Below are 60,948 nucleotides of genomic sequence, written 5' to 3'. Positions count from 1 at the left end.
AATCTATTCGTTTCCTCAATGAGGACCTAGTCCAAAGCCCATTGAAGTCAACAGAAAAGCTATTAGATCTGTCCCATAAAGATACCACTACATATGGCTGCTCTGTGGATTAAGCACACACAGCAGTCATGTAGCAAAACTTACTAAGGCCTGCTCTACACTGGGGGAGGAGGGGGCGGGAGAGAATCGATCTAAGTTATGCAACTTCAGCTACGTGAATAACGCAGCTGAAGTCGATGTACTTAGATCTACTTACTACGGTGTCATCACTGTGGTAGGTCGACTGCTGATGCTCCCCCGTCAACTCTGTCTATGCTTCTCGCTCTGGTGGAGTACCAGAGTCGACAGGAGAGTGCTCGGTGGTCGATTTATCGCATCTTCACTAGACATGATAAACCGACCCCCACTGGATCGATTGCTCCAGAGATAAATGTAGACATGCTCTAAGAGTGGTACCTACTGTAAAAGATTTTGCAATGTAATCTACTGAGACAAAAAGGAATTTAACAAAATTCTTCCTGACAAGCCACTGCTCTCCCCCCAAACACAGTCATCTGGAATACCAGAGAGAGTTGGGCATAGTTCCTTATTATAAGTGAAGCTGGTAGTGCTGTCTAGTTAAAGGTTGCCTAGCACTTCTCAAATTTAGTGATACCAAAAGTTATACCATGTAGTTCCACGGGGTGAGAAAAAACTTCTTTACACCATGAGTTAAAGATTCTAGCATTTATTCTACAGAGTTTTGTCCTTGTCTATAGTTATTTGAGAAGAAAATGCATCTAACTGATGGAAAAAATAGCATTGTGGACTCCACTGCAAACAATTATGCAGACACTCCACACAAGGAGTAGGCACTGTTCATTTAATTCTCTTATAAGAGGAACTGGGGGGAGGGGGAAGAGGAAGGAGGAAGATGAAGTTACAGTGCCCTTACTAAACTAAATAATGTACTACAGTATAAACATTATTGGAAAGGATAAATAAGAGACCAGTGAACTGTTGGTCTTGGACTTTATTGTTTCAGAAATCAGTACACAAGCATATCACATTGAAAGGATAAAATAAGTTTCTCAATTGCTGATTTGATCTTTGCCAGGACTGGTAACTAGACTGAGTACAGCAGCAGTTACATAGGCCTCATTTAATTTTAAGGATTTCTAGCAAGAGCTTGTGCCCAATATTTGCACAGGCTTACCTGTTATCCCAGCTTATAATATTTGTATTTGCCAAACCAAGTATGGTACTAGAACAAACATATGAAACATAGTTGCAGAAATTCACCATTAATGTTAGTGGGGCATTTTTGTTAAATATGGTAAAGAAAATACGAGTTGTATGGCAGCAATTTGGGAAGAGGAGTCAAAGGATTACAGGCAAAAGCACTTGAAACTATATATAGCATTTGGTTTTGGGGCCAGGAGGACAGGTCAAAAAAGCAGAATAGAGTTCACCTTCCCTTTGTTCCAGCACCATCATTAAGCAAATTTTAGAGTGGGACTGGTCACTGAGCTCAGACCTCAGGAGGCCATCACCAAAAATAACTTAGTTGATTTCAGTATAGTTGTTTTATTGGCCAACACACACATTATAGCCTAAATATTTTTTGGTAGTGGAACCAACACTTCAATAGTTTGATGTTCCCAAAGTTTAACTTCTCAGTGCAAAGACATAGATATAGCTAATGAACATTAAGGATGTTGGAAACATTACAGCCATACTGAACGCTAATTTTTCAAGTATATACAGGAAAGGTGCTAAAGTTCTATTTACCCACAGGACAAATAGATGTAGTAAGAGCACAAGCTTCTTTACCACTGTCCACCATTCCAGAAGGGTCGCATTGCCTCTCCAAGGCCTTTGTATTTCTCTGTGCTCACCCTAATTCTTTCTAAAATTTCAGCTGAGATGTTACAAGGGCACGAATTGTGATAGACTAAGTCAAATTCTAGTAGATAGGGCTCTAATTCCTTTCAGGTAGGTCACTCAAAGGCCATCAAATAGCAGCAAAAGCTCTCAGACAACACCACTTTCAGTTTAAGCACAAGGTTCCATATTCCAATATCGGTCTCTTGAGTTATCTTGTGCCCCTTTCTGTACACTTGATTCCTCATTTTGGAGATCACTTTCTTTTTACTATGCAATTATAGTAGATGCAAAAAGTGATAGTTATAGAATAATATGTTGTCAAACCTTTCAGAGAAGCAGACTGATTTAGTTTTGTTTACTTAAGTTTAGAATATAATTTACTAAAATATATGTCTTTCCCATTAAGATATCACAAATAATGTACAAGTGTTTGCACTGTAATCCAAATTTGACCTGTCCACATAAGAACTGGGAAACTTATCCTTGAGATTCATGTTGTACTGAAACACCTTAATACTGCTGAAGTGCTTCAAACTTCTGACTTCTACATGAAAGTTGCTTGTACACCAGATTAATTTTTACTAGGCATACGCACTAAGCAGAGTTTGGTGAACTATCAGATGGTTAAAAAGAAAAATCTTAATTCATTTTTTCCTACTACTTCCACCAGTGGCAAGCATGGTGGCCACCCGGATAAAGATGTTCAGTGTATCCACGTAAATACCCAGACACCTGAAAAAAAAAGAAAGCCAGTTAGTTTAATTTACTATAAGCAGTGTTATAAGCAACATTAATTACACAATGTTAATTCAACAGATTAGGACATTTTAAAAATAAGGCTGAGGACCTGAGTGTCTCACTCAACTTGTTTTTTAAGATGTGTATGTGAATCTTGTTTTTCTGAAGTGAACTGTGTAATCATTACAAGCAGAAACTGACTAATTTGCCACTAAGACTTCAGTTATGACATATAGCTCTTATTTACATTTGTTTAAATCACATTCTGGAAACTGGAATGACAACCACATGTGTTAAGCTATAGATGGGTACAAATGCACAGTAACTTGTCATGGGACATTACGCTTGTAGTTAAAAAACATATTGGAACTAGGATTTGGCCCAAAAGAACTAAGCTACCATTAAGTTTAGTGGGACCAGGATTTAGAACAAAGTTGAACAATGTTGGGTAGATTCCTTCTTTCTTCCTCCCAACAGCTTACCCCTCAAATCCCTTTTCTTTTAGAGTCAGTTATTTACATAAAAGTAAATACTGAACTTACTTCAAAAAGATAACAGAAATATGCCTTTCCAACTCAAAAATATAACTGAGGAGTGAAGAGACCTTTACAAGGTGAGAAGGTTAGCCTATTATCAGATTTGGCTATTATTGAGGACAATTAATCCCTATATTACTATTAGCTACAGTGGTCATAAAAGTTTGTCATTGTAAATTAGTAAAAGGTTATACATTATATCAACTAGGATATTTTACAGCTTACAACACAACTAAAATTGCTTTGTTTGAACAGATTAAGAACGTGAGCTGAAAGTCTTTCAGAAAGCAAGTACAAATAATTTCCCCCCCACACAAACACTGTTAGAAAAAACTTACATTGGCTGAGAGATGTACTTAAAAAGGAAAAAAAGACCTCTTTCTTGGCATCATATGTAGTACTTAGTCATGCTTCTGTAGTTTTAAAAATAGGTATTTTTCAGTAATAGTTTTATCCCCATTAACTATTTTCATATTGTATTTGGAAAACAATGTGGCTATAATCTAGTGCATTTAAGTGTACGGTGAGGTTTAACATCCCAAAGTGAATTTCTCTCTTTAATAATATCTGCAGGACAGCAGGTAAATTTTCTTTATACACTACTGCATAGCTTGAAGGGACATCATCAGTTAAAATAGTCTTAAAATCAGATCAGTGTTGACAACAGGATAATACTTACGAGTTGATGGGGTCATACTTTGCTACTCCATATATGGATACTGGGTGCGTCTCTGCACGTTTGATAACTTTTTGTGTATCATACAGCAGGAACATGCCAAAGAGGATCAATCCACCATAAACTGCTACAGAATAGAGGCCTGCTCCAAATGCAGAGGTAGGAGGCAGGAACATAGATCCTGGAATAAGTGTCCAAAAAAGGTATTAAAAGCAAGCCCCTTCTTTGTGTATAAACATTGTTACAGTCTTAATTATTTGAGGAATAGCATGATTTATAATGTAGGAGCATGAAAGGACCATCCTGCAAGAGTGCTCATGTCATTCATGGTGCTGCTTATATGCCAGCTATTTTCATGGATTCTAGCATACATGTACAGCATAGTAAGAGATGTGACATTTATTCAAAATTGCAGAAGAGTACTGAATAGGACTGTTGCACGATTAAAAAAATTAAGTGTGTGATTAATCATGCTGTTAAACAACATAATACCATTTATTTAAATATTTTTGGATATTTCCTACATTTTCAAATATATTGATTTCAATTACAACCCAGAATACAAAGTGTACAGTGCTCACTTAATTTTTGATTAAATATTTGCACTGTAAAAAACCAAACAGTATTTTTCAATTCACCTAATACAAGTACTGTAGTGCAATCTCTATCATGAAAGTTGAACTTACAAATATAAAATTATATACAAAAAAAATACGTGCATTAAAAAATAAAACAAAGTCCATTCAGTCCTTCTTGTTCAACCAATTGCTCAGATAAACAAGTTTGGTTATAATTTGCAGGACAAAATGCTGCCCACTTCCTGTATACAATGTCACCTGAAAGTAAGAACAGGGGTTCACATAGCACCGTTGTAGCTAGTGTCACAAGGTATTTATGGGCCAGATGTGCTAAAGATTCACGTGTCCCTTCATGCTTCAACCACCATTCCAGAGGACATAATCCATACTGGTGACAGATTCTGCTCAATAATGATCCAAATCAGAGTGGACCTACGTATGTTCACTTTCATCATCTGAGTCAGATGCCATGAGGAGAAGGTTGATTTTCTTTTTTGGTGGTTCAGGTTCTAGTTTCCACATCGGCGTGCTGCTCTTTTAAGACTTCTGAAAGCATGCTCCACACCTCATCCCTCTCAGATTTTGGATGGCACTTCAGATTCTTAATTCTTGGGTCAAGTGCTGTAGCTATATTTAGAAATCTCACATTGGTATCTTTTGTGTTTTGTCAAATCTGCTGTAAAAATGTTCTTTAAACGAATATGTGCTAGGCCATCATCCAAGACTGCTATAACATGAAATATATGGCATAATATGGGTAAAACAGAACAGGAGACATACAATTCTCCCCCAAGGAGTTCAGTCACAAATGTAATTAATGCATTCAATTTTTAATGAGCATCATCAGCATGGAAGAATTTCCTGTGGAATGGTGGCCGAAGCATGAAAGGGCATATAAATGTTTAGGATACTGGCATGTAAATACCTTGCAATGCTGGCTACAAAAGTGCCTGTTCTCACTTTCAGGTAAAGTTGTAAATAAGAAGCAGGCAGCATGTCCCATAAATGTAAACAAACTTGTTTGTTTTAGCGATTGGCCAAACAAGAAGTTGGATCGAGTGGACCTGTAGGCTCTAAAGTTTTACACAGTTTTGTTTTTGAGTGCAGTTATGTAATGATAAAAATCTACATTTGTAAGTTACACTTTCAGGATAAAGATAATGCACTACAGTACTTGTATGAGGTGAACTGAAAAATACTATTTCTTTTATCATTTTTATAGTGCAAATATTTGTAATCAAGAATAATATGAAGTGAGCACTTTGTATTTCTGTGTTGTAACAGAAATCAATATATTTGAAAATGTAGAACAGGGATCGGAAATCTTTGGCATGCGGCTTGCCAGGATAAGTTTGTTTACCTGCCGCGTCTGCAGGTTTGGCCGATCGCGGCTCCCACTGGCTGCGGTTCGCCGTCCCAGGCCAATGGAGGCTGCGGGAAGCGGCATGGGCCGAGGGATGTGCTGGCTACCACTTCCTGCTGCCCCCACTGGCCTTGAGCGGAGAACAGCGGCCAGTGGGAGCCGTGATCGGCCAAACCTGCAGACGTGTCAGGTAAACAAACCGGCCTGGCCCGGCCCGCCAGAGGGCTTACCCTAGCGAGCCACGTGCCAAAGGTTGCCGATCTCTGATGTAGAAAAACATCCAAAAATATTAAATAAATTTCAATTTGTATTCTATTCAGTGCAATTCATTTTTTTTAGTTCATTGCGTGAGTTAACTGCGATTAATCAACGGCCATAATATTGTATGATCTAGAATATTTTTTAAACACTGTTCAATCACATGATTAGACTGTAGCATAATGCATAAATGCAATGGGGCACACATGCAACCCTTACTTCAACATTTTGAGACTTCTGAATTCTTAAATGTCTAGCCTTAATTTCAAGAGTTAGAACTTATAAGTCTCTTACAAGTTTCCTTAAAGTATCTTTTCACCTAGAGGGCGAAACAAAACCCACCTAATTGGTGTTATTTTCATATGAAACTTCTATGTCAGACCATTTCACAGAGCAATTCTAGCATGTACGTTACAAAAAGAGTATACAAAAAAAATATTCAGTAGCAAATTTGAGTCACATTTAACATGGCAATTTTAATATTTATTACAAGAAGACACCATTGCAGTTTTTTGCTGTGTTACAGTTTACTGAAACTTTAACCAGATGGATTTTTATCCTAGACTTTAAAAATGCATGAAGTCCATGTCTATCAGTACTCTTCACTGAGAGTATTTATAGTGTGGTTTTAAACCAGCAAAAACGTTATTTTAAAACAGGGACATGCTGACAATTTGCTGTGGTTCCAGACTAAAAAAAACTTGCTGTCTAAGAGAAGGTTAAGGGGTGACTTGATTACATGTACCTACATAGGGAACAAATCCTTAACAATGGGCTCTTCAGTCTAGCAGAAGAAAGTATAACACAATCCAATTGCTGGAAGCTGAAGCTAGATAAATTCAGACTGGAAATGAAGTGTAAATTCAAAAACAGTGAGAGTTAACCAGTGGAACAATTTACCAAGGGTCATGGAGGATTCTCTACCACTGACAATTATTAAATCAAGATTGGAAGTTTTTCCTAGAAGATATGCTCCAGAAATTATTTTGGGGACGTTTTATGGCCTCTGTTATTATCCAGATCAGGCTAGATGATCACTGTGGTCCCTCCTGCTTTAGAATCTATGAAGACAACTGCTCCTGCAAATACTATCTAGCCAGGTACTTTTGGGTGTACCTTTCCCAGTCAGGGCCAGTCTCACTGTATTAAAAATACCGTATAATTAGGTGAGCTCAGTTTTAGACACTTGGAAATCAAACATCAAAACAGTATTTTGTTTACCAATTGATGAAGCAAGAACAAGGCCAAGGCCTACTCCCAGTGGTCCTCCCATGTTCAGAAACTTTTCACTTGGTGCACACATGGCCACAGTTGAGAGACCACCTACAATTCCTGCTGTGTACCAGGCAGCTCTGATTAGCAGAGGACCACCCAACAAGGTCAAGGGAGCCACCACTGCACCCAGAACACCTAAGTGAAGAAAAAGACAATCAAGTTTGGAAATTTAGTTATGTTCAATGCTGTATATATTGAATGGCTGAAGATAAATGCCCTATCCCTAGAGAGTATTTTTCAGCCACATAACTGAGTCAATAGGCCAGACTCCGTATTGATTTACACTCTGTTCAATCTTATTGAGTTCAATGGGTTTGCTCAAGGAAGAAGAGCCAATGCAGAATCTGGCAGAAAATATTCAGTACAATGTCACAAAACTTAGATCTTAGCACATTTCATCTACCGTTCATTTAATTATGAAGGACAGTTCAGAAAAATGAGCAGTCTTTATGCTGGCTGATGACAATTACAAGGCCTGTTCAAACTCAGCAACAAGTATATCTTGAACCGATAAATGCTTCAGACAGTACAGATGAACCAGTTAATACTTTTTCAGTGAGACAGGTGTGATTCTTTATCAGATTTGTAATCAAAGTTAAAAATCTGCTTGATATGAGTGAAGTTCATCAACCATATCTTCTTACACTGAAAGTCTTTCAAAAAAGTGGGTTGTCAATGCCCACCCTGACAGTGAATTGAGCGTGTGGACATTTAATATGTCACACAATACTAACCTTTCAGGTTACAAAAAGCAGGAGAAGGATAAATGCTCTTCCTGATAATATACTGTGAACAGTACAATTACAATTCCTTTACTGAGACACTTCTGTTGCCTAAGAGAAGGTGGTCTTCAGAGAACAGACCTTATTAACAAACGAATTGCAGGAGACAAGCTGCATTATATTCAAAAGTGAATGAATATTGCACACAAGGTACATAGCAGCTAGCTGGTAGCTCATATCGGAGTGGACATAACTGATGTTGCTCTACCCCTTCCCACTGATCCATGAAAAGCCGATGGTTCACTGATGATATTGTGACAACACGGTGAGTGATTGACTTACTTCAATCATTTGCATGTTACTATAATTTTAAACTATTATTATAGATAAAAACTAATGGTACTTTCATTTGCACAAAAAATAGAATTCAAGTGACACCTTACTTGCTCACATCAGAACTGCAGAAATAATCTGCTATACACTGACTCATACAACTTGATTATATAGGACTGCTGATGAGGCAGTTAGTATCAGTATGATACTTATAAAGCCATGCTAACCATAAAGCAATCATTCAGCAGGTAAGCTGAAAAGACAGCTAGAAGATGCAAGTAATTTCATGTACTAATGTGGCATATATTGCAGGTTTGATTTGAACATGCATTTTCATAGAAGAAAAAAAATTACAGTTCTTTAAAGGGACACACATTTGATTAACCACATTTCCACCTAAGTGTTCTTACCATTTTAACTCATAAGATCACTATAAAAGATACAAGCAGAAACTATTTCTATTCTTTAGTTTGTTCATTTCAGTGTACTTTTTGTACTGTCAGTTTCATTGTTTTGTGGAAGGAATAAAGCCTTCCCCAGGGTCTTCAAGAATATGCTTTACCTGTATTAGCAACTCTGACAATGAAATCAAAGGCAGTAAGAAATAGAGAAACAACGTGCACGAGAGGAAGAAGGGGTAAGCCTGAGCACATCTGCTCTTTTGAAGGGTGTTTTCAAAGGGACCCCAAAGAAATAATCAACAGGGAGCAGAACACTCCTTTTGGGGTCATTCTTTTAAAATTTTAAAAAATATGTTTTTAAGGGAGCTCATAAAATTCCTTTTTATGAAGCGTCTTTCAACTTTATTTTTTAAGGAAATCCCTTCAACAAAGGAATAGCTTTGCCTTCTTAATTACCAATGATGAGTCTAAAGTAACTGTTAAATTTTAATATGATGATCTGCGGAAAACAGCCTTGTGACTAGTCATGAAGACTTCCAACATAACCTGCAACATACCACTAACCAACCAGTAATTTCTATGTTCCTACTGAGCTACCGAAGTGAAGCTCAGTAAATTCACTGGTCAAGCACAGGATGGGCAAAGGAAATCACCCCAAACTTTGACCTTTGGGGGATGGGGGAGGGATAGCTCAGTGGTTTGAGCATTGGCCTGCTAAACCAAGGGTTGTGAGTTCAATCCATGAGGGGGCCACTTAGGGATCTGGGGCAAAAACTGGTCCTGCTAGTGAAGGCAGAGGGCTGGACTTGATGACCTTTCAAGGTCCCTTCCAGTTCTAGGAGATAGGTAATAATTGGAGATATACCAATCTCCAGTAACGTCAATCAGGATTATTAACTTTCAACTCCTCAGGTACCCTCTGAATCCTATCATGAAGTCTGGTGCATTCATATATTCAGGGCTGCCATCAGGCCCTCAATTTTTACTTTACCAGCATATGGGGGGGAGGGGAGAGGGAGGCAGGTTCTGCTTCTATTAAGGTGAACAGGTTTGGGAAATGGTTAGATTGAATCAGAGGGCTTTGGCTGTTCTGTGGCAGCTGAGTACAATGAATAGAGGGTAAGGGTTCCTCAAGTGGAAAGGCCTGCTTGCAGAATCCAGATATCCCCAGTACCATTTAATGAATATTAGCAAGAGAGAAAACGCATGGCAAATACCAAAGCCACACCAACCTTAGAGGATCTGTTATCAATCCATTTAGTTTTAAGAGAACAAGGATGTCTAAATAGCTGAATGCTGCACAATGTACTTGGGGCAAAAGCCATCTCCAGAACTCACCCATAAGCCCCAGTCAACGTAAGAAAGATAATGAAATATTCTTTAAAGTAACAGCCACACAGAAGGTGCTGTAAACAGGAATGAAAGGAGCTAAAAGGAAGTTACAGCTCCCCAAAAGCAATAGATATTTCATTAAAGTTTTGGGAGACTAAGAACTTGTTTTCCTTTAGAAGTAGGCTTATCTTCAGCAAAACCACAGACATAATATTTCATGTTAAGTAGCTGAGATACTGTCACATAGAAAATTAAATGCACCTACCTGCATGAAGCATCCAGGCAAGGTGTTTAGCACCAGGATTACCTTCATAGGATATTGACCTAACCAGCATCCCAGCACCAATCATAGCTGCAAAACTTGCACCTATTGCCTGTAATATAAAGAATTACCATACAAGAATTCAAGAGCACACTGAGATGTACAAATTTCTCTACTCTGCCTCTGAAATCTTAGTTTCTATTAATTTTACTAACCTAAAAGTCAATAGTACTCCTATGCACAATTATCTCTCAAAGATTCAAGAGCAGAAAGCTGCACACATAGTTGAGTAAAAGCACGATTCATTCAGAAGTACACAACTAAACTTCACACAATAGCCCAAATCCAGCAGTCCTTACACTAGCAAGACCCCAATGAGGTCAATGCATTTTTTACCCAGGAAATCTTAGGACTGTAGAAGCCAAGTGGTATACCAATTGGTGTTGTGTGTCTAAAGCTGTCCAGTACAAGATATGTCAGGTAACAAAACAAACAAAAAATACACAAGCAGCTAACTGGATGATTCCAAAGGTGTCCCCTGATGGTTCACTGTATCCCCACTTATGACCTTTCATTTACTTGAAATACTTAAGCATTGCTGCTTGTTCCTGGTACATGCTTTCTCCCCAAGCCCCATCCAAATACCATCTGTTCCTGCTCCCATTTGTTTCCAAACCATATGTCTCTCTCCTCTTGCTCAGTCTAGCTGCTTCCTGCTTGAACAGGAGTGTGTGGCGTAGCAGCTAATAGATGATTGACTGAGACCATTAGCTGCTACTTCTGGTTTGCTCTCGCCAAAACCATATCTCTATGACATGCTTAAATGGACCTTGGTGCAATTCTGTAAATAGATGAAACATGGCTGTCTGTAGCTATGCCTTCTACTTTGTCCAATTATCTACATTTACCCTTTTCAGCACACACGCTCTGCGGACACCCAGCCACCCTTTTTAATGTATGTCTCCTGCTCTCCCTGCCTCATGCACACGTTCATTAGAATTTTACTCTGGGGGGAATTCTGCACCAAAAAATTAAAAATTCTGCATATTTTATTTGTCAAATCACTCCAGTTTCAATTATTTTGGTAATTTGTTTCAAAATACCTGTCAACATGTCAGCAATACAGACAAGAGCAAAAAGATTCCCCCAAGAGTAGTGTGTTAAAGACACCCCTACAAAAACCCAGATCCAGAGTGTGTGCGTGCGAGCGAGACCTGTGGGGGCCCCCCCAAAGCCCAGACACCAGCATCCCCTCCCGACAGAACCCAGCCACCGGGCACCCCCAGAGCCCAGACACCAACATCCCCCTCCCCACAGAGCCCAGTCATGGGGCACCCCCTGGCCCAGAGCCATTACTACCCCAACCTCTTTACTGTCCTGCTGAGAGGCATTGTATAGTGTGGCCCACCCCTTCCTCACCATTTCCCAGAGTTGGCTGGATCTCCCACGCCCTCTCCCATCCCTAGGAGAATGAGAATCAAAGAGCATGCAGCCTCCAGCCCCACTAGGCTAGGCGCTCTGCTCACTGTGAGCTGGGCTCTGCAGAGTCCAGCGGCCCCTAGAGGCAGCCAGAAATTCTGCATTGCGCAGTGGTACGGAATTCTCCCGGGAGTAGAATTTACACCAGCATGAACATTTGAAAATTTGGACCTAAATGTCATCACTACATTATGCACAATTAATAAATGGATTTGCAGAATCTGGTACAGATGTCGTTTTAACACTAAATTTTCAGATAGTCATACACCTACAAATGCCAGTGTGCATGTTCACAGGGAGGAACAAGCAGGAGATATGCATACACAAGATTTCCAAAGGAGATGGCTGGACATCCCCAGAGCATATGTAGATGGAAATGGATAAATTAACAAGCCTGGCCTCAGTCAGACAAATATCGTATTCATAGTTGTGCATGTCGCTGATCAACGTATGCGCAGGCTAGCTAGGCATTGTTTTGGCAGCAGCAAGTCATACGACCTGCCTTTGAACAGTAAGCTATTGGCCACTAGCAGGTTTATGCAGTCTTTGATGACATCAGTCTGACCAGATAAGTCAAGTCTGATGTGATAGGTCAGTTTCATACCAGAAGCCACAGCTTTAGGATTTCACCAACTTTAAACTATGCTTAATTGTTCAATATTACCAGCTGAAGAAACTTTGACATGACCACAATAGACTATTTTAACAAGTAATATTAGTTAGCACACATTAGGCTCTTGACATGCAAATATACCTAAATTTAAACAGAAAACAAACTTATGTTTAAATTTAAATATGTATGTTTAGTTAGGATTCTTTGATGTTCATAAAGCCATCTTTTACTAGGATTAGATAATTAACTATAGGTCCCTCTACTGTACATAATGTGCCCGTAGCGATATTTCTGAAACAAAATGTTTCAAATAAAACCACCTTCAGCACTATGGAGTAAAATTAGTTTAAGCTTATCACCATTCTTATTGCCAAGTTATGTATTATAAATTAGCCACAGTTTAACTATAACTAAGCTATGCATATTTTAGCTAAGATAACTAAACTTTCAGTTCTTTCTTTATGACACTTTACCACTACTTGATTTGTTACCATTAAGTGTTTAAGTTACTTTAAAATAGCTATTAAAAAGTGTTTAAAGCAGAGTCTATTTTCAGCTTTTACTACCTTATGCTGTTAAACCATCTAACCATGAGAAATTGATCTTGTTCAATTTAAGTCTGAGGTTATCCATAAATCCAGTTACCTAAAAGGGGAGCCACTTGTAAAATTATGAATACCTAAGTAAATCATACCGGTTAGTTTAAACATGGAAGCTTGTTTCAAATATTCCTGTTAAGTTTGTGAGAGATTGCAGCACATTAAAGTCAGATTTCAGTTTTATTGGGGTCTTCAGCAGAGCTGCCTAGAAAACTGAATTTCAGTTCTGTGAAAATTTCTGAGCGTTCACAAAATTTTTATCTTCAATCAGGACCAAAAGGAAAAACTCAAAAGTTTTGGCAGAACTGAAATCCCACTATATTGTTTTGGAAACATTTAGACATGGCATTGCCAAAACAAAATACACTCCCCAGATACTTGTCAGCTTACCAAGAGTCTGATCAGTTTCACTAGTGCAATTCAGTGGTGAGCAGCAGCCAAATTGATCATCATGTCAATTTCACAGGTACCAGGATTTCCAGGGTCTCTGGTGGGTTGAAGCTAAACATGGAGCTTGGAAGTGCCAGCTCCCAAATTTCAAGGCTCCTGGTTCAGCTAGGGTTCCCAAGCTCCGCTTCAGCCTGGCAGTGTTCTGTTGGAAGTTAACTGATGCCAAACCATTTCCTTGAAACATTTCAATTTTGATTTATAACAAAAATGTTTCTTCAGAATTTTTCCAGACACCACTAGTATTTAGCTTACCTACTGAGACACACTTAAGAGGAGATTGAACAGTGAGACCACTGAGCTCTAATTGCTTTCAGGTAGCAAGCTCCGGTCATCAGTCTGTTTTTTTAACACTAGAGCAGGGGTAGTCAATTTTTTTTTGTCAAAGTCCAAATTTCTTGGATGAGGTATAATCAAGATCCAGACTCCAGAGAAAATAATAATTAAATAATTAAAAAACCCAACGACAAGTACATAAAAAAAGATGTTAGTGTCTGTTCAAATGGTGGGTCTGGATTTGGCTTATGGTCCGACTATTGACAATCCCTGGACTAGTTCATGTAGGATGAAGTTTCTTGTCTCTTCCCCACCCCAAAAACACATACATCAATGACCAGAAGTTTGTAGATGCGCCTTATTCAAAGAATTATGTAACCCTGTACTGTTGGGGTTGCTTTAAGACAACTAGACACATCCCATAAAGTTTCACCTCCTAAGATTCCAAGTTCTACTTCAAAACATGGTTTTCTTAACACTAATCTTTCTGATTAAAGAGAAAGCCCATATAGTCTTACCAGCCAAGAACCCCTCATCATGAGGCTCATGAGTGCAGGAGATCTGCTGACTGCTACAGCAGACAATGCGGTCAAACCAACACTTCCTGCGAAGTACATGTAGGTAGAACGGATTCGGTCTTTCACATACTGAGGCCAAATACTGAAAGATGAAATTATGAACAGTTATGTTGCTATTTTTTCATGTTTTAATTGATCTCACCACTTATTCTTAGTTCTGATACAATCAAACTGTTATTAAATATTTAAGACTAATGAGATCCATCTTACAGTGGCATACAACATTCACTTTAGAGACATTTGTCATGAAATATATTATGTTTTAGGTCTTAATTTGTTAACTTCTTTTCCACCATGCACAAAATTATGTTGTTTCCATGGAACTATGCTAGTTAAGTATGGGATGACATTCTACTATAAATAATGCTAGTTTACAGTAGACCAGTTGCACATTTCCTGTGTGCGTTCCTTTCACTCCCGTCTCCATACTGTAAGTATCTTACGCTATCACTATTTAAAAGGCAAGAGAGTGGTGTGAATAAGTATATTATAGGTTTTAAAACAGTCTAAAAGGAAAAACCTATAGTATATATACTAACAATTGTAAGTAATTTAATGAAATGGTCACAAGTTGCTAAGTCACCAGAGCAATGTATTATCACATGACATACATGCTATGTTTTGAGATAAGGAATACCCTAGAAATTATAACCTTAGATACGAAAAGCTATGTTTAAAGAACAGATTCTACAAAGATAGAATTTCTACCAGCTAGTGACACAATAAAGATTATGCATGTTTTCTACCACATTCCATTTTACAAAGTTACTATTTTTCCCAGAAGTCTGCAGACAACTCAAAACCATCTCAGAAGTGCAAACTTTTCCCCATTCATCTTAATGGGTGGTAAATGAATGACAGTTATTTGAATGTTAACAGAGAAGGTTGTCAATTGTATTAGAAGGATTGGCACAACAAGATGCTAAAGTGAGATGTCACTTGAAGCACGAATGCGTGGAGCTTGGAATACCACTTCTTCCCCATCTCTTTCTGTTATGAACCTAGTAAGTTTATCACAAAACTGAGCAAGATTTTCTTCTTTTAAGCTCACACATTCATAAACTTTAACATATGATTTATTCCTTGAAGGCTTCATCATTAGCTAGGATGCTCCACCCCCACTGTAGACATGGAACAGAATTTGTATTACCGAGGGCAAACACTTTTTGTAAGTTAGTGTTTACAAGAGACAGGTAGATAGGGAACAATTATGACCTGCTTACAATGTTTACATTTTCTTACAGCTCTTGGTGAATTCAAGAAGCTATTTTTGCTTTCTGAACAGGGTCTCAGAGGAACTTTAGATAACGTGGATTTAACTAGCACTTTCACAGAAGTTAGAATATCCACCTACATTTTAACTCTCGACATTCCCCAGACAAGAACATAGATACATACCATTTGAGATGGGGCAGAGGGCACAAATACTTCAAAGTTAATAATGTTTGCAAGATAGAAGTGGGATATTTATAGCAGCAGTCAGCCAAATTGCATTTAAACCCAAAGCTTTAACAAAATTTGTTTTCAGGTGTATATATAAAAATCAATGCTTTCTGCAAGAAACTAGCATTTTTCTTTTTAGTTTAAAGTCATAAAAAGTATGCATGCACAAAAGGAGACTGGTTGGGCGAGAAATTTGCATGTAAATAGGGGTGAGTTTCAACTGATCTAGCCTTGATTTGAAATAATAAGCATGATATTTTGCTCACACGGCTTTTTCTATGGCTCCAATTTCATTTGACATTCCCATTCCATAATAACATAGAGCTCCAAGACCAACAGCAGCCCCTCCGGCAACAATCCATCTTCCCATCTGGTCCACTGCACAACAGAAAAAGATATTGATATTCCTGTAAGTGTTTTGTCTTGGGATCGAGTAGAACAGTTTTCTAATTTCAGTTTAATTACGTAAACAACTGATAAGGAAGGGAAAAACCCTCAAGATTTATAAAAACTCTTCATTCTTAATGTCCAAATAAAAACTTTACCTGTTAGTCTATCATTATTTTATAGGAACTTTTCATCCACACTGATTGTTTCTCTTCCATGCAATGAAGTTCAGAGAGGAACAAAGATGCCCCCTGAATATCAAATTCTCTTGTACTGCTACTTGTTGCAGCTTCAAACTACAGCTAGCTAGCTACGTGGATCAGTAAATAAATGTTACATATTTTAAGTTTATCAACAGGAGGCAGCCATTTCTAAGATTATATAGTAAGTTGAATAAAAACAAAGAATAAAAAAACCCAAGAACAATGTCACCCACCAATTGGTTAGTGATATGTGCCTATCATCTAGGTAAGTTTCTTCATTAAAAACAGGAGAAAAAAAATCAGGCCTTTCAGATCTCTTACCTTTATGCCCTCCCCTCTCAACGTTGCCTTCTAAATCTGCTCTCATTGACAACAATTATAACAAATTTTTATCCATCAGGAAGACCTGAAATTGGACATTACTGACACTGCTGTAAAGGATAACTGAGTAATAAAGATAAGTAGCAGCAACTGTTGATATTTCCAGTTGCACGGTTTGTTTTTATTGGAAAAACTGTAATCTCTCTCAAGGAAGTTTTATGTTTTACTGGACTAGATAGACCACAAAGGGGTTACTGTTGAGTAGCATATCTGGCAAATCCATATTTAGAAAAGCAGAGTTTTGAACTTCTTGAATACATAAAGTCAGCACATTTGGCATCTGTCTTGTGTACATTATGACAGCAGATTAAATTCAAAAGCATTGTACGCTTCTTATTAACTACAAACACAGGAAGACTGATCTTTCAGTATAATAATATAATATGCCTATATCTCATAGAACTGGAAGGGACCCTGAAGGGTCATCGAGTCCAGCCCCCTGCTTTCACTAGCAGGACCAAGTACTGATTTTTGCCCTAGATCCCTAAGTGGCCCCTTCAAAGACTGAACTCACAACCCTGGGTTTAGCAGGCCAATGATCAAACTACTGAGCTATCCCTCCCCCCCATGCTGCACAATACTAATGGTATCAAGACAAACATTCACTCTTAGAATAGAAGATGATACTTCTTTGGATGTAGAGAATGGTTAATTTCCATTAAAAAAAAAGGACTTCAATCCTCAAGCTGATCAAATAGAGTCAATTGTCACTAACAGCCATAAATTGCCACTAAATTTATCATACTGTAAACTGGCACCAATTCCAGTGATTTCAATTGAACCGTACTTGTTTACACCCGGGCTCAATTTGGCACAGTTCTCTTTAGTCACATGCAGTGATTGTTTAAGACTTTGCCAAATCAGTAGCAAAGAATTATATTTTGAAATTATACAAGCTCAAAGTAGCTGATCGGCTAACGAGCAGACCCTGGAACTAGAGCTCAGTTTATCTTCCTGCCTTTCATCACCCCACAACCCCAATCCCACACTAATACTAGAGTATCAGATTATGTGAATTCTGTCACTGAGTCACTATACAAATTTGGGAAAGTCACAACCATTTTGCCTTCGATTACCCATCTATAAAACAGAGGCAATACCTCAGGCATGTTGCAAGGCCACAGAAATATGAATCCTACCCATAAAAATACATCTCTGCTTCTTAAAAAATATGTTTAACTTTTTAAGAAACTTACTACTTGACATATGAATGACAGACAGGGTCTTCAAGTTCAGGAATTTCCATGTATGGTTATGAATATGAACAACTCAAATTGCTCCATGGCTACTGGAGGTATTAGCAATATCAAATGTTGCAGAGAGGTGAAGAAACCCATTTTTCAGACATTTGTTTTCAAACGCATAATTGACATTTAGTCAAACTCTATAGTAAGTCATAATGATCCAGGATTTTAAAATGATTTCTTTGAAATAAGCTTTACAGTTGGTGTTCAAACATTCTGAATATTTGAGTAGAATGGTTATTCACCTTTAAATGCAGTTTCCATTGCTGGCTCAAAAGCTGCTTCTTTAATTTCTTGGCCAGTTCTTCCACGCCGCACACCCATTTTTGCCTTGGAGGCATACCCCTGTTATGAGCAGATAGAAAGGAAAGACAATTAAATAGATTCTAGAACAGGGGTCGGCAACCTTTCAGAAGTGGTGTGCCGAGTCTTCATTTGTTCACTCTAATTTAAGGTTTTGCGTGCCAGTAATACATTTGAACATTTTTAGAAGGTCTCTTTCTGTAAGTCTATAATATATAACTAAACGATTGTTGTATGTAAAGTAAATAAGGTTTTAAAAATGTTTAAGAAGCTTCATTTAAAATTAAATTAAAATGCAGAGCCCCACAGACCGGTGGCCAGGATCCAGGCAGTGAGAGTGCCACTGAAAATCAGCTCGTGTGCCGCCTTTGCCACACATGCCATAGGTTGCCTACCCCTGTCCTAGAACAATAAATATTTACAGATTTACAAGCAGTACCTCTAGCTTAATGGCAAACTCTGTTTCAATTAATAGCAAGATAACAGTATAAGTAAAAAGGAGTTATCTAAATATAACTGATCCCTTCTAACTCAGGTGTCATTATCCTCTTGAACCAATTGTGCAATACTCTAACAACAATGCTGACTACACTAAATTACAGAAGTATCAATTCTATCTTAATATATGAATACTGGTCGAGCAGACAGCATGATTTTATTCTGAGAAAAAGCTCAAATACCCTTCCACCCCACCCACTGGCCCTGTAAATGGCCAGAACATACTGGTTTTTTGCTTTGCATAAAGAAAGGTAAATATTTGCTGCCTATGTGCTTGTGAACAGGCCAGACTAAAAGACATGGAGACTGAATTCAAACTGATCACAGTTTTGGGTGAAGCAGTTATAGCAACACTCCAACCCTCCTCACATTGTACCATTTGAATCGTTAACTCTACTCTGAAGGGCAAGAGTAGAATTAGGACCCATAAATTAAGATTTTATGGCAGGGACGGTTTAAGAGAAAAGATTTAAGATGAACGCCAACAAACTTTTGAAATATAAGCAAATCGAAATTATGTTATGATTTCTATGATTCTTGGCTCTCACTGATTAAAACATCCCCTGGAAATCTGAAGCCACTGCACTCTCTTGGCTTTCTTTATTAATCTGCATATGCAGATGTGTTCCTAAATATGGGCTGTAAGCACTTAGGAAATTAAAATATTCCGTAAGAGTGTTTCAACACAGATTTAGAAAAGAAAGGAGTGGTAGTCAAAGTTGACCCTAAAACTTTTTAACTATATAGTTGTGAGAGCAACATATATAGCACTGACAGCTATTAGAACAGAATTTAACATCTTTTTTTTTTTTAAAGCAACTTACAATGATATAGTACAGAAGATGCACTGTCGCACAATCTACAAAACAAACCCAAAACACACAAAAAGAGGATATTTAGAATTTAGTTGAAATAACTTGGACTTTAGTGCTCATGAAAGCATCATAATAAAAATCTGGGAGACAAAAAACACTAAGCACAAAGCAAACAATCAGACAAACTTTCCTCAACCCAGTTTTCTTTAAAACCCACTCTGCAATTTTTGTTGGGGGGGGGGGGACTTGGGGGGGGTGGAAAATATACCCCTGTTGTAACTCCCCTGGTGATACAGACAGGTGAAATAATTTTAAAATGGAGTTGTTTCGAAATCTACTCCGGCAACAAAGGTAAATATGCCTGATTCCTGTCTACACTAGTGTTTCCAGTGTAGTAGAGAGAGAAGTTGGGTGAGGGAGGTAATAACTTCTGTCGGTCCAATAAAAGATATTACCTCACTCACCTTGTCTCTAATATCTTGAGCCCATCACTGCTAACAACACTGCAAGTTTCCAGTGTAGTGGCAGAATGAGATTGAGAAATTGGTGCAGGCTTCTCCAAGAGATCAGTGTCAGCGGACAAGGCCTTCCCAGACACCACTTATGATGTGAAGGAGTCCAATCTGTGAAAGAAGCTTATTGGAACATCTCTTGGGGTGAGATTTCATCTGTAATCAGTTTCTTAATGCATTAGGCTTAGACTTGCGTGTTGTGTTTTATTTTGCTTGGTAACTTATTTTGTTCTGTCTGTTACTACTTGGAACCACTTAAATCCTACTTTTTATATTTAATAAAATCACTTTTGCTTATTAACCCAGAGTAATTAATTAATACCTGGAGAAGCAAACAGCTGTGCCTCTCTCTCTAACAGTGTTATAGAGGGTGGACAATTTAATAGTTCACCTTGTATAAGCTTTATACAAAGTAAAATGGATTTATTTAGGGTTTGGATCCCATTGGGAAGTGGGTAACGGGTGCTGGAGATAGGAACACTTCTGAAGCTGTTTTCAGTTAAGTTTGCAGCTTTGGGGACATGGTTCAGACCTGGGTCTGTGTTTGCAGCAGGCTAGCATATCTGGCTCAACAAGGCAGGGTTATGAAGTCCCAAGATGGCAGGGAAAACTGGCTCAGAGGTAGTCTCAGCACATCAGGTGACAGTCCCAAGGGGGTTTCTATGATCAAACCCATCACACCACTAACATGAGAGATCTGAAGGGGTTTACCCAGGCTTGATGAGTGTGGTTGGTGAATGATTTGCACACAGAGCAACAATGAGGAACACTTTCATCCCCAAGACAAAAGAGAGAGAATACATTTACTACTGGAGGAGGACATGAGACCTTATCGGAGAAGCATGGTTTGATGTCAGACATGGCTTAAATGAGCATGTATCAACTAATGAAAGGCTCAGTGTAGCCTTAAAGGCTAAATGCCCGATGGGTGCAAAACTCAACACTGTTGCAATACAATATTTTGTATAAAAAAGTTCTGCATTTTCCTAAAGAAGAGAGGGAACAACTGAGGAGTTGCATATTCTGTAGAGTTCCTGCTTCATCTGCAGTCGCCAGAAGGAACTGAGTATGCTCTCTTTTAAGTCCTTGAATCACGTGGAGTGAGAGGAGGGAGAGAAACATAAGGACAGGCAAGGTCTGAGCACATCTCCAATGATTGATGCTGTTCAAGAGTTTTGAGCATGGATGCTCAAGATGCACATGGCATTTAAATAGGAATCTGTGCTGACAATTCAAGAAATACAACTCCATTCTAGTCTTCTGAGCCAAGATTTCTAACAAGCGAGTCCCAATTAGAGTAAAATATTCATTGTACATCTTTGGGCCACTGTTAAATAATCTTTTTGTCAGGCTGCTGCTTCAGTAAGACGTTGAAGCGCTGTCCGTCCCCTTAAATTGGGCCTTCCATTTCAGTTACCTCACTTACATTTTCATCTGCACCAAAATGCATCTTTTAGTGAACATGGAAATGGCCTCAATGGTCTAATTTGACACCTTTTGTACAAGCAGTTCTTATCAAATTAAAAAAAAGCTACCTTACCCGGTTAGGTTGCAAGATCCACCTATTTGCTTTTATGCTGGAATTCCTCAAAGCTGGAAAGGTCTGTGTAAGTGCAGGACGGAGACTCTGGCGTGGCAGTGTCCATAAACACGCTAATCTTGCTGCCAGCATGGTTGCTGCTATTGATTCAATAATGAGTATTCCTGTAATGGCATGAGAAAATATGCTTTAGTATTTGGTTACTGTATCACAAAAAGCACAAATAAAGCAGTAAGATTATTTGCCAGTTATGTAACAAAAAAATAAGTTTTATTTATCAAGTACTATTAAAAAAAAAACAAAAAACGAGCCACTACATGAGATACTCTGGAGTTAAATACAGCCAGTACAGATACAGGTGAGTTTAACAGCACATCCTTTAGTCTAGAAAGTCAAGGATTTGATTTCCCATGCCAGAATTTTGATTCATACCACATGCTCACCAGAGAAGAGGGAAGGTTTCTCTTCTAACTTATCTGAACAATTTTGCGTGTGCTCATAACTAATGGCAGTCCAAATGTAGGTTTGAGACCTTGTGGCAACTAACTTCTGGTGTTAAGAAATAAACTAAATCTCCTGCTAAACATTCACCCCACCCTGAATTCTGGAAATAAAATGCACTACCCAAGACTATCATGTACGTGGACTACTAATCAAAATATCACCTTAAGTGCATTGAAGTGATGTGTAATACAACCCCACCACCAGCAAGCTCTTTTTAAATAATTTAAAAAATGCAACTAACAATCTTAATACTCCACCAAAGTCATAGATTAAAGCACCTATACAAGATAAACTTAGTTTTATTTTATTTACAACAGTTAACCTACTGTATGCTCTACTAGTACAACCAGAACTACCAACTTTTTTTCATGAAAACTGCTTTTTCTAGTCTTAGAAGTATTTTCTTCTAATACAAAAGATATGTATGACTTTTCTCTATAAAGATTAAAACTAAGCTACCAATACACTATCACAGTTCCTTGACACTTTCATAGCCACCAATTTGATTTTATTTATATGTAGCGACAAAGGGATGCATAGTACAGTTTTAATCCTCATTTCAGGCACCTAACACAATTTTATTTGTATTTATGCACATTAGAATAAGCACAGCTATTTTGTAGAATTCAACTGAAATTTTCTACTAGCCCTTAGAGTAAGATCTTAGGTTTCAGAGTAGCACTGTCCCAATCTTTGTGACAGACACCAGGTCTGTGTTTATACAATGCCCAGCACCATGGAGCCCTAATCATGATTGAGGCCTCAAGCACTATCACAATATAAATATTAAATGAGTCAATTTCAAAAGGATAAAGTAAAGCAGATGTCCAAAGAATTGCTAAAGAAAAAATATATTTACTTTGTTTTGTAGTTCAGTTATGATATGCCACTCTTTCAAGGAGTTTTTTTTTCCAGAAACCAGTAGAGAATCTTTTGGTTTTTGTAGTACTACATTCCCTGAAAGGCTGATAAATTGCATCACTTATGACAAATTTTCAGAATTTTAAAGATTTGGGACAGGACACAGCTTTTAATTAATTTTCAAAACAGAGTTGCTCTCAAAAAGTCTTATGTATTAAAACCTTGAACAGAAGTTGGGCAGGTTATCAACAGAATGAAACAAATTCTAGTAACGTTGCAGATCATCTTTTATGAAAGAACATGAGGCAAGAACACAGTTTGGTCATTACTGTGTGACATCACATAGGACACAAGTTCTAATCCAGAAGGCCCCTTTACACAGAAGCCTTGCTAGTATACTTCCTAAATAGTGATGGGATCAACTAAACCTACAGACTGAGTCAAGACTCTTGGATTCTGTTCCCAAACTGCCACCAACTTGTTACAGGCAAGTCATAACCTCTTTGTATTTCAATTTATCCATCTCTCACATGGGCATAAATACATAAATCTCACAGAGCATCACAATATCTTATTAGTAGCTTAAATAGTATAACATATATGGCCAGTGAAAACTTATCAAAGCTATGTAAGGGTTAGGCTTTTACTGTCATTTGCCATACATGGATTGCCACTGATAGTCATTTGACAAAATAAATGTACCACACAATATTGGGATAAATCTTGGTTTCATGAGCCTCTAATTAAAGAGAAAAATACAAGTTATAACTAGAAATGTGAGCCTTTAATGTGCATTAAATGACTTATACCATCAAGTACCCAAAATGATATAAACAAGAAACTGGCCAGTTTTTAGGTGGAGAGGGTTCTGAAATGATGAGGTGTACAATTTGAAAAGACAAATTCTTGTTCAACACACTCCCCCCAACCTGCTTATTCGGACCACAAAACACATCCCCCAGAAGGCTGAGTGCATATTCGGGGTGGGGCAGTAGTGCTAAAGTCACAGGGAAAAAGGGAGTGAGTTACTGTTCCATACCTGGGAATGGGGGGGGGGGGGTCTCTCCCCCAATATTATTCCTACCCCAGCATTACTCTTGTTTTAGAGAAAAGTCTTCCTCCAACTCTGGCCAAATAATTCACTGCATCCCATGGGAACTCCCTAGGCCTTTCCCTCTCCCCAAGACCCTGCACCCCACATACAGCAAGAGGGGCAGCTCCCCCAGGGCCCTCCCCCCATACAAGAGTGACAGCTCCCCCCGTCAACCCCCAGGGCCCTTCGTGCTGCCCCTCCCCTACGGTGCTCCGGCACCCGGCCGGCCGGCGGGACAGGAGGCACAGCTGCCCCGCAGTCCGGCTCCGATAGCGGGGCCCGAGCAGACGGGGGAAGGTCCCAGGGCCGGGCGGGAGAGCGAAGCCAACAGTCGGCGCTGATGCCCCTCACCTTCCCAGCGCCCGCGCTGCGCGCCGCCACTGCGCTCTATGCCGTATCCCTGATGTGCGAACACAAATTGTGCGTCACGAGCCAAGTCACGTGTGATGACGTTAAAAGCAAAGTTGAGTGGCTCGCTCTTCTCACGTGATCTTAAAACAGGACACTGCCGTTGGCTACGCCGCGCTCAGCAGCCATATTACATTTGGGCAGCGTAGGTACCTGCCCCCATATTGAATAAGGGCAAAGAAGCCATCTTTAATTCGGCCGTGGACACTTCTGGAAGACATCTTGCCTGGGAGCGAGGGAACCCTGGACAGGATCTGGGGCGTTAGCAGCCATCTTGCAAGAGGGCATGTCTCGCTATTAGCAGCCATCTTGAATGTGGTTAAGTCAGCCAGCAGCGACAGCCATTTTGAATGAGGGCAAGGAGTCCTTGCTCAGGCTGAGAAGCCTGTGGCCGGTGCTGGGCCAAGTGCCCTGCCATTATCCCTCATCGTGCGGTGTGCTGAGTACTTGCGGACACCCTCCCTCTGCTGCTGGGGAAAGCTGGAGCCCTCGGCCGCCCTCTAGAGAGCAGCAGGGCCCGGCCGCTCTGCCTGCGTCCCCCACCGCATAAGTAGGCCAGGCACCAGCCTGAGGCGGGGCGGCGGCGTGAAGAGTTTGGTGGCCGGGCCCTGGATGGCGCTGACACCCTTCATTGGCCCTGGAGGGGACACTGCTGAGTTCAGCACAGCCCCCCCATCCGCCACGCCCCGTGCAGGCAGGGTGCCAGCGCCAAGCTCCCGGAGCCACGTGCTGCACAATGTCAGGGTCCCTCGGCACGCTCAGAACCCAGCCCCTCCGTCTGGCACCTCCCTCCAAGCCTCAAGCCGCTGTCCTGCTGCCTGGCCCTCTCAGCCCAGCGCTGGCTCCTCCGACTCCCCATGACGGGAACACGGCCCTCTCCCACAGCCCCACCCCACAGGGGTGACACTCGTGGTTTACAGTTTAACGCCCTCAGGGGCATGCAGTAATTGTGAAGCAGTCAACACCCTCCCCACCCAGTCTAAGATCTGTATGCTCTGTACTTAGCAGCTGAAGCCGAGGGGAGTCCAGCGCATACAGAACATCCTAAATGCAATGTCCCTCACCAGCTCACCCCTCCCTATGGAGAGTCTTGGGGTATCATCTGTTATCACCCTCACCGACCCTGCCCCTGCAGCAGCGTCCCTCATCTTAATCTAGTGAAAAATGGTTCTTTCCCCGTCCCCCACTGTGAGTTCCTTTATAGACTCCTGCTGGGTAACCTGCTTCTTTTCTGCCTTTTGATAATTTTCCATTACTTCCAACCCCCTCCCCACCTTCTGACAAAAAGAGGAAATGTTTTCGACCAGGTAGGTACATTTGTCCCAATGTATTTTACTTTGAGTAGACCATTGTTGAGGGCTGATCACTCACCCTATCTCTAGCCTGGCAGAGACATGTCACACCCCTGCTAACTCAGAGTGGATCCACCTGCATATCTGTTTTTCGTGACACAGCAATTTTCATTATACAGTTTCATAAAATGAGCTACAGTTCAGAAGTTGTACAACCAGAACCCGTAATTTGTTACAACATACCACAAAATATGCTATCAGCTCTGTCAAAATACCTCTGTGTGTATGTGTGTTATCGGGAGGTGAATGGGTGGAGAAAAATAAAATCATAACACAAACCTGAGGGTCACCCTATGAAATTAATAGGCTGCAGGCTTAAAACAAAAGGAAGTACTTTTTCACACAACACACAGTCAATATGTGGAGCTCAGTGCCATGGATTTGTGAAGGCCAAAAGTATCACGGGGTTCAAAAAAGAATGTGATGAGTACATGGAGGATAATGGCTATTAGCCAAGATGATCAGGGATGCAAACTTATGCTCTGGGTATTCCTAAACCTCCAACTGCCAGAATTGGGATTGGACAATAGAGGATGGACAACTCAAAATTGCCCTGTTCTGTTCATTTGCTCTGAAGCATCTGTCACTGGCCACTGTGAGAGACAATATACTGGGCTAAATGGGCCGTTGGTCTGACCCTGTATGGCTGTTCTTATGTTAATGAATTCAGTTGTTCAATGTGCAGTAAAAGCTGGGATTAGTGGCTCTGTGGTGAGAAACAAAATAATGAGATACACCTTTGGGTTTATTGATGTTTAGAGAATAAAGACTAGTGCTCCTATGAGATGTTTATTAATTGCTATGTTAGTTCTGGGTAGCTGTGTTGTTAATACAATATTAGCTAAAGTGTGGCACTGAGCCATAGCCTTCTGTTAGAGGCCACACGGAGCCAGCAGGAGTACGGAAGGCTTTGGACCCACCTATTCCTTGCCCCTTTTGCATAGCTAGTGTCAAGCCTAGCTTTGGATACATGTGCTTGCCAGGTGGGTGAATAGGAGGAAGGAGAGAATTTGGCACAGTACCAAATAAAACCTTCTGAAGAAAACCTACCCTTCATCAGAAAAAAGATTCACTTAAGGCTGGTCTACACTACACAATTAGGTCGACATAAGGCATTTTATGTTGACCTAATTAAAGTGTTGACAGCCTTGCTCCTTTCGATGTAAGTGCCCTGCTACGCTAACATAATAACTTCATCTCCATGAGAGGCATAGGGCTTATGTCAGTGTAGTTAGGGCGACACAGTGTCTGTGTAGACACTTGCTTACATTAGCTGTTGGCTGTCTTGTCAATTTCGTGGCAGGAGTTGTGAAATTGACAAGAAAGCTGGGAGCTAGAGCCTAGCAACCTCTCCCCCCACTCTCCTGAAGAGCTGGGGGGCTGGACTCCACTCCCAGCTCAGAGCCAGGGCACAATGGATCCCACTCCAGGCTGGGAGCTGGGGTGAGAAGCCCGAACTGCAGGACTCCACTCCCAGTGGAGAATGGGGAGGTGAGAAGCTCAAGGCAGCTTCCCCCACACCCAGTGGGGAACAGGGAAGGCTTGTGGTGCAGCCAGGCTCCCAGCAGGTGCTGGGGAGCTGAGAGCCTTACACTGCCCCTCTTAAATCAGTGGAAGCGCTCCTGGTGAGGTCACATGCCACTGATCCAAGGAGGGTAGTATGGACATGCATACTGCAGTGTTTGTATATTGACCTAATATAGGTGGACTTACATTTCTAGTGTAGATATACCTTTATATACAGTTTTGAAGCTCAGTTACGACATTCCACCCCAAAAATCTCTTTCCTTCCCTCCCCATCTATCCTTCCCTTCCCCCTATTTCTTTTGCTCCCTCAAACCTTCCTGGCATTCTTCTTGTCTCCACTCTTCTGCCCCTTTAGGTTGGGATTTTCAAAGAAGCCTAAACAATTTAGGTGCCCAGTTCCAATGGAAAGTCAGTGGGAGTTAATTGCTTTTGGTTTCTTTCAAAATTTCAGCCTGTGTCCTTCCCCATAAACTAAACACTAATAAGATGTGTTTCTATCACAATGCTGCTCAGTTTGTGTGTTGCATCCTTTTCCCAACCATGTTTTCCTTTTAAATTGTAAGGTTTTCAGAGCAGAAATTACTTTTTTATGTATTGTAGCATGCCTAGGACATTGTGTATGCTACTGTAATAAAAATAATGTATCTATTAAGACCTTGTATGGAAGTTAGGGGAAAGGGTGTGGGGGAGTCTCAGTGAACCTTTGCCTTCCTTCAGTGTGCACAGACCCTGCTGCAGTGGCAATTTGGTCCAGAGTGCCCTATGAACTGTAAAATTGTTTCTCTTTTTTCCAGCAGATGGCATTAGCTGTGTGAAAATAAATACGAGGAAGGCTTTAAAAAGTTAACTTTCCCTTCAAGGAGCACAATAGTCCATCTTGTTCTCTGTGAGTTTCCCTCCATTTTGTCAGATCCTGTGTTTGCTGAGACAGGCTTTAGAATGGCAGTGAGGAGAGGTTTATTAGCTAATAAATGCAGCCACTGAGCAGTAATAATAATAGGCATTTGATCACTCTGTGTCAGTGGTATTTTGTTTTATTAAATGTGTGTTAATAATGACAGAGGTACAGATAACAGGCAATGACCACCATATATGTCACTGTATAAGAAAGTAAGTTATTATTGATCATTTCCATATATATGCAGGGCCGCCCAGAAGGGGGACAAGTGGGTCAATTTGCCCCAGGCCCTGGGTCCCACAGGGGCCCCCACAAGAATATAGTATTCTATAGTATTGCAATTTTTTTTTATGGAAGGGTCCCCCGAAATTGCTTTGCCTGAGGCCCCCTGAATCGTCTGTGCAGCCCTATACATATAGTATGCTGTTATGCATGAAATTTTACATACAAATAAAAGATACTGTAAGAGCCTTGAGAGATTTAAGTCAAACATAGGAGAACAAGGAATTGAGGTTAAACTGAATAAAATGTGAATGTTGACAGAATTATTAATGATTGGGAGATTAGCGATTGTATATCCACATTTTATTTCCTTTTCTAATAAGAAAGTTAATACAATAAATAGATAATTTGAAGAAGCAAAGTCTGGCAAAAATCACGTGTGGCAGATTGATGGATAGCTGATCAGAACATCGAATCTTGAGGAGGGATTTGAATGAGAAGAATAAGGCTGCAATGATGAACACAATCTGGGAGGATATTCCAGGCAGAGGAGGGCAAGTCTAATAAGATTCAGGGCCTGTTTGTTATTTACTCTAAAGCCTCTTTTCACTGCTCTGGTATAACTGAAAAATCAGCCCCCTAGAGCTTTGAAGTCTGTTGAGTTAACTTCAACCCCAGAGTGCTATAGCACTGAAAAAAGTACCAGCTTCGAGTTCACTGTAAATTTTATTTATTTAGAGTTTTACAGTGCTTATTGCAGGCTCTAAACACTTTATAATTCTTACATAAAAAGGATTCAATAGAGAAGTTTAAATTTACACTGCAGCTAATAATCATGATCTATGAAAACAACACATCTTTGCTACTAAGGCACCTGGATGACAGAAAAATACCTTTGGGACTTTCAGTGCAGTTAATCAACCAGTTCTGTCCTAAATCCTGTACTTCAAAAATGGCTTTGCTGTTTGTCAGAAAGTGCATGAATCCATGCTATAGTGGACCAAGGTGCAGAACAAATTCCACAACAGAAGTGTGTTTATGGAAACTGTTCTGCGAGCAGCCCTTCCTTGTAATGGAGGGAGTTCAAGCGTGTGCTGTTCACTCAGCCAAACACAACTGTGCTGGTATATATGTAACCAGGTCCCCAGCCATTTAGGGCTTTTAGATTAAAACCAACACTGTGGATTCCACCTGGAAACCTACAGGCACCAGTGTAATGTGCTCCTTTCACTTAAAGGCAGACATTTCTGCACTAACTTCAGTTAGTGCACGGCCTCAAGGTGTAGCCCCATGGAAAGTGCTTTGCAGTAGTTCAGTCTTGTGGTAAAAGCACAGATGAAAGATAGGGTAGCCAACTGCAGATGCTGCATTAAAAAGCAGATTTTTCTAAGTCATGATTCCTTCTCAACACTTCTTTTGGGATAACACAGCTGTACATCACCCTCTACTTTGGACTGCATCTAAATTCTAAAGGGTCAATTTAACTGCGTATCCTTGACCTGAAATTTGAATCACCAAAATAGAAATGATTTCTGAGGAGCCAATTTACACGTGACCAATTTATGCCAATTACAGCTGATTGAAAAATGGTATTTCCTGTAAATATTTTGAAAGAAATGACAAATTTCTAAAGAAATAAATATTTTGTTTTCAAAAGATTTCACAGAAATTTTGGCTTTGACAAAAACCTGACAATTTGATTTTTCATAAACTAAAACCCCAACATTTTTCATTTTCCCATAAAAAAAACCTCTACAAATTTTGAACAAAATGAGATTTTTGTGTGTGAAAATTTTAATTAAAGAAATTATATATTTCACCAATATAAGTCTTGACAGAAAAATTTCAATCAGTTTTAATGCCAATGCAGGATATATTGGAAGAATCCAGTACACAACAGACACTGTCCATCTTGTGAAAAAAGATTAAACATGCAATTCCATCCAGTAGGCAGTGTCTACATAAATCTCCTTTCTATTGCCAGAACAGAAAGCATGGACGTAGTATGGCTACTTTAATTAGTTGAGCCAGTATAATTTGACCTCAGTTCAGCCATAAGGAGTCCCCAGACAACTCTTCCATTGAATGGGGCCACTTTGGCAGGTGCTGAGCCAGCATAGTTGGCCCTACACACGTTCCCACAGAAGATCCTGGTACAGAAAGGATTCGTGCTGAGGGTGAGAGAGTTTTAGTCTGCATGATCTTATGCCCCAGTTATTTCCCAGTAGCATGACAGACCATTATGCCATTTCTGCCAGGGCACAAATTAGGTTGGTCTCAGAATGCCCTAACCAGTATTGGAGGCTGAACTAGCTGCCATGAGGCTAAGGTAGGGGAGTGTGGAAGGCTCTCTGCCTCTCTAGCACCCTCTCACAGATGAGGTGGCTCTGAAAGTGGCCCCTACCTCGGAATTCCCTTATCTTGAGATGCTAATAATAAAAGTCCCTCTGCCTTAATTCAGAATTCTCCAACACTGTCCAAACAGTACATTCAATCTTTCAAGTCCCAACGGTCCAACAACTCACCAATTATAGCTCCAGCATCTCTCTTTAGACGCTCACCAATTATAGCTCCAACTTCTCTCATCACACCTCACCCCAGCCCCTCTAGCTGGAGTGCTTCTCTGCCCTGTTTTGTTCTCAGGTATGGTTCTAGCTCTCACTCAGAGACATCAGCAAGATCACCCTCCATCATTCCCCAGCCTTCAGTCCTTTCCAGCCCCACTGGCTTCACCTCTCCAGTCACGGCCATGCCTACACTACAAAATTTGGTCAACACAAGTTATGTCAGCATAAAGCCACTGGAGTTAATATATTGCTTGTGCACAGGCATACTTGTCTCCTTGCATTGGCGTGGCACTTACTCACCAGGAATTGTTGCTATTGTTGTGTTGTGTTTTGTTTCTGCACAGTGTGGTGCACCATGGGTAGGTATCCCAGTATGCAGCCCATCGCCATCCAGCACACTGTCTTTTGGGAAGTTTTGACAATGCATGGTGGGGCAGAAACAAGCTGTGCAGGGGTGACTTGGAGCAAGGCATCAATTTCCCAGTGTGCAACTGTCTCCATCCCATTATATCTTCTATATCCCATAATTCTCATGCATTTTTCAAAAATCCCGTGAACCTGCATGGCCCTCCTCACTGTCTGCTGTCTCTGACAGAAACACAGAGCCTGCACAGCTCTGCACTATTCTCATAAGAGTTACGAGCGCAGGATGCATAATCTTCTGGTATTTGCAGAGCCAGAAGGATAATCAAATCTGTAAGGAACAGGATGATTTCTTGGAGGACAGATTGCTATGGGACATAGCGAGAACCTATTAAAAGGTTTTTGGTGGCATTCATGGAACAGCTGAAGATGGTGGAGTGCTGCTTCTGGGCCCAAGAAATGAGCAGTGACTGGTGAGATCACATAGTAATGCAGGTTTGAGATGAAGAACTGTGGCTGCAGAACTTTTGGATGTGCAAAGCCACATTCCTGGATCCTTGTGCCAATCTTGCCACAGCCCTCCAGTGCAGGGACATCAGAATGAGAAATTCACTGACAGTAGAGAAGTGAGTTGCAGTAGAACTGAGAAAACTTGCAATGCCAGATTGCTACTGATTAGTGGAAAATCATTTTGGAATTGGACAATGCACTATGGGGGCCATAGTCATGCAAGTGCAGAGCCATTCATAGTCTCCTGGTACACAGGATTCTGACTCTTGACAATATGTAAGACATAGTGGATGGATTTGCAGCAATGGGGATCCTGAATAACAGGGGAGCAATAGGTGGCACGCATGTCCCATTTTGGCACCAGACCACCTTGCCACAGAGTAAATCAACAGAAATGATTACTTTTCTATGGTTATGTGAGAGTTGGTGGATCACTGGTGATGCTTCACCAACATCAATGTTGGCTGGTCAGGGAAGGTGCATGATACGCACATCTTTAAGAACACAGGACTATCCAGAAAACTACAAGCAAGAACCTTCTTTTGCCTTCAGAGGATTATCTTGTTGAAATGCCAGTAGTGATCCTGGGGGATCCAGCCTGCCCCTTGCTCACCTGGCTCATGAAGTCATACACTGGCCACCTTGACAGCACCAAATGAAAGATTCAGCTATCAGCTCAGCAGGTGCAAAATAACAGTTAAATGTATTATTGGTAGACTGGAGAGATGCTAGCATTGTTTACTTACAAGAGTGGATCTTAGTGAAAAAAAATCCTAGTGGTTATAGCTGCCTTCCGTGTCCTACATAATATCTGTGAAGCAAAGGGGAAAAGTTCCTGCCGGAGTGGAGGTGGAGTGGCCGTGTACTGAATTTGAACCACCAGGCACAAGGACTATTAGAAAAGCTCAATGTAGAGTTATATAGCTCAGGCAGGCTCTGAAAGAGCATGTTAACAGTGAGCCACAGTAATGCCATTTTCCAAAGATGGTGATGATTTTAGCTGATCTCTCATTCCTCAGAGTATTAACGGCACAGAGTGTACAGCTGCTGCTGGCATCCCGAAGCTGCCCAGGCTTGTATGCTGCACATTTGTGTAGTACAATGGTGCCTACCAAAGTTATTACTGACTGATGTGGGAAAGTGTCCTACTACAGAAGAAGAAATAAGGCTGTCAGTGCTAGGAACCTTCAGGAGAGGATTGCAGAATACCTCCATGAAGGTTTCATCGAGATCTCTCAGTACAATTCAAGGGACATCCCTGTGTAAATAAACAAACTGCTCCACATGGCCTCCCTTGCCTAACTCTGCAGGGGAATGAAAAGCAGACAAAAACACTACCTCTCTTTATTGTACCGCTACCTCTTCTAATACAAGTAAATTAATGAAAAGTCAATATGTGTGTCCTGTTAAGTTGGGGGCACCATCAGTACATCACTGTAATGGGAAATATAATTACACCCTTTCTTGAGGTTCCTTCCCCTGCATAGGGCTCGCCCATGCTCAATGGCCAGGACTGACTGGACTGTGATGGAATCTCAAACAGGTCCTGGCTCGTGGCATAGCTGGACCCCCATGACTGCACATCCTCCTTCCTTCTCCTCTTCCTCTATATTCTCTTGGTACTCGATGTTCACACTAGGGGCATGTGACCAATGTTCCCTCTAATTTTTTCCATCCATGTTCAGAATAAAATTTGTTATGTGCACCAAGGTAACGTGCAGATGTGCACCACCAGTAGAAACAAATAACCTAGATATAATATATATTTTTAAAAAGTTACCATAGGGATAATTACTCCAGCCAGGACAGGATATTTTGTTTATTTTAGAACTCACTACTCAAAGAATTAAATTTAAGTGTAAGAGAGAAATAAAGATTATGAAATGCATAGACCAGTCAAAAAAATAAAATAAAACACTTTGAAAGAATAAAATTACAGAGAATATAAGTGAATTGCAGGAAGTACCAAGAAGTAGTAATAACAATAATACAAGCATGTGTTGGGAGGTGAGTCTGTGTGTGTGTGTGTGTGTGTGTGTGAGTGTGTGTGAGAGAGAGAGAGAGAGAGAGAGATTGATTGTGTGTGCGGGCTGCTGGGGAAGTCTCTGAGAGACCATGCGCTGTCTCTTTACTACAGCCACTCATCGCCTGGACGGCTCGTTCAGACCGCAGACTGCAGCAGCTCCCCTGCTCCTGAGCCTTTTTCCTCCTCCCCCGCTCTGCAGAGATGGAGTACAGGGTGGGGGCAGGGAAAAGGGGATACCCTGACATCAGTGCCCACGTCTCCCCCTCACCTGCATAGTCAGTGGGCGGGTCCCAGGAGCAGCTGGCCAGGGGCTCCAAGGCAGAGGGCAGGAGCAATGTGGCTGCAAAGCAGCAGGGGGAGGGACACTTGAACACAACCTGCCAGATGTACAGAGCTCTGCTAATCATGTGTGTGACACTTGAATCACTCCTGGGTGGCCACCCAACCACGCAGCTTAGAGGGAACACAGCCTGTGACTCAGGCACTTCATAGGGATCCACAGTGGTATGTGGGGTGGTGGTGGGGTCTCCACCCAGTATGGAATGCAGTTTTTTGTAAAAGCAGCAGGTCTGTTTGCATCCTTGGTCTTCTGATGTGCCTGATGTAGCTCCTTTGCTTTCATGCAACACTGAAGCTGGTCCCCATCATACCCCTTCTTCTGCATCCCCCATGAAATTTGCTCAAGATGTCCACATTTCTATGGCTGGTCCATAGCTTTGCCTGCACAGCCTCATCTCCCTACAGGCCCAGGAGATCCAATATCTCCTGTCTACTCCAAGTGGTAGTGTGTCTGGAATGTGTAGCCAGCATGGGTATCTGTGCAGTTGCACACAAAAATGGAGAGCTGCTAGGTATGCTGGCCAAACAGGAAAAGGCATTTCAAAAATTCACAGGGCTTTAAAGGAAAGGAGGGGGCTTTCTGGTGTTTGTGACCCCTGGACAGTGGAGTTCACAATTGTAACCAGAGCAGTCAGTGTTGGGGATTGTGGGACAGCTGCTGGAGGACTGTTAGGGTCAAATAAGTAATGCAGTATCGACACTTGCACTATGTCGACCTCAGTACATTAACCATGGCTCAGCGTCACCCAGGGAAGCTGTGTTACTGTAACAGGGCACTCATAGCAGTGGGGGGCAAATTTAAGCATAGACACGTGAACAGCTACATCAATGCAAGGTGGCTTACATTGACCTAACTTGGTAGTGTAGACCAGGCCCAAGAGAGCCAGTAGGCATCTACCTCTGCTGCTGTCAGCCTTTAGCCCTCTCTGGCCTGGGGAAGTTTGTAGGTGAACCTGCACCTACCTTCCGCTTTGACCACTCTCAGTTGCTGTACTGCTAAACTAGGGAACTCTCACTGCTTCCTTCTTCAGGGGCATCCCCTCTCTGATGCTCTCAACCAACCTCTGCTAGTCTCCTGAGCTCTCTATTATTCTCTAAATAAGCAGCTCAGCTCTCTCCTTCTTTGTGTTCTGGACTCTCCCTTGCCTTGGGGCTCTCTCTCATTTATGACTTCCGAGGGTAGCCTCACCCTTGTTATTATACCTAACCAGGGCACATCTATCCTGGATCAGGAGCACTGGGCCCAATTTCATTTAAGGGGCCAGGTACCCTTTTATAGGGAGGTACAAGCCACTTCTCTCAGTCCCTGTGCTGGAGCCCAGCACCCACATTGGGATGAATTTCCCCCCAAGTCCTCTGTCACCAACTACACCAATTTCCCACCTGCATAGTCAGTGTGTTCATATTGATGAATGGTTTGTTAAGGGTTTTTGACACTAAGCCAGATGTGTACAGATCACCAGTAATGCAATTATTTTCCAGCAAATACTGCATGAAGTATGTTTCTGTTCAGTGGTGCATGCTGCCTTGCCAGGCACCCTTAACAAGACAATAAAAAATCTTTAAAATTTAGCTCAGTGCAATAGTGGAAACAGCAAGAGCTACAACAAGCCCATAATTGCATTAACAAACAGGGTGATTATGAAGTTTGAAGTTTAAGCTCATAACTCTAGCTCTGGCACCCTCTTGCAGAAAGAAACAAGTTTATCAGTTGCTCACATGGCTGTGTTCATCACCAGAAAATAAACGAGTCTCTGCTTACTGCAATTTCTCCTTGGAGGGAGCTTGCTGTTGAAGTTTTTCAAATTAGATCTAAAGAAAAAAATCTGAACACTTTGTGGCTCTGCTGACTGTTTAGCATTCCAGACATGTCTGCTGGCATATTGCACAGGACTTGGGGACTTATCTATTGCTGCTATTTACATTATCAGCACCATTTAATAAGAAATCCTGTTTCTATTTTAGGCTAGATTATAAATAATATTCTGTGGAGATTTTGGGAAACAATACTGCGGTCTATGTCATCATGATTGCTCATAACCTGGCAAGAAAATTTCCATTTAACAGGCAGAACATCACTTCTCTTTGGCATGACATAACAAGGTTTTCAAACATAGCCTTTCATGCTGCTTGGGAATAGATTACTAATAATACCACAGTGGGCTGCTCCTAAAGTGCAGGTGGGGTCAAACTTTCTGACACAAGGATGAGGCGATCTTTACAGGCGCACTTGGTTCATTAGAAGTCAGCTAGATCTTAGATCACATTTACAAACAGAAGGTTGATTCATTATAGTGACACTTAGCTGAGCTATTAGAGTTTAGGGTCTTTAGGCATTTCTGTTACAAGCAGAAGATTTTAGGTTGACAGCCTACAAGTTTTAAATGGCATTGTGCTGAAATTGGGAGCTCAACATATCTGAGCCTGCATGAACTTTTTTTTTTTAATGTACAGAATGCAGCTTCCACTGGGTAATGTTGGTGGCTAGGAGTGGGGGAAAGGTATATGTTGTAATGGTGGGGATGCTGTGGCTAATGCCATAAAATCACCACTTTTGGGGAGTTTTGTATGTTTTTGTTTGTCATGATATAAATAAAAGTAACACAGCAGGCAGTTCTTAGTATGGTGCAGTGCTTTTAGGTTTGTTTTGTTTTTTAGAGCCGGCTGGGAAATTAATTTTTTGTGAAGAACGTTTATATTAAAAAACCTGGGTTTTAGCAACTGAAAACTGATTTTTTATATAAATTTAAAAATAAAAATAATTTTGGCAAAAATTTCCATTATATTAAAAAGCCACTTTCCATTGAAAATCTTAGACTAGATGCATTTTTAATTATTATTAGACTGTCAAGGTATTTTCCCTTTGTTTTTATGTTCATTAGCTTCATGACATTTTTTAGACTGAACACCAATGTTCCATAATAACAATACTTTGCATTCATATAGCACTTTTCATCCTCAATCTCCAAGTATTTAAAAACACTTATTTTTAAGTGTATTAAGGAAAAAGTGCCAAAAATACCTTGCTCTGTGCATTGTACATGTTCCACCAATTGAAATTAGTATAGTTACAAAAATAAAAATGTAAATTCCATCCAACAAACCCTCCATTTAGTTCTTTTAGGCATCGTAAATAGAGGAGCCATGTACCATGCTTTGAAAGTCAACAAGTTTGAGTTCTGTCAGATCAAAAAGTGAAAAGAAATGTAGGTCTTCCATTGAGAAATCCCTGCTACTAGTTTCCTACAGTTCAACTCTAGGCACTGTCTAGCAGAAATACCCTAGCTTATGTACACCGGGAGAGGAGAAGTCTCTGAGGCCTGGTCTACACTAGGATCTTAAATCGAATTTAGCAGCGTTAATTCGAACTAATCGCTCAACCGTCCACACCAGGAAGCCATTTAATTCGAACTAGGGGGCTCCTTAGTTCGAATTTGGTACTCCACCCCAACAGGTGGAGTAACGCTAAATTCGCACTTGCTAGCTCGAATTAGGCTAGGTGTGGATGCAAATCGAACTTAGTAGCTCCGGGAGCTATCCCACACTGCACCACTCTGTTGACGCTCTGGACAGCAGTCCGAGCTTGGATGTTCTGAGCAGCCACACAGGAAATGACCCGGGAAAATTTGAAATCCTTTTCCTGTCTGGACAGTTAGAATCTCATTTCTTGCTTTGACATCGGGGCGAGCTCCGCGGCACCTGCAACGATGCAGAGCTCTCCAGCAGAGGAGTCAGCCCAATGCAAGAATAGAAAGAGATCCCCAGCATGGACAGACCGGGAAGTCCAGGATCTGATCGCTGTGTGGGGCGAGGAGTCTGTGCTGTCGGAGCTGCGCTCCAACAAGCGTAATGCAAAGACCTTCGAGAAGGTCTCCCAAGCCATGACACAGAAAGGATACAGCCGGGATGCGATGCAGTGCCGCGTGAAAGTCAAGGACCTGAGGCAAGGCTATCAAAAAGTCAGAGCGGCAAACGGACGCTCCGGAGCACAGCCCCAGACATGCCGCTTCTACGAGGCACTGCATGCCATTCTCGGTGGGTCTGCCACCACTGTCCCACCAGTGACCGTGGACTCAGTGGATGGCATAGTGAGCCAGGACAGTTCCTACTCGATGTTCGCCGATGGGCAAGACGACGAAGGGTCCGTGGAGGAAGGCGCAGGCGACAGCGAACACAATGCCGCTTTCCCTGACAGCCAGGATCTCTTCATCACCCTCACAGAGATCCCCTACCAACCCTCACCGGCCGTGAACCCGGACTCAGAGTCAGGGGAAGGATCAGGCGGTAAGTCGTATAAACAAGAAAATATTTATTTGCTCGAAAACATGTATACCAAAAATATAAATTCTATCTATAAATACTATATCTAAAAGTTTTTAAAGGGAAACTAAACGAACAGTAGGTCTACACAGATTGGGATGGAACAATAGTCCTCCATGGACAATTCCACAAATGCTTCAAACAGTTCCTCAAATACCCTCCGCAGGAGGTTTCGAGGAAGAGGTGCCTTATTTGGTCCTCCGGTGAAGCTCACTCTTCCACGCCACGACATCCTCAGATACAGGGGAACCATCGCCTCTACCAGCATGGCCGCGTAGGGTCCCGGTCGGTGAAGTGCTTCCCTTAACATCCTTTCTTTCTGCACTCGAGAGACACGCCTCAGGGTAATCTCGTTACTGAAGTGCTGCATCTAATTAGGGCAATTAGCGGATAGTTACTGTTCTTAATGGTTTACTTATACTTTGCATAACAAAGCCCCGCGCTTAGCAGCCACGTGCTGTAGGCCACACAGGAAAAGCATACATTGATCTTTCCCCTGCAGTGTCGGGAGTGGCTGCAAAAGGGTCATAGTATCTGATTTCCAGATTGCCTTTAGCACGACGGCACAGCTATCCGTTAACTGATAAGCATAATGTACTGTAAGGCTTACCAGGACTCTCTGCTAGAGGGATTCTGCTATCTCTCCCGACTTCTCCGCTCTCCTGTTCAATGGCGCAGCCAATCAGAGCGTAGGCCAAAATGTTGTGCTTCTCTGGAGACCACGTGACACTTGTTGTCCGGTACGGTCTTCTTCATAGAAATTGACTAGACGGTGTTCACTGTTCGCCAAAATGTATCTGTACAAGGAAATCACTAACTTTCCCCATCACACAGCTTCGGCTCCTTCCCGGACTGCCCCGGCATCCCCCTCGCAGAGACTGGCAATGATTAGACAGCGAAAGAAGAAGACTAGGGACGACATGTTCGCTGAACTGATGGCCTGCTCCCGAGCAGAGGCTGCAGAGCAGAAACACTGGAGGGAGACCCTATGTGAGCAGCATCGCACACTCATGGAACGTGAGGATAGGTGGCGGCAGGAAGACCAGCAGACCACCCAAACGCTGCTTGGTCTCATGAAGGAACAAACGGACACGCTTCGTCGCCTTGTTGATGTCCTGCAGGACCGCAGGCTGGAGGACAGGGCCCCCCTGCAGTGTCTCTGCAATCGCCCTCCCCAGCCAAGAAGTCCTGGCCCCCCCTCACCCAAAAGTACAAGACGGAGGGGTGGTAGAGGCCGTGAGAACTGTCACTGAACCAGAGCAGAGCGGCCGTGTACCCCGCACTTCTCACGTTAGAAATTTGTAGAAGTGCTTCCCTTATAGGCTCAGCCAGTCCCAAAACCAAGGTTCATCCCCCCACTGTTTATTAGATTAATAAAAGATGTTTGCTGTTAATCACTGTTTCCGTCATGTCTTTCCTGTCAGAGGATTTTTCGGTGTATGGGGTGGACAGGGGTTTCATACTTGCACGGTATAGCCTACAGTACCAGGGTACAGACTTGGGGAAAGGATCAACTGCGGGGCACACACACACTGCAGTCAGTAGGCACCAGGGTCATTCTGTGTTGTGTATGCTGCCCCTGATCATTTCGTAATGTGTATGCTTGTCCAGGGTCCTAGCGCCTGCCACGCCATTACTGTGAAGGCAGGCTGCCCTTACGATGCACTTGCAACGGATCCACGAGCCTATCCACTGCCCTGAGCCCCAACAAGAGCCCTCATCCACGGACAGATAGTCACCCTTCTCCCACACCCATCACCCCTTCCCACGCAGAAACCCGCAGCCCACTGCCGTCATCCAAACCCCTATGCAAAGAAGGCACCACTCGCCCCTTCCTGCAAACCCTCCCCTTCATGCAGAACCACTGTCATCCGTCCCCCACCCCAGGGACCTATGTAGGAGCAGGAGGATGTCAGTCCTCTATGGAGGAAGCGGTCTGTACGTCAGTGCACACCGTGCCCAGCACAGTATGCGTCCATGTCTCAACACCAGAACAGAAATGCAAAGTAAAAGAAAGATTTATTAATAATGAGTGTAACAATTAATTTGCTTAAAAACGTGCTTTGGAAGTGGGGGAAACTTGGAGAACGCGGCATGTAGCCGCAGATCCAAATCGACACAAACTGACACAGGCCCAGGGTCAGTTTCTCTTGAAAGCAAGTGGAGAGTCATAGGTTACCCTGATCTCCGAGGAAACTTGCTTTCAAAGCCTCCCGGATACAGAGCGCTTCCCGCTGGGATATTCTCTCGGCACAGGTGTCTGGCTGAGCGTAAACTGCAGCCAGGCGATTTGCCTCAACCTCCCATCCGGACAAAAAGGTCTCGCCCTTGCTCTCACACAGATTGTGCAGCACACAGCATGCAGCAATAACTACGGGGATATTCTTTTCGCTGATGTCCGAGCGAGTGAGTAAGCTCCGCCATCTCCCCTTGAGACGTCCGAAAGCACACTCCACCACCATTCTGCACTTGCTCAGCCGGTAGTTGAAGAGTTCCTTCTCTCTGTCCAGGGCGCCTGTATAGGGCTTCATGAGCCAGGGCATTAGCGGGTAGGCTGGGTCCCCGAGGATCACTGTAGGCATCTGCACATCTCCAACCGTTATTTTGTGGTCCGGGAAGAAAGTACCTGCCTGGAGGAGTCTAAAGAGACCAGAGCTCCTGAACACACGCGCGTCATGAACCTTGCCCGCCCACCCGACGTTGATGTTGGTAAAACGTCCCCTATGGTCCACCAGTCCTTGCAGCACCATGGAAAAGTAGCCCTTTCGGTTAATGTAATCGCTGGCCTGGTGGGCCGGTGCCAGGATAGGGATGTGAGTCCCATCTATAGCCCCACCGCAGTTTGGGAATCCCATCGCGGCGAAGCCGTCTATGACAACCTGGACGTTTCCCAGGGTCACCACCTTTGAGAGCAGTTGCTCAACGATTGCGTGGGCTACTTGCATCACAGCAACCCCCACGGTAGATTTGCCCACGCCAAAGTGGTTCGCTACTGACCGGTAGCTGTCTGGCGTGGCAAGTTTCCAGAGGGCTATGGCCACTCGCTTCTGCACACTCAGGGCTGCTCACATCCGGGTGTCCTGGCGCTTCAGGGCAGGGGACAGCAAGTCACACAGTTCAAGGAAAGTGCCCTTACGCATCCTGAAGTTTCGCAGCCACTCTGTGTCATCCCAGACCTGCAGCACTATGCGGTCCCACCAGTCCGTGCTTGTTTCCCAGGCCCAGAATCTCCGTTCCACACCATGAACGTGACCCATTGCCACCATGATCTCCACTGCCCGGCGTACCCTGCTTTCTGAGAGGTCTGCGCCACTCTCCTCACCGCGCTGCCGGAGCCTCCTCGCCCGATTTCTCAGCAGCTGACTGTTGCAGAGGTGGACGATAAGGTGCGAGGAGTTGACAACGGCCATAAGTGCAGCGATGATCGCAGCGGGCTCCATGCTCGCAGTGCTGTGGCGTCCGCGCTGTCACTGACCAGAAAAGTGCGCGAACAGATTTCCCGCCGGCGCTTTCAGGGAGGGAGGGCGTTTGTGAGTGACGGTTGAATGATGACAGTTACCCAAAACCACCCTCGACACATTTTTCCCCCAGCAGGCATTGTGAGCTCTACCCAGCATTCCAATGGGCAGCGGGGACTGCGGGAACTGTGGGATAGCTTCCCACAGTGCACCGCTTCCAAAGTCGACGCTGGCCCCGTGAATGTGGACTCAGAAATTCGAATTAGTGTATTTAGTATGGATACACAAATTCGACTTCATAAGGTCGAATCCACAAATTCGAACTAAGTTGATTCGAAATAGTCTTGTAGTGTAGACAAGGCCTAAGAGAGAAGGATTCAAACTCTACAGGCTGTATAGATCAAAATCAACACATTGAATTGCCCTCAGAAATGAAATGGAAATCAATTCAATCTGTGCTGAATAGATTTAAATCCAGTGTGCTCCGTGCTTGTCATAGCTAAGTAAGAGAGTACCTGACTTCTGCACTGGCTGAAGCTTTAGTATATTCTTGAAAGGTAGCTCCATGTAGAGTAATTGCAGCACTGCAATCCAGAGGTCACAAAGTCCTGGATAACTGTAGTGAGAACTGTGGCAGAGAGAACAACTTCCTAGCCAAATCTGAAGAGAAGGCAGCACTGCTGCCACCAGAGAATCCAAGAGTAAATCCAGATTCAGCTTACACTGTATATAATTTGTTTTAGCTTTAGCTGTGCATTGAAAATAAAATTGATGGTATGACCCCCTAAAAGGTGGCATCAAATATCAACTTTTAATTAATATTTGTTTCTTTTCAATCTGGTGTCAGTGAGAAGTGTGGGTGAGACAAACAACTATACCCTCAATGTGAACAATGTGGGGTAGGTTAGTATTTTATAGGTGGCAAAACATGTTACTATTGCAAGGTCACACAGTGAGTCAGGAATAGGATCCAGGAGTCCTGACTCCCATCTTATTCTCTGATCTTTAGACACACTTTACATTACATGTTTATATATAGACATTTCTGAATGCAAAATGTAATTGATTCTGATAAGCATTTTAGTGATAATATAGTAATTATGTCAGACTCATTAGTGACATTACATATTCAACTTTCTAGAATTTGCAGTAAACAGCAGGAGATTGAAAGGGTCAAGACATTACTTTTCAAGCAGTCACTCTTTTTCTTAAAAAACAAAAACTACACCATGGCACCAGATTGTGCTCATTACTCGTTGCAGATGTGATTTTTGTGCCCACCGTTGAGCACTTTCATGTATATTCTATCATCCTATCTGAAGACCCTTTGTGTTTGCTTGGATATTGTCTGTACTGCGAGGGCCCTACCAGAATCTTCTCTGCAGTTTTCACTCACTTTACTAAATCCAATCACTTTCTCTCACTTATTCTGGCTTCTTTGTGGTTCTTTCTCTGTTTCTCGTGGCATCATTAGGCCTTGCTTTCTTTCTATCCGCTTCTCTTGGTTGTTTTTATTCTTTCTTTGCTTTCTCCCGGACCTTCTTATGTGCTCTCTGATCTTTCCTGATAATATTCAATTTCTTCTTTTATGCCCCGCCATAGCTGCAGCTATCCCTAGCTGGCTTTAATCAACTCTTGCTTAGGAAATCAAGTAGTTTGTAATTCCTTTTAAATGGAGTCTGTGTACTTTTCTTGACCATCTTAGGGGTGACTGTGTCATTAATGGGCATTTTCCTTTACAACATTTTGTGCAATTTCTTCTATTCAGTGTAGACTATGAATGCGTAACATGTGTTCTTTTAACTGTTGAATATTAATGATAAGCTTTACCAACTACTAGTAAGAGATTCAGAGCCCAATTTATTTGTAAAAGAAATTTGATCGCACCAAGTCTTATATACACTATAATTTAGTTTGCAACAGATTTGAAAAATAAGGGATGTGGCATTCATTTTAATTTTTGGGTTTAATCAGCGTTATAAATGGGTGAAGATAAAGATGAAACACAGTTTGTAAGCTTAGGAACTGATGCTCCAATTCAGCAAAGCGCTTAAGTATGTGAGTAATCCCATCACTATTCAGAAAAGCATGTAAACGTGTTTAATGTAAAGCACATGCTTAAGTGCTTTGCTGAATAGGGATGGGAGTACTCAGGTGCTTAAAGAGGAGCATATGCTCAAGTGCTTTGCTGAACAGTACTTTGCATGGGTATAAATGGATATACAAAGTACTGAACATTTCTTTCACTGAAGCTTCTGTTAGAACAAATTGTGTATAAAGGGAGATTCTCTTTCTTAATCCATATTTTCAAATCTATAGCATGAATTAAATATTTATGTCCAAAGAAAAGAAATGCTAGAAATAGTTTAAACCTTTTCCATTGAAAAGGCAAAATCTATAGGAACAGCATGATACCTCTCAACATTCAGGAAATTGCTATTCATTTCCCTTAAATACAACAAATACTCATTTCCCTAAATGCTGGTGAACTCTGTGCTGAAGGAAAAAGTGACCTGGGACTTTTTCTGAAATTGCTATTTGTACTTTCTAATTACTTTCGGCATATAGGACACCATTCTTCCGTAATGTCTTGAAAAAATAAAATACTCTTTGATATTCATTAAGCTTTGATTTAAAGTGACTGGCTTCCACATGGATGGAGTGAAGTTTTCTTCTTAGGAGGTTTATTAGTACATTAATAGATGCAAATACATTCCTAATTACTTTCATCTAATTCTCTTGGGAACAATTACACAAAGAAATGATTAATATACAAGAAAACAACAGTTTAAAATCTAAAGGATAACTGGAATGTGGAATATATAAAAGTCTAAACATCTCTAACAATGGAGCTTGGCAAAAATAATAAACACTGTATAAAACTACTGTAATTATTATTATTATTTATTTGTATTCTGGTCATGCCCACAGTGTGCTAGGCAATATGTACTCACACAGGTAGAATCAGTTCATGCCCCAATGAGTTTACAGTTAAAGGTCCCAATCCTACAAACGTTTATTTAATGTTACTCATACTCATGTGCATAAAGTTAAGCACATGTGTAAGTGTCAAAATAAGATGTTTCAGTCAGTTGTTAATATCTACTGGATCTGTACTATTTCCAGAATGGTCACAAACTCAATCCTCTATGCTCCAACAAATATGTCATTCATCTTCGTCATAACCAGTGGATACCCCTCACAGACTAGTTTGTATTTTATGAAAAAAAGCAGCAAACAGGTTTGTTTTTTAGGGGGGGTTTCAATTTTTTTTCTTTCGTTTAAAGTGTTAAACAGCCTAGCAGTAGTTGAAAGTTTTACTTTCATAGTTCATTTTACATGCTTTTAATGTTACATGTCTGATGAAAAATGTAAATACTGTCATCAGCAGAGTCAAAATACAGTATATCACCAGGACATCTGTATTTATGCTGGGATATCCACTTTCATCAGTAACTGACAGTGGGACAGCATCTGGCTATTGATAAGGAAGATTGGAATGGAATATCCAATACCTACTCACTGAAAAACGGTTCATAAATTCCAAAATATTGCACAACAAAAAACGAGCAGTGATTGCTGAGTGAATTCTATTTATAATATAGGACCATAGAGTTTAAGGCTAGCAGGACCACCAGATCATCTGACCTGCTTTATTTCATAGGCCACTAATCACCAAAAAGCCATCCCCACATCTCTCACAACCAGCAACGAAAATTAGACCAAAGCGTTACAGCCCTCAGGAGACTAAACTTTTGTGTACCACAGGCAGAGAACAGGAAGGACCAAGGTGCCAAAGGCCCCTGCAATGGCAGGGAATAGACACTGCCATTATGCTTTAAGAGAGCCACCTTTTTTTTTATAGTTTTCCAAATATGCACTCATAATCTCAGCTACCATTGTGGCTTTGCTCAACAACATGACTTTCCTTCAGGTCACTGAACTGAATATCTGGATGTGGCTTCATAAGTCTGGATAAGACTGGGTAGGTGGGTCACATGGAATCACAACTGGTATAGAATATAACATACAAGTATTTTCCATCACTTGTATAATGGCTGTATGCAGAGAGACTAGTTTATTGCAAATATTTCTCCCAGCACTAATAATAATAAATAATATGCAACAATAATAATATACAAAAGCCCAAATAAAATCCAGACAAAACAAGTTAGCAGCAATAATCCCCCAACAGGAGGTTTCTTCATAGGACTGCTCTGCTTATAGTTCAAACAGATAACAAACCTTTATTAAAGTGATACAGTGTTTTATTTTGCAATTTTAATAGGACACTTCCAAATTTAGCTACTTCCCAAAAATAATCACTCTAATAATTTGTATTCAGGAGAGAGATGTTTCTGTACTAATAGTGAAAATAAAGAGTAGCACTGTAGAAACTACAAGCCAGAAACTACAAGCTTCCTCAGCATACAGCGGACAGAAATGTGCCCAAAGAGGGCAAATGGGTATTCCTTTTGCAAAGCTAAAATAGGCAAGAAATCTTCTATGGAGACAGGCATACTTGCTCTTTCTTACAAGTGCAATTTAGGTTACTGGGAGGGAATCAATGGGTATTCCCTATCTAATGCTATGATTCCATACATTTTAAAGGTTTCAGAGTAGCAGCCGTGTTAGTCTGTATCCGCAAAAAGAACAGAAGTACTTGTGGCACCTTAGAGACTAACAAATTTATTTGAGCATAAGCTTTTGTGGGCTACAGCCCAATTCATTGGATGCATAGAATGGAACATACAGTGAGGAGATATATATACGCATACAGAGAACATGAAAAGGTGGGAGTTGTCTTACCAACTCTAAGAGGCTAATTAATTAAGAAAAAAATTTTTTGTAGTGATAATCAAGATAGCCCATTACAGACAATTTGACAAGAGGAGGTGTGAGAATACTTAACATGGAGAAATAGAGTCAATGTGTGTAATGGCTCAGCCATTCCCAGTCTCTATTCAAGCCTAAATTGATAGTATCTAATTTACATATTAATTCAAGTTCAGCAAGTTTCTCGTTGGAGTCTGTTTTAAAAGCTTTTCTGTTGCAAAATTGCCACCTTTAGATCTGTTACTGAATGGCCAGAAAGGTTGAAGTGTTCTCCTACTGGTTTTTGAATGTTATGATTCCTGATGTCAGATTTGTGTCCATTTATTCTTTTGCGTAGAGACTTTCCGGTTTGGCCAATGTACATGGCAGAGGGGCATTGCTGGCACATGATGGCATATATAAATTGGTAGATGTACAGGTGAACGAGCCCCTGATAGCGTGGCTGATGTGATTAGGTCCTATGATGATGTCACTTGACTAGATATGTGGACAGAGTTGGCATCAGGCTTTGTTGCAAGGATAGGTTCCTGGGTTAGTGTTTTTGTTCAGTGGTGTGTGGTTGCTGGTGAGTATTTGCTTCAGGTTGAGGGGTTGTCTGTAAGTGAGGACAGGTCTGTCTCCCAAGATCTGTGAGAGTGAGGGATCATATTTCAGGATAGGTTGTAGATCTTTGATGATGCGCTGGAGAGGTTTTAGTTGGGGGCTGAAGGTGACGGCTAGTGGTGTTCTGTTATTTTCTTTGCTGAGCCTGTCTTGTAGTATGTGACTTCTGGGTACTCTTCTAGCTCTGTCAATCTGTTTTTTCACTTCAGCAGGTGGGTATTGTAATTTTAAGAATGCTTGCTAGAGATTTTGTAGGTGCTTGTCTCTGTCTGAGGGATTGGAGCAAATGCGGTTGTACCTTAGAGCTTGGCTGTAGACAATGGATCGTGTGGTGTGTCCTGGATGGAAGCTGGAGGCATGTAGGTAAGTGTAGTGGTCAGTAGGTTTCCGGTATAGGGTGGTATTTATGTGACCATAGCTTATTAGCACAGTAGTGTCCAGGAAATGGAACGCTTGTGTGGATTGGTCTAGGCTGAAGTTGATGGTGGGATGGAAATTGTTGAAATCATGGTGGAATTCCTCAAGGGCTTCTTTTCCATGGGTCCAGATGATGAAGATGTCATCAATGTAGCGCAAGTAGAGTAGAGGCATTAGGGGACGAGAGCAAAGGAAGCGTTATTCTATGTCATCCATAAAAATGTTGACATACTGTGGGGCCATGCGGGTACCCATAGCAGTGCTGTAGACTTCTTTAGAGAGGTGGCAGTGTGGATCTTTGTGTTTAAATAAATTGCCCTAGTGGAATTCAAGTAGACTTCATTAGCATCATCCATCTAAAGCATAAGCTTTCGTGGGTGAATATGAATGCTCCAATACATCTGTTAGTCCATAAGGTGCCACAGGACTCTTTGTTGCTTTTTACAGATCCAGACTAACATGGCTACCCCTCTGATATCTTCCATCTACCCTTACATCTGGCTCCAACTCGCACCTCTACCTTGTTAGTAATCTCAGAGAAATTAAGGAACAAAATGAATACAGAAATTCCTTGTCACTTTGGAGCGGTCTCTCCAGGTCAAGGCTGAGGCTTAATGGTGGAAATGTCTGCACTACTATGGCCCACAATGTACCTCTTCCGCAGCTAAACAGAACATATGAGTCCCTGCAATGTAAATCTGGCACATTTCACAAGCACTACATTGATTTTTTTTTAAAGTGAGTACTCCTAAATGATTAGGGCAGACCCCAGAGAAAATAAAATTTAGAACAATTATGAGATAATTTGGAAAAAAGGCTTTAGCAGCTATTGTAGTTTTTTACAGTCTAGGAACACTCTTGGTGATTTTCTACACATTAGTTTGGTAACCAGAGAAAAGAACTATAAACTAGATAATCACATACAGACAGTTCAAAAGAGCTCAGCAATTATGAAAACTTCATCTCTCTATGAAAGAACTGACTCTTTTGAAAATCTGGCCCCCGTATTGGTTACTATGCTTTTGAAAATGTGGCCCTGAGCTCTTCAGAAAAATCTGGCATATGATTGCTCCCAAAGCAAAATGCATGATACTGATGTGCAAAACTATGAACACTGAGGAGACAGATTACTTTGAAAATGTTGTGATGCCTCATTGACTCAGCAAATTCACTTATACTACTGAAATATCCCAGTCCCTGTTAACAAAGCATTACTTGCCTGACTGAAGTGGCCTCATGAAGAATGCCTCAGGTGGTGCAGAATTGGAATGCTGAATCTCAGTGTGAAAAACCTCCTCTGTTCTGTAAATGCTATAATTTCACCTGTGATCGTGGATGAGGACTAGCAGTATCTGACAGTGCCATATGATTTAGTTATAACTGCAGATGACTCTAAAACCACATGGTTTAGTTTTAAAAGATATTTATGGAAGAGGATCATTTCTGGAAGATTATTGCTAAATGATGGAGAACAGTTCTAATTCATTATCGTTAATTTACTACTACATAAGTAAAAATGTGCTAAGAACAGCATACTTGTTAAATTAAAGATCACTTAATGATTAAACAACAACTGGAAATAATCTCCAATTACAAAGTAAGCAGCAAATGGAAGTTTTCTTTAAACTCATACATATTGGGAAAAGGAGATGACAGAAGCCCTTGAAAAAATTTCTGACTATAAAAAGAAAGAAAATAGCAATAGATAGACTATTAAGAATTTGTTTTAATAGTTAATTTGGGTAGGAGAGCTTATTATTGCGATACAGTTATCATTGCAAAGACATTGGCCCTGATTCTCTACTCCATTTACACCAGTTGGAACTGAAGTTGGAGTTATACGGCTGTAAAATTTTTATAACAGATTGGATTCATCTGATCTCCTCTGTGTTATGTTCATGGCATACACACAAAAATTTAAATAAAAACATAAAATGCTCTTGCTGGAGGGTTGCAATGTAACACTACTTCATTTCTTGGCATTCAGAACACTACGCAACCCCTCCCCCCCAAACAGAGACACACAAAGCAGGCTTCTCAGAGTGGCAAAGCTCAGCCCATCTTACTTTAGGTTGCCAGTCCTCAAACTGACTGCTGCTAGGCCCAGCTCACACACTTCCCTACAAACTCCTCGTCCCCTCCCCAACCTGCAAGCAGGACTTGGAAAACCTCCTGAAATGTGAAGTGAGAGCCTACAATTTTAAACACCTTTTAAATACACCATACTCTGAAAAGCTGTTCAATAGCCAGTTTTTCCTAGACAGAGAATGCTTTATCTCCAGCTATCACATGTTTTGTCCTGAACTTTTTACCCACTGTTTAAAAATATTGCTGGACACAATCTTTATGAAACTGGAATTAAGACTGAGGCTAGATTAAATCAGACAGAGATCAGTAATTTAATGGTTCAAAAATTTACAAGAGCATTATATAGCAGTTTTCAACAAACCACCATTAGAAACCCAGGAAATCAATAGTTAAGTTAAACTTAAAAGAAACCCAAACATTTGTGAGTATGGAAATGCAGAGTGAAGGCATCCAAACACTTAGCACTCATCTTCCTGTTTTTGTTCCTTTCTATACTTACATTTTATGATGCAGGGACCGGCAACCTTTGGCACGTGGCCCGCCAAGGTAAGGCCTCTGGTGGGCTGGGCCAGTTTGTTTACCTGCCGCGTCCGCAGGTTCGGCCAATGGCAGCTCCCACTGGCTGCGGTTCGCTGCTCCAGGCCAATAGGGGCTGCGGGAAGCAGCAGCCAGCACATCCCTCGGCCTGTGCCACTTCCTGCAGCCCCCATTGGCCTGGAGCAGCGAAACGCGGCCAGGGGGAGTCGTGGTTGGCCAAACCTGCAGACGTGGCAGGTAAACAAACTGGCCCGGCCCACTGGGGGGCTTACCCTGGCAGGCCGTGTGCCAAAGGTTGCCGATCCCTGGTATGATACATTCTTTGTGGATCAAGGACTTTTTCTGAGAAGTTTGAGCTGTTTGCCATCTTCAATTTGAAAAGCCACTGCACTAGTACAACAATCATAATTCCACCATCCCCCTAACTTTTCTTCCCCATCTTTTCACAGAAGAGCTTTATGAGTCTATAATGCCTGACAGTAGTAAGTTTAAGGGCCACATTGTGCCTAGCTCTCTGAGGATGTGAAAGGATAGCGATAGTCCAAAGAGCTTTCCCCCTTTGAATCGCCATGCTAGAGCCTGCCGTAGTGGAGTTTTGCCATGTGAGTCCAAGGACTGTTTGAGACCATCACCACTAGCTGTGTTAGCACTCCCTAAAGGGGCAGGCAGGGGCAAGGGTGAAATAGGCTCATAGCCTTGAAGGATGCATACATTGCACCCTCTTTAAGCATGGCAGAGTGCCTGCATTCCACAGGGGATCTGGGAGGCCTGGCTGAGAGAGTGCTTCCTGGGCTCCCACTGGAGATAGAGGAGCTGGGGGTTAATGCCTCCATTTTGCCTTTAGTTTGAAATAAAGACACTGTAAAGGGCTGGGTGGAACACTGAAAATCTGTACCACAGAACATTATCATGCATGAAATGAGTTATAAAAACAGTCTCCAGTGCTAAGTGTGATGTTTTGTCAAGGCATTAATTGTTTCTCTTTTTGTCTAAGCACTATAATTTCGTGATTTGGGCCTAGGAGGTTTGCAAATGTAGATACACTCACTCTGTGCTTAATGACACTTGCCTAATTGGTGGCATACAGGATCTTAATGATTGCCTTCAGTGTGCTATTTGTCTAATAAGGAATTTCAAATACATCTTTTTTTGTGGTCTGTATATGACCATGAAGAAGGCTGGAGTTAGTGCAATCACCATATCATTTAGAATAAGGCATTCTACTTTTTGCATTCACTGATGAGATGAAACTGTGTGTTACACATGTGTACAGCTGAATCAGAGTTTCTGTTTTTTTCACAGGGAGACAGTCTGGGTAGGTTTTACTAAAGCACTCAGCATTGATCTGCTCCCATTGAAGTCAATGTGAGCCATTGTGGCTTGTAAAGTGGAAAGATATTATCAATGGTAAACAAATAACTAATCAATACTAAATATTTAAATAAACTGGCCTCCCAGAAAGGCAGGGATTTAGAGTTCCTTCTTCATGGTCCCTAGCCTCCTGGCTTCACAGGCAATCCCTGAATCAGCTGCCTCACTCTCAGGTTCCCATTTTCACCCTCAGACTTTATACCTTGATTACTGTTTCCCCTCCCAGATGTGTCTCCCTGGCTACATTCTGAAGTTCACAGGATTTGTGAAGCATAATAGACTAGATAGAAAAAATCGTGGAATCTATGGCTTCCGTGAACACTGAGTCCCTTAGCTTTTCCTCCCCTTCTTCAGCTCTGTTGGTATCAAAGAGGTATTATATGCAACAGCAGAAGATACAAGGTACATGTGGCTGATCTCTGTATGAAGTTTCCACCATTTGCCCAGCTGTTTGGTAGGGCCTGAAAACCCTGTTGCCACTAGCCATTCCGAAGTTGTGAGGTTGGTGAAGATTCTTCTGTCTTACTGATGTGGGGTACTGAAGATTATACCACCACGTGGCCCACTGTAGGAGAGGGGTTGCATCAGCAGCCTGCTGTTTGTGAAGAAGGCTCTTCATTTATGCAAGACTGTTGCTGAGAGGAGGATGACGTCTGATGCTGAAGACTGAGAGGCATGGCGATGAGGGAGAGTTTTTTTCTCAGAATGAGGCATGAGCCAGGGCTCATGTTCTGGAGTCTTTTCAATATTAAAAAATACCTTCCAGAGACATTCCTTTTCTATGGAAGGGAGGTAGATAGGAGCCAGGGGAGGATGTTAATATTTGACACTGTTGGTACTGCCATTGAAGTTAAGAGCAGCTATTGGAGGGGAGTGCACAGGGAATAAAGGTTGTATTAGTAGTTGTCCCCTTTGGTGGGGAGTAAGGGGAAAGAAGATGCTAGCAACTCATACCATAATTGAGTTAGAAGCACTGTCTACCAGTGGCTAGGTGTACCATGGAAAAACTCAGCTGGTGAAGGAGCCTGGAAGATGGAGGTGGGCTGTGATATTTTCTGTATCTTTTCAGCAATAGTCATGGTTGTGTCCTTTGGCAGCATCCAGTTTACATCTTGAAGGCTATCTCCCCAAGGAAAAAGGTGAGAGCCAGACTTACTTTCTTTTAAAATAAATCTTAGGTTCCCATCACTCATTTGATGGACCCATCCTCTTTCAAAATTGGCCCTTTGTACTAGATCTCTCTAAGATTTTTTGAATAAGCCTCATTACAAGTTTCTAGGAGAAACACCCTTTTGAAATAAGACCTGGGGGAAAAAGTGTTAGAAGAATTTAAAAAACCCCATGATTAATACTACTCCTCTACCCACTGAGTCCAGAATCAATCATTTTTTGGCAGAAAGTTATGAACTGAAAACAAACTGCAACACTTGAAGTAGAAAAGGACCCTTTTTTGAGGATTTGAGAGGGGATAGCCATGGGAGACATTGTAGCTTATAAGCTGGAAGCATATTTATAATGGGAAGAAAGTCTCAACCTTAACTATGAAGAGATACAGTCTCTGCATAATAATGTTTTACTTAATTTATTCATAAAAATGTACCAACTTACTTCAGATCTCCATAAAATCATCTTGGTTAAAGCACAAATACTTATGGGTCTAGAAGACACGTTACATGGAAAAGAGGCACAGGCTGTTATTCACGAACACTTAACATACTCAGGTAATTTTACAGGTACTTAATATTCTTTATTCATAAACAGTAAGTCATTAAAACTCCACTCTGGACTTTGGATCCTATGAATTATTTAATATTCACACAGGAGAGCTGAGACGTCTCTCACAAAAAAATAAACATGCAAAACTAAAAAGAGTTAAAGGAAGTCTGTAAGATACACAGTGTCTGCAATTTTGTACAGAAAGTATCTGAACTTTCTATAACTATTCTATGAAAAAGATTTTTTCTGTCCTAAAATATAAACTCTTGATTTCCCACCCACCAAGCAGAACACCACAGTAGGATAATAGAAATAGTACTTTTTATTTTTACAAGTTGTGACAGGGCAGAGGGGCCCCACACTGGTGCTGCAGGGGTTAACCCTTCCTTCCGGGCAGAGGAAGCCCCGCCCCAGAAGCCCTGCTGGGCATGCTCCAACTGGAGACTAGGTATAAAAGCCTGCAAAACTGCTCAGTCTGGGCTGACCATCGGAGGAGGATGCACACAGCCAGCTCCTGAGGAGGGACAGCCAACGCTCCAGGATCCAGTCTAGCCGGCATGCACCCTGCGTCCCAGATGGAGGACCCGACAGAGAGGAACAGACCGGAGAACCCCCCCCCCCCCCGGAGTAGATAATATGGTGTTGAGGGTAGGAAGTGACCCAGGGGGACTTTAGGGACAAGCCACTATGACAGGGTCAGGCAAGATGGCTACAAGAGAGTGGTCAAAGGTAGATACATTAGCTCCATTTTAAGCAGGTCCCTTTTCCCTGGGTAAGATAACAGGGACTATTCCAGAACACTCAGGAACTTTCTAGAACTAGTTAAGGTAGGCAGGCTAATTAGGACACCTGTAGCCAATTGGGAAGTTACGAGAATTAATTAAGGCTAATCAGGACACTTGGTCTAAAAAGGCATTCACTCCGGTTAGTGGTGTGTGTGTAAGGAGCTGGGAGTGAAAGAATGTGCTCCTGGAGGACTGAGGAGTACAAGCGTTAACAGACATCAGGAAGAAGGTCCTGTGGTGAGGACAAAGAAGGTGTTGGGAGGAGGCCATGGGAAAGTAGCCCAGGGAATTGTCGCTGTCATGTAGCTGTTCCAGAAGGCACTCTAGACAGCTGCAATCCACAGGGGCCTGGGCCCGGGTTCCCACCAAAACCTCCCAACTCCTGATCCAACACAGGAAGATCTCTGAGGCTAGCAAAATCTGCCAGTAAGTGCAGGATCCACCAAGGTAGAGGAGGAACTTTATCAGACCACATTAAAGCAGCACTGATGCTTGGCGTGTTGTGGGCGGATCCCCACTGAGCCAACGGCAAGGGGAACCCCACCACTAGGAGAGCCCTGGGTCGGAACCTGGTGGAGAGGGCGGGCCCAGGTCCCCCTACTCCTCTAGCCATTAGGCAACACTTCCCCACCTTAGAGGAGGAAAGATGGACTCTGGCCGTTGGGCCATGCTATCCTGATGCTCGGGGCGAGTTATATAGACTCTGGCCATTGGGCCCCGCTGCCCTGATGCTCAGGACAAGTTAGATGGACTCTGGCTGTTGGGCCACGCTGCCCTGACGCTCGGGGTGAGCGCAGGGGAACCGGCCATTAGGCCCCATCGGGATGCCCTTAAAGAGGGCAGGCTTGGAAACTTGAGAGATGAGGCTCTGGCACCCCACCCTCCCCTGCCACAAAGGGGCGCTGCAGTGCCAGACCCATCACATAGGTCAACAAGTCAAATGCACATATGGGTGACCATTTCATAGAATTAATAGAGTTGAAGGCCACAGTGGACCACATGACCATCTAATCTTCCCTGCATAACACAGGCCATAGAGTCTTACCAACAGATTCCTGCATCAAGACGGTAACATTCTGTTGAGCTAGCACATATTTTTTAGAAAGAGATCCAGTTTTGATTTAATGACTTCAGATGGTGGAGAATCCACCACATTCCAAGGTAAATTGTTTCAATGGTTAATTACCTTCATTGTTAAAAATTGTGCTTTATTTCTAGGACTGCATTTGTCTAGCTTCAGTTTGTGACCATTGACTGCTAAATTGCAGAGCCCTCTACTTTACTGACCAGAATATTTTCATTGGAAAAAGGGGCAACTTTTTTTTAACTGTGCATTTGCTTTGCTTTATTTGTTTTTCTTTTTGATTTATATAACCATGGGGATGGCAGATCCTTAATAAGACTGGCTGCTCAAAAATATTGCAACAACTAGATAGTCCAGTGAAAAGTTACATGGGCAAAAATGTGAAATGAAGTAGCCTGATGTCTTAAAAATCACCTGGCAGATTATGAGAGGTGAATGATTTCCAATGAATTCATTGGAAGTCACAGCTGCTCAACATGTTTCAGGACTTAAGCCAATAGCTCTAACAGAAAAACATCAAAATAGAATGCAGTGAATCCTCAAGGAAGAGGTGGATTTGAGGCATATCAAATATGACCTTTACTTTACTTTATAGGTCAGTCATAAAAACAGGTCTAATGGCTGAAAGTGTGTCATTGTTAAATTTTCTATTTTCAGCCTGTTTCAGAGAAATGCTCCATTACACTAGTAGCTCACAAGCTGATGCTGCAGTGCTTCTCTAGCTTACTTGTTTGCTCCTCTATATTAAATAAAATGGTGATTCTTTAATCTTTTTATATTAGAAAATACAAAGAGTAATGAATGCAACAATGTATATACTAACTCTTTTGTCACAACATGTTAGATACCTACCCACACACTAATCCCCTGATGCTGGAGTGAAATTCAACCTTGGTGTAACTCCATGGATGCTAGAGATAAATTTGGCCCAGAACTCTTTTACTGGTTAATTGCATGATGCAAATGTATTGTGACAAGCAAATAAACAGAATGGATCTGACAATGTGAATCATTAAAATACCCTTCATGTGCCTTTTGGCTCTATGTGAGTGAAGAACTTTCCAGACTGGAATAATACATGATGCTTTAAAACCTGGAAACAAAGAAACCTGCAAGGTCACTGTAGGAATGGAGAATAAAATGGGACACAGCTTTGAAAATGTCTCTGAATCACTGCAGTTCACCTGTTTCCACCCAAGCTTGAGCAACAGAACATTAGTTCCGATTTTTATCAGATACTCTAAAGTGAGTTTCCCTTCTTTTTGATAACATCAGCATCACCTCACTCTTTTCAGAGGAGAATTTGCATACTTTGAAACCATTACAGTTCAGTATGTCTGAAAGTCGTATGCCATAGCACATTTAATTAACTAAGTTCACAGGCTTGGTTTCTGATTTTCTATTCTGTCTCATAGTGCATGCAAATATGACACAATGAGCTATTATTATAGGGCTCCTCTAACTTAGCCATGCTGACTTCCTCACTGTGACAGTAGGTCTTGTGCCCAAGGCACAAGTATGGAAGTCAGGAGAGCTGGGGTCAGCCCTTGGATCCCCTTCTAGCTACTTTGCACTGCTCAGGCACACAAAGCAGCCAAAACTGTCCCCTAACAGAATGGCTTTTGTAGGGGAAGCCCTGGATGGCATAAAACTGGTGTAGCCAGTTCTTGCATCCAATTCTGGGCTTTCCAGCATAGGTGGAATGCTGGGAGTCAGAGGTGGCATACCTGGAGTGTCTTATACTTTACTGATCCTCGTCTGATGGAATGGTCCCTTCAGGGACCATAATAGAATAGAACTCAGGCTGGTCTAAGTTACTCCAGGGCCAGACTGGTCCACAACTTGACTCAGATTTAGGTGGCAGTGTGTGGAAATATGGCAGAGAGCCACCTGTACTTCCCTTCACCCCCACATCCGCCATGTGTAACAAACATACCTCAGACAAACCTGAGGATCTATCGGATGGACTCTATTCTCCATGACTTAACGAGGAGATAATGCAATCAATTTATTGAAGATAATGGTGTTTCAGTTATGATGTCAATGAGTTAAGAATTGGGACTCTAGTTTCTATTCCTGGTTCTGTCACAGACTTCCAGTGTGATGCTGAGTAACTCACCCCAGGTGGGATTTTCAAAAGCACCTCAGCGAGTTAGGAGCCCAACTCTTATTAAAGAAAAAATCAGTGAGAGCTGGACACTAACTCCTTAAGATGCTTTTGAAAACTCCAGCCTTAATATGTGCCTCAGTTTCCCTAGCTGTAAAAAGGGAATAATAATACTTATCCAGATCATTAAGAGAGCTAGGTGCATGTTTAAAACAAATCCAATAAAGTATTCAATTAAAATGGTGAAATTCACTAAATGTATTTAGACTGCACTACTGATTAATGTTTTTACAGTGCTCTGAGATTCTCCAATGGCAAGGGATATCTACATGCAAACTATTAGTATGTTATAGTAAATTCCTTGGAGGGAAAATTGCTTAAGAGTATGCCACATTTCACAACAGAGACAGTATCCTTTTGCTCTAATTACATATATACTTCAGTATGTGGCACTCGTCCCTCACGGTAATCAAGACCCCAGCATAACAGGCCCAGGAGCTGCTGGAGATGCCATCTTTCAGATGAGACATAAGACCAAGGTCCTGCCCTCTTGTGATCTTTAACAATCCCATGATGCTTTAAAAAAAAAGCGCACATTAGTGTGTTGGCCAAATTCCAGGGTGGTCACTACATTCTGTCCCCCTAAATTTACCTCTGCAATTTTAATTTGATACAATGTTCTTTTTCTCTTCCAGTCCTATATTATTTTGGATCATTTCTGTGCATTGGGTAACAGCTGCCACCCAACATGGCCTCATTTCATCAGTGGGTGAAACGAGCCCTCTATGTGGAATGCTTTTAGATGAAGGTTGTTACAAAATGGAAGATAGGATTAGTATGATTATTACATGCCAATATTTATCTGGAGAGACGCCACTTTTTTGGCTCCCCTCTAGTATGATACTCTCATTAGACCTTGTGTTTAATTATCAAAAGAAAAAGTCCAGTTCATGGGCACACCACCTCCTCTTCCACAAGGTCATAGACTTTGGGTCTGAAGGTTGGAAAGCCTGGTCAGGCAGAATGAAAGGCACTGCCTTCATCTTCAGCCCATGAGTACATGAGTTCCTGTAAGTCTTCAACATCCTGTTCCCTTGTTACTACTGGGCTCAACTGTAGCATTTAGCCATAGACTTGAATAGATGAAAGGCAGAGCTGCTCTATCCCAGCAGGAGCTCAGACAGATTGTGTTATGCTACCTTTGCACCCGTTTTGGGTCAATTTGCACTCCCAGGGCAAGCAGAGGGAGCAGGCTCTTGGCTCCCTGAGTGTAGAGACCGATTGTCTCTGCACCATGTCCAGTCTGTACTATTGGGGGAGGGAGGGGGAGGTAGTTCTTGTGTACTACTTCCCTGACACCCATGCACTGACCATGATCAACCTGGCTCATCGTGAGCTAGAAAGGAGGTTAATGTTAGTTGGCTGCTGGAGTAGGTTGGGTTATTAAATAACTGGTAAGCTTCTGGTTTGTTTAAGTTTATCCTGGTTCTGTATATTCCCAGCAAGGCATTGCAGAAGGTTTAACCATATCGGCAGAGATGCCAGTATTTCTGTAAACATCTGTCTGTGCTGGCTATTGTTCACTCCTTGTTTAGGGGCAGTGGGACTAACATTGTGCAGCCTCCTGTACCCCTGGGGTCCCATCACTGATGAGAGCTTGAGTCTCATCCTCAGCACTGGAGATATGGTTGAGGTGGGATTGGAAGTGGTCATATGTGCTGAGTGTGACTTGAAACAGCTGTTTCCTTGGGGGCTCTGATAAAAAGGGCAATTGATGCAGAAGGCAGGAGCTTTGGAACCATGCCCATCTGAGCTGCTGAGAAGCAGCAGCGATATTAGCTAACATTGAAGAAGGAAAAGCAACAATACAACGTGAGAACTCCTGGTATGCTAGGAGTGCTAGAAGTTCTGGGAGAAGCCAGAGAGCAGCAGCACTGAAAGTTGTTGGTTTTGCTGGGGATCCTGGGAAAAGTAGCCAGAATTCATGTACCATGGAGTTGCAAGATTCACAACTTAATGACTGAAGAAGAGCTCAGAGAGCAACCGGGGAGATTGTCACCTAATGTGGCCACTGCCATGAAAGAACCACCATGGTAGCCCAATCTCCATCTCCTGCAGACACAGCTCAGGAGCTGCTGCCTATAGCAGCAAGATGTTAGTGACTGTGAATTATGTGAGTGACTGTGGTGCTGTGAGGGGCACCAATCTGCCCATGGCAACAGAACCCCAGGGTATTTATGACAATTCTGCTGAGTAATAAGAATTTGAGAGGAAGTTTGGTGAGTTGCCCTTTAAAAGGGTTTATATAGAAGTTTTTTGGCACCAAGGAGAGCTAGTTTGGTTTAGGCATATAAACAGAGATGGAACTATAATCTCTCCTTAAAACACTGTCAGAGATTCATAGCAAAGGCTGTAAGAAACGAAAAATATACACTGGAATGCCTTGCTGGTTCACCAATAGTGGCAACTGCTGGTTAGTGAATGATAGAGCTCCCAAACGGAGGTTAAACTTTTCCATAGGCCACTCTTCCCTGGAATATTCTCTTCATTCTGGAAAATATTTAGATACAGGAGACTCTCCTTAACATGGAGCACTTCTCATAGCACTTACTACTGGAGACACGTCATGGGCCATACGCCTGAACTAGTGTAAATTGGGGTACACTAATTGGGTATCTGGCCCATATTTGAAACCAAAAATCTGAGACCCACTCCATGTGTACAAGAAGCCGAGGCAGAAGAGAAGCAGGCTATGATGCTTATAGTCTATGGCTTTGAAGTTCTTCAAATCTGTAGCACAGTGAAGATACTCTCATTCAAGCAAAGTCCTGAATTTTAATCTAAAGAAACGATCATGAGGCCAAATCCTCAGCTGGTGTAATTTAGCATAACTCCGTTGACTTCAGTTACATTTGTCCAACTGATCTTAACAGTTAATAAGCTGTTTCCAATGTTTTGTGTCGTCTTTTATCATGTCACTGATATGAGCGCTTTAAGGATTTCCAAAATTTCTGTTTGGTTGCTGCTGTTGCTTTTGTTTTTTTAAGGCATTTTCTAATTTTACATCTGCTCAACCTTAACTCCGCCTTCATGGAAATATTTTGCCTGGGAAAATAACAAGCAGTTTGTATCCTGAACTGCCACTATTTGCTCTTTAACGGATACATCCAGCTCCCATTAACAATGGGAGCCTTTCTTAAACAATCAGTGGGAGCTGAATCATACCTTCAGTTCTGAGGACATGCCATGAACTCTGCTCTCATCTTTCTATTAAACATTGGATAATTCCTTTATCCCT

The 60,948-nt window shown here is 41.8% G+C and overlaps 1 protein-coding gene across 2 annotated transcripts; it reads right to left on the bottom strand.

The window, feature by feature from the left end:
* Positions 1–994: 994 nt before the first annotated feature.
* GHITM (growth hormone inducible transmembrane protein) lies at positions 995–24,623 on the bottom strand. 2 transcript variants are annotated; one of them, XM_045024143.1, is made up of 9 exons: positions 24,468–24,623; positions 21,659–21,822; positions 18,236–18,335; positions 16,042–16,153; positions 14,273–14,414; positions 10,344–10,452; positions 7,237–7,425; positions 3,820–3,997; positions 995–2,598 (listed from the first exon to the last, which is right to left on the bottom strand). In XM_045024143.1, exons 2-9 carry the CDS (start codon positions 21,788–21,790, stop codon positions 2,511–2,513), a joined length of 1,050 nt encoding a protein of 349 aa, XP_044880078.1. In that variant the 5' UTR covers positions 21,791–21,822; positions 24,468–24,623; the 3' UTR covers positions 995–2,510. The 2 variants fall into 2 exon arrangements, with proteins under 2 accessions (XP_044880078.1, XP_044880079.1); XM_045024144.1 differs by lacking the exon at positions 24,468–24,623 and adding an exon at positions 24,063–24,223.
* Positions 24,624–60,948: the final 36,325 nt, after the last annotated feature.

Source organism: Mauremys mutica, chromosome 7 (assembly GCF_020497125.1).
Source record: "Mauremys mutica isolate MM-2020 ecotype Southern chromosome 7, ASM2049712v1, whole genome shotgun sequence".
NCBI lineage: Eukaryota > Metazoa > Chordata > Testudines > Geoemydidae > Mauremys > Mauremys mutica.
Note: the sequence above shows the minus strand (reverse complement) of the source record. Positions and strands in the feature narration are given on the sequence as shown.

What these genes read in the sequence shown, in the direction of transcription:
- GHITM (XM_045024143.1), bottom strand. Translation starts at nt 21,790, where the DNA reads ATGCTGGCAGCAAGATTAGCGTGTTTATGGACACTGCCACGCCAGAGT. An exon ending in AATGGAAACTGCATTTAAAG is followed by an intron (nt 16,154 to 18,235) that starts GTGAATAACCAT and finishes TCTGTTGTGCAG; the next exon opens with TGGACCAGATGGGAAGATGG. An exon ending in TGTTCTTGCTTCATCAATTG is followed by an intron (nt 3,998 to 7,236) that starts GTAAACAAAATA and finishes CACTTATTCCAG; the next exon opens with GATCTATGTTCCTGCCTCCT.